General features: G+C 36.8%; 7 protein-coding genes across 10 annotated transcripts in view; 4 read left to right on the top strand and 3 right to left on the bottom strand.

Moving 5' to 3' along the window:
• LOC109230871 (squamosa promoter-binding-like protein 3) overlaps positions 1–2,387 on the top strand; it is a 3,724-nt gene extending 1,337 nt beyond the window's left edge. Inside the window, exon 2 of the mRNA XM_019396331.1 lies at positions 1,806–2,387. Within this exon, the coding sequence (XP_019251876.1) occupies positions 1,806–2,031 (226 nt within the window). The 3' untranslated portion in view covers positions 2,032–2,387. The remainder of the gene's footprint in view (positions 1–1,805) is intronic.
• LOC109230870 (protein TPX2) lies at positions 2,799–8,320 on the bottom strand. The gene is made up of 20 exons (XM_019396329.1): positions 7,982–8,320; positions 6,790–6,877; positions 6,524–6,680; positions 6,409–6,439; positions 6,130–6,307; positions 5,916–6,012; positions 5,716–5,826; positions 5,506–5,619; positions 5,257–5,430; positions 5,094–5,156; positions 4,943–5,020; positions 4,697–4,855; positions 4,478–4,609; positions 4,306–4,389; positions 4,103–4,222; positions 3,836–4,002; positions 3,636–3,744; positions 3,486–3,545; positions 3,311–3,405; positions 2,799–3,225 (listed from the first exon to the last, which is right to left on the bottom strand). Exons 1-20 carry the CDS (start codon positions 8,121–8,123, stop codon positions 3,105–3,107), a joined length of 2,280 nt encoding a protein of 759 aa, XP_019251874.1. The 5' UTR covers positions 8,124–8,320; the 3' UTR covers positions 2,799–3,104.
• LOC109231768 (non-specific lipid-transfer protein 13-like) lies at positions 18,443–19,856 on the top strand. Its single transcript, XM_019397399.1, has 2 exons — positions 18,443–18,862; positions 19,699–19,856. Exons 1-2 carry the CDS (start codon positions 18,486–18,488, stop codon positions 19,703–19,705), a joined length of 384 nt encoding a protein of 127 aa, XP_019252944.1. The 5' UTR covers positions 18,443–18,485; the 3' UTR covers positions 19,706–19,856.
• On the top strand, positions 30,276–35,395 carry LOC109230869 (probable aminotransferase TAT2). The gene is made up of 7 exons (XM_019396328.1): positions 30,276–30,640; positions 32,357–32,696; positions 32,804–33,022; positions 33,690–33,749; positions 33,950–34,105; positions 34,198–34,291; positions 35,043–35,395. The coding sequence occupies exons 1-7, from the start codon at positions 30,372–30,374 to the stop codon at positions 35,156–35,158; spliced, it is 1,254 nt and encodes a 417-aa protein (XP_019251873.1). The 5' UTR covers positions 30,276–30,371; the 3' UTR covers positions 35,159–35,395.
• On the top strand, positions 47,609–50,086 carry LOC109230868 (uncharacterized protein At4g28440-like). The gene is made up of 2 exons (XM_019396327.1): positions 47,609–47,989; positions 49,611–50,086. Exons 1-2 carry the CDS (start codon positions 47,716–47,718, stop codon positions 49,796–49,798), a joined length of 462 nt encoding a protein of 153 aa, XP_019251872.1. The 5' UTR covers positions 47,609–47,715; the 3' UTR covers positions 49,799–50,086.
• LOC109230866 (protein NUCLEAR FUSION DEFECTIVE 6, chloroplastic/mitochondrial) lies at positions 50,451–53,969 on the bottom strand. Of its 4 annotated transcripts, none has more exons than XR_002068718.1 (4): positions 53,651–53,967; positions 52,744–52,865; positions 51,738–51,797; positions 50,451–50,847 (listed from the first exon to the last, which is right to left on the bottom strand). XR_002068718.1 is itself a non-coding variant. In XM_019396325.1 (3 exons), exons 1-3 carry the CDS (start codon positions 53,800–53,802, stop codon positions 50,828–50,830), a joined length of 294 nt encoding a protein of 97 aa, XP_019251870.1. In that variant the 5' UTR covers positions 53,803–53,965; the 3' UTR covers positions 50,451–50,827. The 4 variants fall into 4 exon arrangements, 2 of the variants coding, with proteins under 2 accessions (XP_019251870.1, XP_019251871.1); XR_002068719.1 differs by lacking the exon at positions 50,451–50,847 and adding an exon at positions 51,000–51,309; XM_019396325.1 differs by lacking the exon at positions 51,738–51,797 and having other exon boundaries at positions 53,651–53,965.
• Positions 55,952–68,469, bottom strand: LOC109230865 (26S proteasome non-ATPase regulatory subunit 2 homolog A-like). Its single transcript, XM_019396324.1, has 26 exons — positions 68,363–68,469; positions 68,120–68,263; positions 66,950–67,050; positions 64,817–64,937; positions 64,681–64,740; positions 64,508–64,575; positions 64,157–64,199; positions 63,318–63,383; positions 63,105–63,143; positions 62,945–63,027; positions 61,863–61,977; positions 61,664–61,738; positions 61,077–61,235; positions 60,073–60,180; positions 59,849–59,953; positions 59,628–59,768; positions 59,445–59,549; positions 59,002–59,223; positions 58,719–58,832; positions 58,422–58,637; positions 58,187–58,246; positions 57,999–58,112; positions 57,819–57,904; positions 57,342–57,450; positions 57,009–57,187; positions 55,952–56,531 (listed from the first exon to the last, which is right to left on the bottom strand). The coding sequence occupies exons 2-26, from the start codon at positions 68,249–68,251 to the stop codon at positions 56,456–56,458; spliced, it is 2,697 nt and encodes an 898-aa protein (XP_019251869.1). The 5' UTR covers positions 68,252–68,263; positions 68,363–68,469; the 3' UTR covers positions 55,952–56,455.

Here is a 71,037-nt window from a genome sequence, read left to right as displayed (position 1 = left end):
AAACACATTTTTCGAAAAAAAGGAAATTTTTTATGGACAACCGAGTCCTAATTTAGTTTGCTTGAAATTAAAGTCGTCCAAGAGTTTAGGTAAATTACTTGAATAGTTTTACTCGTTGACTAGTTCGGTTTTTTCCCCTCCTTTTTAGTTACTAACTTTATTTTAGCAACTAAACAGGCGGTTTCTTACTACTCGTACTTGTATGGTTGTTACCTATTGCATCGTATTGTATATTATTATTTTAAATATAATATTTATTTTAATTGTTAATTAAATTTTATTGTGTCGTTTTAATAAATTAGTCATTACATAATAACAATAAGAATCACTTTATATAATTTATAACAACCATTTTTTTTTTACGTAACAACTGATTTGGTGTGGTCGAATCATTACCTTATTTTTTTCTGTCATCTTGCTCTTCCTTGTTGTTAAATAATCTTATTTTATCCTTTACACAATTGCCTTTTTATATATTAATTCTACCTCGTACCCTACCTTTTTTTTTTTTTTGTAATATTCTAAGTTTATTCTTCATATTGCTAGTGCATCACATCATGAAACAATGGCAAATGATACAATCTTCGCATATTGTATTCATAAAAATATGTAATATAATACAATACAATATAACACATTATGTGATTTTATTCTTCTATTTCTAAATTTAAAAGAGCTTAAGCCATATGCATCGAAATTAGTATAATATAACTTGTTACATCATGTTATTTAATTTATTTTCTTGAGTATCAAATCGTGTTTGTGCAACATGTTATTGCAGGTGAATTAATCTTAAAGTTTGAAAAAATTATGTATAGTATCGTCAGTGTTTACAATTGAAACTTTATTTAAAATGATCATGTATATACTATTTCGTAGTATAATTTGGTAAACTAGACAGTAAAGTAAGATAATTTGTTATAGCATGTTTAAATACACTGATAGTCAGGGGAAGAGCTACCCTTGTTCAAGAGTATCTTCATCGAAAAATTTATTATGTAGATAAGCCAAATTTCTTATTTATGTATATATATTATATATGTTGAATCCCCTTGCCTTTTTTCGTGTTTTATTTCTTTATATTTTGACTTCTTTAGTAAAACTCCTTGCTTTACCACTGCTGGTAGCCTAAAGTTAAATTATCGCATTGTATATGAGTTAAATTAATCCATTCATACTAGACAGTAAAGTAAAATAATTTGCTATAGCATGTTAAATTACACTGATAATCATATCGAAGGGAAGTCAATGGACACCCTTTCGCTGGAAAATTACAATGTGTAGCAGTGTAGATAGGTCAAAACCTTGCATTCTTCGTGTCTTTACTTCTTTATATTTTGACTCACCTTCATGAATATTCTGGCTCCACCGCCGCTAATAATATAAATTTAAGTTATAGCAGTATCGTCAGTGTATATAAGTTAAATCAGTTCATACTCTGAAGCTTCTCACATAAACTATGTGTGAGTTTGACGATCTAGTTACATTCACATAAGATGGGTACTGCCAATATTGTCTTAGGCTATGTTGCTCCGACTCTCCGAAAATATCACCGGATACGTGTCGCATACTCCAAAAGTAGTGTATTTTTGAAGGATCCGACACGGGTATGGCAGCATTTTGGAGAGTCCGCGCAACATAGGTCTTAGGGTAGCGTACTGGACTCCATCTACATAAGTAGAAGCATTCAAGAATCACTTTTCAATTTTCCGACTCTTATCTTGTTAACACCTGCAGATTTTTTTTTTCTTTTCTACTTTCCATGTGAGACTTTGTTCGTACACACCTAACAACATGACCTGCAGATTTCACGAGGTGGGAGAGTTTGATGAATCGAAAAGGAGTTGCAGGCGGCGTTTGGCTGGACACAACGAAAGGCGAAGGAAGACTACTACTACTTCTTCATCATCAGATCAGTCTAATGCTGAAGTTTCATCGAGCAGAAAAGCCATAATAGGGACAGACACTCATCAGATAATAAACTTCCAAGAAAATGCTGCAGCAGGTTACAAACAATTTCAGATTGGATGAAAATAATAGAGGCAAAAAAATGGATATAATATGCTTGCTCTCTCTCTTCTGTCATTCTCTAAGTTCAGTTGCTATAATAATTATCAGTTCTACTGTTTGTGACTTTTATAATCATAAAGTTTGAAGCCTTGAAGATATTATTAAATCCAAGATCCTGAATGGTATTTGTACCACTTTATCAAAAATAAATAATGATCAATGGATATCATTGTAATTAAACAGCCTCTCTACCTCCATAAGGTAGGGGCCAAACTTCGTTATGTGGGATCACGTTGAGTATGTTATTGTTGTTGGATATTGATTTGTTGTAATTGCCCCGCTACATATATATGATCTACTTATATGTATTATGTATATATGTTCAATATACCGTGAAGAAGCAAATTTTATTATATATGTTGTCAGTATAAAGATATATAGAAGGTATGAGAAAGTACTGATCTTCATTGATAGAGAGGATGCAACACTGAAGTACCGAGTTCATCTGAATTCAGTACTTTCGACACTGAGCATAACTTTAAAAGTTCACTAGAATTACAACAAATAGTAGATATGATGAACCCATAATTTACACATGTTGAACCCCTAAATTTCGACTAAAATAATGTAACTAACTATGGCACAGTACTTTCGACACTGAGCATAATTAACTATGCACTGCTTGCCCCTCTGCTTTTGACATTTTAAGCAGTATTGTTGTTAAAGTAGGGATCATCATCAAAGTTACTTACTTGTTAGTGTGTGGCTGGTATGGAAATGCAAAAAGATAACTAACCGAATATTTGAATGAATGAATGAATGAATTACACACTAATATAAGCTCCGATTTTGCATAAGTTTAACTAACATACATTACAAATATTTTTCTAAACTTGCTAAAGTGAATTTGTAGAGCTCCGATTTTGCGCAAGTTTTACATACATTACAAGTATTCTTCTGAACTCAAACTGGAGTTAGCCTATATTTCCCCTCTCTGTGTAGAATTCAAGATTTCTTGAACAACTAATTAGCAGCTCCCCAAATTTTTGAATTGATCACACTACCTCATTTGAACTGGGCTGCCATTTTCATCACTACCTCATTTGGCAGGCAGCACTAGAAACTGCCGCATAAGGGCAGGCCATTGCCCTCCTTTCTTTTCTCTTAACAATCTGCAGCTTTGGTGATCTTGCCTTCGTCACTTGTTTTGAAGACCTGTGGACGCAAAGATTTAGAAGAAGAGCGGAAAAGGTAGAGAAGAAAAAAAGCAGAAAACATCCAACATGCTAAATTTACATACTTCTGAGGTTGAAATGGATGATCAAATTTAGGCACAGGTCTTGCATGGGGCACTAAAGTTCTCCTCAGTTGTTTCAGCGCCTTCTCTTCCTCCATCTATCCATAAATGAAATAAGAATTCAATCCGATATCATCACAACATTACATTAAATAACAAAATCAAGATGTGCGCATACCATTTTTGCAGATTCTGCCTCCTCTCTATACCTCTTATACATCATCTCTTTCTCCTTAATCTGCACAGTAACAACTTATGACCTGAGCATTGGATGCCAAGGACGAAGGCAAGTCTAAGTACGCGCTTCTGTAATGGAACAGAGAATTACCTTCTTATCGAACTCAGCTCTATCATGAGCACGGTGATCTACATGCAGTTTAAAGTCTTGAACTTCAGTGAGGGGTTTACGTACTTTCTCAGGAACTGGTATTGGGTCCCTGCATTATTAATGATGAAAAATATAAACCATCTTTTGACATAAACTGAGAAAACAACACTGTGTGGAAAACTTGTTCTTTTAGTTCTTACTCTTTCAATACTGGTTGCGCCTTAAAAATCCTCAGCTTTGCTTCCTCCTCCTCCATTCTTCGCCTTTCTTCCATATGCCTCCGCATCTCCTCCTCGTGCTTAGTGAGACTCTCCAATTGGAAAGGTTCCGGTCTTGTGCACTGCTTTGGTTCTGGTTTTGGTGGAATCTAGAATGACAAAACAAGGTAATAACGAACGTAAAAACAGGTTTGCAGAAAGAATCCATGTTAGAGTAGATACAAGAAAGATTGGTTAGGACATGCATACCACGGGATAATCAGTGGTGTATGGATACGGAGTTGCTTTGTGAATTCTGGACCTCTCCTCCTCGATTTGTTTATGTAGAAGTTCGGTGAACAATCTCCTCTCTTTCTCTGCACCTCGTTCCTAAACTCCAATGAAGGCCAAGATAAGGGACTGCTGTACTTGGCTAAAAAGGAAAAAACCAAGAACATAAAAAAACTACATACCTCAGTGTGGAGATGAAAAGGATTCGGGGTGGTGTTTCTAGGGAGAGTAGTCTTGTCATTTTGAGGTTCAGAATTAAGAGAAAGCTGAAAATAGGGAAAGATACAATGATTAGGAAGCGAGTGTTGAACAGTAAGATAATAGGGAGTAAGAAATATGACATTAATATGGAACCTTGTCAAATATATCAGCTACGTTAGTTGGAGGCGGAATACGTTCATCTGTGGCAAAATGAAATTCCTGAGGCACTGTTACCTGCCTCTTTATGTTGCAGAACATCCCCAAATCTCCCTTACTTTCAAAAATCTACAATTTGAGGAAGTTAGCAACAAGGGAAAACTAGAGAGCAAGAGAGTTTTCCTGTATAATAATCAGAAAGATGGCTGTGGTTACCTTCTTATTCAAAGGCCTTGCCTTAAAAATGGGAGCTTTTTCAAGTTCTTCCTTTTCCATTTCTTCGGAGCTTTTGATCTTTGGAGGCCGTGCTCTTAGTGATGTTTTAAGAAGAGGTGATTTTGGAGCTGTAAGATGCGTCGGCTTCCATTGATGACTCTATGATGAATGAATTTGTTTTTATTCAGTACTTAAAGCAAATAATGTTTTTTTACTGAGTAATTACAGGAAGCACTCCCTATATACCTGAGTAGATTCTACTGATGCAACTGTTGATGTTTCAGCATTTTGATTCGCCCGTGCCATAGTTTGCAAATGAAATTCCTGCAGAAGTAAAGATTAGTATTGGATATCGAATTTACTCTGAATATTTTGATTTTGATAATCTATACAATACCTTAAATTCTGGTAGTTGAGGTGTACTCTTCGGTAATGCTGGTAGAGTTGGAATTTCCAATATCTGTTATCAAATAGCCAAAACAATTTTGAAGGTAATCAAAAGACACTATTTAAAATCAAGAAAGGAGGGAACAAATGTCTAACATAAGGGGGTACAGTACCTTTTTGTTTAATGGTCGAGCCTTAAACTTGGGAATGTTGGCCATCATTTCTTCCTCTAGCTCAGCTGAACTCTTGACTCTTGTTGGACGAACACGTTGAGCTGTTACAAATTCAGGTTCTTTAGGCCTGGTCAATATAAGCTTATGCTTCCTCTGCATAACAGCTGGATCATCCTGTGTAATGAAAATACTTTAGAAGAAATATAAAGGGAAAGCTAGTCAAAATTAAGCAGCACTCGAGTGATTTACATGTAAAGTAGAATTGCTCATGCGAGATAGTGACATCTCCCTGGTGCTAGATTGGAACTTTTTCATCATTTCTGCTGTTGAAACAAATGGGGCAACTGGTTCCCGAACATACATCTTAAGAGTAGTAAATAATGTTGTGTTAGATTCAGAACATCCAAAATTTGTATATATTCCAAAAGCAAAGAAAAGGAAAATGCTGTAATAGCCAACCTTTCTATCCTTTTTATGAGTTTTTGCAGTCGGAGAGAGTAAGGCGGAACTGCTGCTAGCAACTCCAACTCTTGTTTTGTGCGGCAGAGTCTGAGGTTTGATGTTAAGAATCTACATGTTGGGTGGAAACGAGAAGCAAGGTCAAATAAAAAGTGAAATATTCTGCATGTACACATACGATCTGAAAGATAAAAATCAACCTGTCTGGATTTTCCGTCTTCTAGTTTCTGTCTCTTTATAGCTTGGTTTTCATGAGCAAAATTAGGTGCTTTAATGGCACTTTTCACGGTTGGTTGCCTATACAGCAAAAGAAAATGCATTATTTCGACAGAGCACAACATGTTAGGATGGCAAAACATAAAAGGGAGCGAATTGAAAGATCAACGTGCTAAGATACTAAAAGTGTTAACTTACTTCCTCGTACTAGCTGGATTACCGCTCTTCAATTGTGACTGTTGCATGTTAGCTTTTGACTTTAATGCTGATGGATTTCTAAGAATGCTGGCGATCTTTTTAGCAGTCTGTTGCTTCTTGGAATTAGTAGTCCTGTCACTCTTCAGAGATATCATTGGTGGTGCGGGGGTACTAATTTCTGTCACAAGACATGTGGTATTAGATTCATATCAGTCGAAGGGGGTAAAAAAAATTAATGCAAGTGACAAAGCCAAATGATAACACTGCAGTATAACCGACCTTCTACATTTGACTGCTTCTGAATAGGTTCCTGGAAATTAATAAAACAAAATTGAGAAATAGAGCCTGGAAATAGCAAATAGCGCTTCTCTTTATACAGGATGTGGAGACATACCGGATTAGGAGGACTGCTACCAGATTCTTCAGTAATCGCATTTAGCGTTACCACTTCCTTACTTCCAGAAGAAGTGAACGCCGCTGCATGCTCTTCAATCCCACCATTTAACCTTACCTCGTCCTTAGTTCCAGAAGGAGAGGGCTCGGTTGTAGGCCTGTTTCAGGTGAACGATCAGTAAGTTATAAAGAGTAGGAACGTGATGTCAAAATTGGCATCAAAATCATCTAAAGCCGTAAAATTTAATGCAATATAAATCAGTAGACCTTGAATTATTATCCTCGTCTTTGGTAAAATCACATAGGCTCTCAAGTTGAAATGTTCTACCACTCTTTTTGATTCTTTGCGTAAAAGCTGCAAAAGCCAACACAGAAATAATCAATCAACATTTTGTCGCCAATTGCAATTTGCAATGGACAATTACGATCCACATTGGTTGTCTATAGAATGATACAGGCAATTTTAACAGTCTACAGGATCTAGTGCCAATGCCTATGGACTGCATAAATATAACTGGTCATGCCTTGAAATAGAAAGGAAATTATCTTACAGTAGCATCATGCTACTACTGAATTGTGTTGATACTCTCTCCTCGTTCATCTCTGGTTGCATATCTAAGGTTTCAAAGTAGTAATTTTCTGTTTATATTTAGTATTTCCAAGGCAGCCGTGGGAGGGCAGTGGCATCATGCTCACTTCTTCCACCATGTAGGTGAAGATTTCAAACCCCATAAGTGTACCGTTGCTTCTTTTTCTCCCTTTCCCACTCTCTCTATGTAGTAACGAAAAGATTCTAAAACAAAATCAGTAGATTTTAAAAAAAGGCTAAACAAAGGGAAGAAAAGTCTTATTTTTGGCATAAAAGCTTCACAAGCCAACAACAACAAACCCAACGAGTTCCCGCAAGTAGGGTTTGGGTACGCAGATCTATCCCTACCCTGGGAGGGCAGAGAGGTTGTTTCCGATATACCCTCGGCTAAAGACCAAAAAGCTTCATAAGAGAAAACAGAAAAAAACAAAACTCAGCAGATTGATACTACATTTTTAGAAGATTACTCAACAGCCGCTATAGAAACCCCCCACAATTGCAAGGCACATTATTACCAATCCGAAATTGAAACTGCCTAGTGTAAAAGACCATCATGCCGACTTGAAAATAAACAAAACTATCCCACCTATTCCCACAAATAAACTAAAACCAAATGTTTCATATGCAACTATTGTGTTCACACTCTCAAAAAATTTGAGTTAATTTCTATTCATATTTACTATTCTGAAGGCTAATATGGGAAGAAAAGGCAATGCCTTTTACAAAAGCATCTTCAAAATTAAAGGCAAAAACAGCCACCGGTCTAAACTTTACCCTAAAAAAATGTGAAACCCCAAAAATTACAGTGGCGAGAAAAAAATTAAAGAACCCAAATTTTAAATACGTAATTAAATTCAAAAGTAGACATACGAGAAGGGGCATAGCTGATTGAACTCTCGAACCAAAGTTCAGCCTTCCGCATATCCTCCTCCGTTTCTCCATTCATAAAGTCGTAGAATCGTGGCGCCTCGAACTCATAATCCGGGTCAATTATCAAATTCGGATCTTCCATTTTTAATCCAGTTAATTATACACCGTCAATGCAAGAGAAATGGTGTGAATTAATCACTGCGCCCCAGGGGAATAAGGAAGGAGCGGAATTTATTTTTGGATTGATTTCTCCGTCAGTGAAAGAGAAGAATTTCTTGTTGTTTTTTTGCTGTGTGTCAAAGGGAGAAAAGAATGGGGAAAAATTGGGAGTGGAGAGAGGATATACGTTGTGATTTTGGGTTCTAACGGTCGAATTTTTTGAAAAAGGGGAGGAGCTGTGTATAACGGCTATAAACGACTATTATTCAAGTAGAAGGCAAAGTTATGTCCTAACAATATAATTTCTATTACCAGAAAAAATAAAGAAATTAACAAATTTTCTCATTACCTGCTTTGACCAATTATTGCTTTTTAATCTATTTTTCTGTAAAATTCTAGGGTTAATAACACTTTTGGTCCCTCACTTAATGGTAAATTTTGGTTTTAGTCCTTGCGATATTTGACTATGCATATTTAACCTTCAATTAATTGAAATGTGTTCTTTTGATCCCTTTTGTTGTGAATATTTACAAATTTACTATAATTATTAGTTATTGTTCCATCACATAATTACCCATGTGTTATTTAATTTGTATTGTTACGTCTTATTAGAAGGTAATGTATTCCTAAAAATATTCCAAATACAACATATTTATTTCCTACGTAAAAGGGACTAGAAACACACATTTTAATGCAATATTAATCATGCCTTGAAAATTGGTCATAATTTTAAGTTAATAATAAATAGTTCAAAACAATTATAATAGAAAAACCAAAATGAGGGAGGCAAACATAATATTGCAAACCACATGGGAAGTAGGAAGGGAGCCTTGGAGCAATAGTAAAGTTGTCTCCGCATAAATCCCACTAGTGAGATTTTACTGGGTATGTTAATGTTGTTGTTTCTCCGCGTAAATTACAGGTCACGAATTCGAACCGTTAAATTAGTCATTGATACTTGCATCAGGTTAGGCTGTCAATGATCACGCCCAACTATGCCTTATAAAAAGGACTAAGCGGTCGTTGCAAATATAATCCGGTTTACAAGTTTGAAATCGAATCTCATAAAGAAGTAAGGCTTAGCTACAGTTATTCAATATCGCTAAGAAACACAAGTCCAAACAATTTCCTAATTATAAAGATTATAATATTTTTTTTTATCTAATTAACTAACAAATGCTAGAAAGCAGTGTAAAATTATCAATTAACAAGGATAAGGATTGGAGACAAGATTAAGGAGGTCTAGAGTTATGATTTCCCCTATTGTCGTAATCATTTCCGCTACGTTCTCTATAAATTTGCCTAAATTTTCTCTACCGATCATGAGCGCTCTGAGTGTTATAATTCTCTCCCGAGTAACTACCACAATTTACTAGACATATTCTCCTGAATTACGCTAGTTTGCATTAAGTACGGCTCATTCGGATCTCACCAAGGTTTCGTTATCCCTAATCCCACCTTTAAACCCTCCGTATTGATCTCTCATATACGTTAGGAGTGATGTTGTTCAACAACTACCTAAATATGCACTCTCTCCCGAGTAATACACACTAAATAGGCACAGTCAATTGAGAGCTCTTCAACCAACCACAACTAAACGTAGTTGAACAAATAGAGAAAAAGCTACAACAGATCTATATTAATGTAACAGGAAAATCATCCTCCAGTAGGTTCAATCAAAACCCTAGATAACAAATTAGCTATTCATAATAGTATGCATAACTACAATACAAGAATTCATTACCAATAATAAAAATAGGAAGAAGGAAGTGAAAAACTCGTAGAAGAATTCTCCGCCTTGCTCCTAGTGTGTTCTTGCCTCCTTAGGTCGAATCCCCGGTCTAATGTCAGTCTCTTCTGTCCAATCTCCTATCAAAAGTGGTGTTTTTAGGTCTATTTATATGTGTAGGAAAAGACCTAAACGTGTAGGCCAAGTCCTAGTCAAACCAGGAGACGAAATAAGTCTTCAAAACTCGGAATGGATCTCGCCCCAGACCTGGCGTCGCCAGGCATAACGCCTGGTGGACCTCGCCCCAGGCCTGGCATCGCCAGGCATAACGCCTGGTTAAGCTTGGCCTCTGCCTTGCCTCGCCAGGTCTCTTGCCAGCTACAAGCCTGGCGTCGCCAGGTATATCGCCAGCTACAAGCTTGGCTTCACCAGCGTCCCTTATTCAACTGCTCTCGAGCACGCTTTCAACGTTTAAGTATCCCTTTTTGCTCTATTTTCATCTCCAATTCATCTACACATAAAATAGACTCCATTACGCGCAAATAAAGTGTAATTTATCATTAAAGCATATAAAATGCAAGGTAAATAATGTACGGAACTATGAAATTATAGCCACACATCAGCCAACATCACACATCTTGAGGTGCGGTTCTTCCCTCAATCCTGCGTGAATGTGGGACGCTTCGTGCATCGGATTGTCCTTGTTTACGTGGGAAGTCAGATGTTATGAAGCTAAATGTGAAGGGAGTTCTCTGAAATTATGAGTTTATCACTATTTACTTCAACTTATTTTCTCTATTTCCATAATTAAGGTTATGATTTCATGCTCACTTTTAATTAATTTTAAATTATCTGATTGTACAGTTTTTTTTTCTTGCTCCATCAATCCATCAAGATATACTATATTGGTCGATTACTTTTATCATTTTTTCAACTAGAGTAGTAATTTAAGTTGTTAGTAAATTACATAATCGAGAAATAATTGTCACCTTATATCTCTCTCTTTGCAATTGTTAACACAATTCTCTTTTCCCTTTCGCTAGTGATCCACCTTCAACAAATTTATTATTATTGGTGCTGTGGACAATAAATTTGAGTCGAGAAAATAAAATCAAGACCGAAAAATATTGCAACAATCGTAGTATTTGATTTCGAATATTTGAGTGTTACAATCTCTATGAATCCTCTGATTCTTCTTTTCAACAGTAAATAAATTCAAGGGCCTTTGAGCTTGATCTTGAATCTATATTTGCTTCCACGAACGATGATCTTGTTCTTGAGCTTGAGCTTGAGCTTGATTGCTTGAACTTGATCTTGATTCGTTCTTCGTTCTTGAGCTTGAATCTTATTTCTTGAACTTGATTGCTTGAAGCTTGAAACTTGTAGAGAAATGTGCGGTATTTGATCCACGAGCTCTCTCTTGCTTCTTGTTATAACTTCTGGTGTCCTTTCTGAGTTATGAAGACCCCTATTTATAGTTGTAGAAGGGAGGAGTCATGATAAGAACAAACTCTTTCCGACCAATCAAATTGAAGTGTGACATGCCGCATTTGATTGGCCAGAACATGTCACTTGCACACGTGGCGCAATTTCATTGGCCTTTCAGTGTGACTGGGCATGCCTTGTCATTTTGACATGTGGCATGATCCTATTGGCTCTTCCGTTTGACTTGGTGCGCCACGTCATTTGACACGTGACACCAAACTGGGCCTCTAGGAAGATGACATCTTGGGCCTAATGAATTGGGCTCATCACTTTAGCTTAACTAAATGGGCTAGCCCAATGGATTATGACTTATTTATTTAATCCATATATATTGGACTTATATAATTAATTCAATTATATTAGCACATATATTTATTTGGACCAGTATATTTAAAATATGATCCAAATTATTTATTAGATTTAAATCCAATAAATTTTACATGCTTACAAATGCCCCCTACTTCAAGACTTGTCTTACGAACTTCAAAGACTAGACTTGAAGTAAAAAAAATCACGTGCGCATGTTCCTCAAAGACGCCCCATGCAACGTCCATTTGCAATTTGCAACCCAGCACTTATATCCTATAATTATCCAAGCAAACTTTGAGTATTCATAATGATTTTCATCCAAACTTTGGTCAATTCCAACGAATTGGAAATTAACGTCATTTGCCTTAAGGATATGCCAGACTTGGATTTATGGCGAAGAAAACTAATTCCCGATTTGCACGTAGACTTCACTGCCCATCACTTTTCTTTACTCTAATTGAATTAGGAAAACAAGTCCTTATTGGACTCTAATAACCACTGTTCCCACATCGCCCAACAAATTTTAACGCCACATCTCGATAGCTATATAAACCCGTATGCATTCCCTCTACGAGCATCAATTGCAGCGTTTGTTAGCTACTTCAGAGTCTACTTTTGACGACTTGGAAGCATTAACATGAAGGTAATTTCTTCTTCTTTTCTTGTGCTTTTCTTGTTTTGTTGTCTTTTTTTTTTTGTAGTTCAAGCGAGAAAGATATGCTCTTGTTCAACAAGATGATCCACGGATGAAGAAGACAATCTTGGGTGTGAAGGGATGAGTACTCATTAACCGTCAACCGTCTAAGCCAAAGATTTATTTTATCTTAGGCAAAGAACATCACACCGTTTTTGACAAAGATTTATTATCTGAAGCGAAGACCATTACACCGTCTGAGCTAATGACTTCATCTTGTTTAACTTCATTTTATCTGAGGCATAGACCTTTAGACCGTTCGGGCTAGATTTATTTTGTCTGAAGCGAAGACCATTACACCGTCTAAGCTAATGACTTCATCTTGTTTGAAGATTTAACTTCATTTTATCTAAGGCATAGACCATTACACCGTCTGGGCCAAAGATTCATTTCGTCTGAAGCGAAGACCATTACACCGTCTAAGCTAATGACTTCATCTTGTTTGAAGATTTAACTTCATTTTATCTAAGGCATAGACCATTACACCGTCTAAGTCAAAGATTTCTTTTGTCTGAAGCGAAGACCATTACACCCTCTAAGCTAATGACTTCATCTTGTTAGAAGATTAACTTCACTTTATCTGAGGCATAGACCGTTACACTATCTAAGCCAAAGACTTCACTTTATTTGAAAACTTGACTTTCTTTATCAATGGCAAAGATCATTACAATGCCTAAGCCAAAGATTTTACTTTTATATGAGGCAAAGACTATTACACCATCTGAGCCAATGATTTATTTTGCCAGGGCGAAGACAACCATCCAAGCTGAAGACTTTACTTTGTCTGAGGATAAGACCATTATACTGTCTAAGCTGAAGACTATACTTTGTCCAAGGCGAAGACAACCCTCTAGGCTGAAGACTTTACTTTGTCCGAGGATAATATCATTACATCATCTAAGCTGAAGACAATATTTTGCCCAAGACGAAGACCAGCAAAGTCCATTATACAGTCTAACTTGAAGATTTTACTTCACCACCAAAAGATTTGACCTTTTGGCGCAAAGGAATGAAAACTCGTCCTCATTTCGAGATACATGAATCAAAGATTGTATGAAGCATGATTTTTTTTTTCACAAAGCTGACCACCAAGAATATCTCTTCAACTTCAATCGTCACAGGTAATTTTATGATCTCCTTTATATAGATATGTTTCTCCTTTTTTTTTCTGCAGGTAGAAGAAGAAATCAATTCCAAAGATACTACTTTAGTAAAGATAACCTCACAATCGAAGAATCTTTTTTTATATTTCAACTTGAAGACATGGCAGACTTGAAGGCATCTACTTGAAGACTTGACAGATTGAAGATTTCGACTTGAAGACTTAGTGGATTTGATGACTTTAACTTGGTGATTCAACTTGAAAAGAATTGAAGACTTCAACTTTTGACGATTTTGAAGAAGAATTGAATACTTCAACTTTTGACGATTTCGAAGGCCTTAACTTGACTTGGTGAATTCGGAGATTTTAACTTGATGACGCAGCGGGCTTGAATATTTCAAATTGATGATCTAGCGGACTTAACGAAATCAACTTGGCTTACAATTGGAGACTTCATCCTGAAGATTTAGCCTTTTATTAAAAGACTACAATCATTCCATCAGAGACCTCAATTTGACGTTGAGGGCTTGCCCCCTTTGGGCCATCAAGATAAGACAGAGATTTCAACAAAAGAATACATGTACACCTAACTTTCAAGTGTCAATTAAGTGAATATATTCCATCATACTTCCTTTGAATAAGGCCTTGGGTAATATGTATTTTTTAACTCATATGACTGAACTTAGAATAAAACTCCAAGCTGCCTACGTACCTCGGTGAAGAGGATCAAGTCATTCTGTAGTTCGAAATGGGTGAGATATTTTTTTTTGCGTCCTAACTTTTGCCTAAGCCGCCTCTTTCGAGGTTTTCAACCTAGCAGACTTTTTTTTGTGGGCCGTGCACAGTTTATACTCTTGCGAGTCAGGAGTAACATGCAGTTTATGCTCGTGCGTCGAGGAGCGTCATGACTTGCAGTTTAGGCTCGTACGTCGAGGAGCATTATAACTTGCAGTTTAGGATCATGCGTTAAGGAGCATTATAACTTGCAGTTTAGGCTCGTGCGTTGAGGAGCATTATAACTTGCAGTTTAGGCTCATGCGTCAAGGAGCATAGCGACTTGCAACTTAAGCTCGTATTTTAAGGAGCTTTGCAACTTGAAGATTTTGCTCAAATTTGAAGAGCTTCATGACATGCAGTTTAGGCTCATGCGTCCAGGAGTGTTGCAACTTGAAGGTTTAGCTTACAATTTGAAGCTCCGCTCGAATTTGAAGATCTTCATAACTTGAAGATTTAGCTTTGAAGAGCTTTGCAACTTGAACACTTTGCTCGAATTTGAAGAACTTTACAACTTGAAGACTTTGCCAAATTTGAAGAGGTTTACGTCTTGAATATTGACTCGAAATTTGGAAACTTTGCGATTTGAAGTCCTTGCTCGACTTTGAAGAGCTTTCGACTTGAGTCTTTGCTCGTATTTGAAAAGCTTTGCGACTTAAACACTTTGCCCAAATTGAAGAGCTTTACAACTTGAAGACTTTGCTCGAATTTGAAGAGCTTTACGCCTTAAAGGTTTAGTTCAAAGTTGGGGAGCTTCGTGACATACAATATATACTCATGTACCACGAAGCATTATAACTTGCAGTTTATGCTCGTGCGTTGAGGAGCATTATAACTTGCAGTTTAGGCTCGTGCGTTGAGGAGCATTACGACTTGCAGTTTAGGCTCATGCGTATGCGTCAAGGAGCATAGCAACATGCATGGACTCTTCAGTTTCATCTTCGGATGAATATTTGCCCCCATTTTGAGCATCGTCTGCTTCTATTTCATCATGAGGCTCAAAGTCAGGAAACCTTTGATCTCCACTTGTAGCCATACTCAATTCCATATCATGTGCACGAGTTGCTACTTCTTCAAATGTTTTGGGTTTTATGCCTTGTAAGATATAGCAAAGACTCCAATGCATGCCTTGAATGCACATTTCAATGCCAGAAGTTTCGCTAAGGCGATCTTTACAGTTGAGGCTTGCATTCCTCCAACGATTGATAAAGTCGATAACTGGTTCACTCTTTCGTTGACGAGTATTTGTAAGTTCTACCATACTCACAGTACGTCTCGTACTATAAAAGCGATTGAGGAACTCTTGCTCTAGTTGATCCCAGCTATCGATAGATCCAGCCTCGAGGTCCGTGTACCAGTCAAAAGCATTTCCTTTTAGCGAGCGGACAAACTGCTTGATGAGGTAATCTCCATAAGTCCCAGCATTGTTGCACGTCTCCACGAAGTGAGCCACATGTTGCTTTGGGTTACCTTTACCATCAAACTGTTGAAACTTTGGAGGTTGATAGCCAGAAGGCATCTTCAACATATCGACCCTTGAAGTGTACGGCTTTGCATACGTAAGGGAGGATTTGGCAGCTACTTCATATTTGTTCTTAATGGTTCCTTCAATGAACTCCTTCAGTTGATCGATTGGAATCATTCCTTCAGATGAAACAGGGATAGCCTTAGTGGATGTTGCCTGTCTTGGAGGAGAGTCACTCTCTAGAACTTCTGGGAGCTTGCCGGGTGCATGGGTGGATTCTTCTTCCATCAAGATTCCCACCCTGTCTGTTAGCTTATCGATTCTAGCCTCTTGATTTTGCATGCATTTGGTCAAGCCAGCGATTGCTTCCATCAAGTTTCCAACTGCTCCTCCACAGATGAAGTATTTGTCACCATAGCTTGCATGATTGTCGTGGACGACGGAGAGTAGCATGGATTTTCACACAGATTGATCCTTGATCGGCTCACGCTATGTGGTGTAAGTGGGGAGGATCCATCACTTGAAACATCATCATTTTCCTTCATAGCAGAGTGCTTGGATCCGGAGAGGTCAAGCAGAGCAAGAGTTTTCTTGATCTTTTCAGCAACATCGCTTCCTCCTTCAGATGCGTTTGTGGAAGATCTTGCTCCTTTTGAGGATGAAGATCCGAAAACAGGGGTTGACGCGGACGGCACTTGGGGTGCTTGTTGTCCTAAAGAGCTTGCTTTGCTCCTCGTAACTGGTCCGAAGCTTCCAAAGGTAACACCGAGGATGTTTTCCACATCAGCATAGAACCTGGAGTTAGTAGCCTTGGTGGAAGTTGAACCGGAGTTGATTTTCTTTGAAGCCATTTCAATGTTCTTGGACTTTGGTGATTGAAAAGTTGAGATGAGAGGTAGAGATTGTCCCACTGGGCGTGTCAGAATTTGTGGACAATAAATTTGAGTCGAGAAAATAAAATCAAGACCGAAAAATATTGCAACAATCGTAGTATTTGATTTCGAATATTTGAGTGTTACAATCTCTATGAATCCTCTGATTCTTCTTTTCAACAGTAAATAAATTCAAGGGCCTTTGAGCTTGATCTTGAATCTATATTTGCTTCCACGAACGATGATCTTGTTCTTGAGCTTGAGCTTGAGCTTGATTGCTTGAACTTGATCTTGATTCGTTCTTCGTTCTTGAGCTTGAATCTTATTTCTTGAACTTGAACTTGATTGCTTGAAGCTTGAAACTTATAGAGAAATTTGCGGTGTTTGATCCACGAGCTCTCTCTTGCTTCTTGTTATAACTTCTGGTGTCCTTTCTGAGTTATGAAGACCCCTATTTATAGTTGTGGAAGGGAGGAGTCATGATAAGAACAAACTCTTTCCGACCAATCAAATTGAAGTGTGACATGGCCGCATTTGATTGGCCCGAACATGTCACTTGCACACGTGGCGCGATTTCATTGGCCTTTCAGTGTGACTGGGAGCATGCCTTGTCATTTTGACATGTGGCATGATCCTATCGGCTCTTCCGTTTGACTTGGCGCGCCACGTCATTTGACACGTGACACCAAACTAGGCCTCTAGGAAGATGACATCTTGGGCCTAATGAATTGGGCTCATCACTTTAGCCCAATTAAATGTGCTAGCCCAATGGATTATGACTTATTTATTTAATCCATATATATTGGACTTATATAATTAATTCAATTATATTAGCCCATATATTTATTTGGACCAGTATATTTAAAATATAATCCAAATTATTTATTGGATTTAAATCCAATAAATTTTACATGCTTACAGGTGCAACATCTCATCTTAGGCAATATCTTAAAATAACACTCCATCAACTAAAGAAGTAAAGCATTAAGTATTTATTCATTTATGTCATATTAAATTCTCACCTACTAGTTCATGATCATAATCTGAAAATTTTGAAGCAATTAGTTGTCGTTAACAAAAATAAGAAAATAATCTGCTATACACACTTACAATTCGAATATACAAAAAAGAAGAATTAACCCTAATAGCCGTCCACTTAATATCTTAAACTAAATCAATGTATGACTGTGTAATAATTAATGTATATTTATGTATATCTGCTATAAAAAGTAAATATTGAATCTGACCGGCTTTTTACGTAACGATCCCTATTCTCTACAAAGATATCTTATACTCTCTCTGTCTCATATTATGTGTCGTGTTTCTCTTTTACACGCCCCTTAAGAAATATTAATTAGGAAAGGAATTGGACTATTCTACTTATTTATGTCTTAAGATATAGTATCTCTTCATTGAATATTTATTCTATTTATGTGTCATCTCCATCTTCAAGAACAATTATTACTGAGGGTAACAAAGGAAAAACAATCAATTTTATCTTGAACTTCTAAAATGACAAATAATTTGAGACAACTATTTTTAGTAACCACTACTGTTAATATGAGACAGAGGGGGTACTATATACTATATTTTTTTAGCACATCTTCTATAAAAAGGGTCATCTAACTAAAATAACCATTTATTTTAAGCAAGCTGATGTCGTTATTAATGGCATGCAACTTCTTTTTGTGATTCATCCTCCTGCAACAAATTCCCCAAAATTCAGGCCAATTTCCAGGACAAAACTAATTAGCTTTGTCAGGCATTAACTATATACTCATCCAAATTAAATGAATAGAATTAATTAATAGCTGCAAATGACATACAATTATTCTCCTCCAAAATCATATAAATCTCTAATATCTAGGAAAATGTACTAAGTTCCATCACTGACTATAAGAACAACAAGAAGCAAATGGCAGCCAAGAATTTAACAGTCACATTTCTTATACTTGTCCTAGTCGCGGCTCCATTTCCAGGCATAGCAGTCTATGTTACTCCTGGAAATGTAACGTGCCACGACGTTATTAATTACTTCGCGTATTGCCAAGAATATGTAGATGGAGATTATGAAGATCCAACTCCAGCGTGTTGCGATAACTTACATATTATGAACGAGAATGTGAAAAAGGATAATACAGAAGCTCGTAGGTATTGTTATTGTATTGAAGTTTTCTGTGCTACAGTTGGTCGTCCTCATCCTCCTTATCTTCAGTCTCGGATTACAGATCTTAATACAAAATGTAACTTTCATCGTAGTTTTCCCATCTCTGAGCACATGGACTGCACAAAGTACGTATACTCTATCAATTAATCTCCTTAATTTCTTTCCTCCCTTAAACTTTTGTATACGCAGAGGCGGAGCCAGAATTTGAAACTTATGGGTTCAGAATTCTAAATTTTTTAAGTTACTGGGTTCTAAATTGATAATTTATACACGTTCAATAAATTTTTTAAAACAAATACATAGTTTGAACCAAAGCTACTGGGTTCGGCCGAACTCGTAAGTTATACTCTCCCTCCGCCCCTGTGTATACGTACTCCCTATGTTCCAAGTTATGCGACAAATAGGTTGATTTGATACTAGTTTAAGGTAGAAATGTAAATTTTTAAAAATTATAGTCTTAAACATGTCATAACGTATGTGTGACTATTAGGTGGGCTATGGGACGGGTCAAAATGCATGGGTAATAAAAAATGGATAAATTATCCAACCCGATCAATATTTAATACAAATAGAAAACGGGTTAACCGGCGGATATCATGGGTAACCATATTATCTATGAACTTCTTGAATATGATCACTTTTGGGAGAATTCCTAGTCTCCCAAACTTTTGTATCTGTACTCACTATGCATATGTTAAGTTATGTGACATATAGGTTGATTTGATACTATTTTAAGAAAGAAATGTAAACTTTTGAAGATTGCCATCTTAGTATGATTATAAAAACTTTAATTTCATTAAGGGTTAAGTATTTTCGAATATAAAAAATATGTTATTTTTTAAGCAGACTAATAAGAAAATAGTGTCATACAAATTGAAACAGATGGATGAATTATTTCTTTTGGTTATATCGTAGTAACTAATACTTCTTCTTACTTTTCTCGTGTTTTCTTTGGGTGCAGTGTTTAGTAAGAGAATATTCAGCTCTGCAGAAGGATAGCAGTTCTCCACAATTATATGTTAGAAAAAGAAAATATATTGTATATATATGAATTGGACGAATGATGAATTGATCATACTTATCTCAACATGTAGTACAACACCTCAATCCCAGCCTGGGATCGGCTATATGGATACTTATTGATCATATTTTTCCATTCAGATCATCCCAGATTAATACTATACAAAAATAATAATAATTACGCCTCAGTCTTAAGTAAGTTATTGTGAACTGACATATATCCCTTCGAAAACTAACACAATAAGATTTTATTAAAATAGACGGTTTACAAAAATGGTCGTATAGCAATTTATAAAGAATCAAGAAATATTAAAGTTTATAGTCTAACTCCTTTCTTGATAAATATAGAGAAAAAAGCAGCATAGATTCCTAACTTCTTTTTTCCGATTTTGTAAGACCAACTATCTTCATAACCAATACTTTCAATTTACATGACAATTTTTTTCATTTAGAATATTCCAAACTTCATTCTACTAGATGTAATTATATATGGTCTCACTAAGGTTCTGAAATTCAAATATATTTAACTAATCAAAATTTAATTAGTTTTGACGTTATATTCTTTTCTTTCAAACTAAGATTTTTACTGTCATAATATTTTCTTCACCTTCAATTATAAAAAAGTAAGTCAAATTAATCTCTTAGACTCTCTCATGATCAAATAATAGCGTCACATAAATAAGACTGGAAAAGTCATAGAATTTGCGAGTAAATATTATGTTTCATCCCACAATTGGGGGATAAAAAACTTGGCATTAGATGATAGTCAAGTAACATTCATGTATATAACCATCAAGAAGAGATGTGAAGAGATGAAAGAAATTCATTATTCTTAACTAGAAGTCTCGACCTCAAGTTGTAAAAATGGATTTTTTTTTTATAAGAAGTGTTTTTCCCTTAAATGAATTCTATGCAACGTAAATATGAATTAACTGTGAATTTCAAATACAAAATAGTTATACCTAAAATAAATGCATTTATGGGTATAGCCTGGTACTACAGTACCACTAAGTTAGATTAGAAGATCGAGTTATACCTAATTAGAAGTTTCGAGCTCGACTTATAAAAATGAAGAAATGTATTGTCTGTTACTACTTCCTTGAGTGATCTAATGTAGGAAATTATGGGTATTCTGTTTCATTGGACTTTATCTTTAGCTACTAGGTAGCCTATATATGTCTTATGACACTGATTAAACTTGAATCGAAATTAATGACAACACTAAACCTTTTATTCATTTGTTTAACTCGCATGTAAAAAGATTTGTTTAACTCGATTTGATCCCAAAATGATGAATAAACTAAATAAAAGCAAGACTTAGCGTTGAAATCGAGATAAAATAACAGAAAGCTTGGTTCCGGGAGCAAGACTTCCGAAGGCAGCAATAAGAATATCGTTAGACAGAAAATAAAGTATTATTTAGCTTGGAATAATGTATAGCATCAGTTTGCCAGAATTTTTCGTGTCCTACAACAGTTGTTGAAGTCACTATTTATAGCTATACATAGGGAACAAGATCCTAGGATCAAGCCCCTCTTAAATAATAATATTGGGGGCCATTGATGAATATGTAACGGCAGATAAAGACTGCCAAAATTCTCTGTAACGAACGTGCATGTATTCAATACTTAGGAATATTCTTCATTGAATGTCATCTGGTGGCAAATATTCGTTTGCCCTCGTTAACAATGTTCCCTTCGGGGTCTACCCGATGACATCTACAGCTATTGTCCTCGGTCTTGGTTTTCACTCGCTTTGTCTTCTGTCTGTTTCAGATGGTATCAGAGCCACTTCTGTGTCAGCCTTGCCGATGATGGGTCAGGGTTCAACTAAGTTTAGGCAAATTCCAGTTAGGTGGGGAAAACCTCGGTGCTGAGCCTAGGCGAATCCCATGCAGTGGAGCAAACCTCAGCGAGGACGCTGAGTCCATAAGAGGGGGTTGTATGAAACACCCCAGACTTTAGACGGAGTCCCACATCGGCAAAACACAAGAGGGATGCTGGGTATATAAGTTAACAAGCCTTAGACCCTAGTGACGCGTTTTAAACCCGTGAAGGCCTTGGTCCAAAGCGGACAATATCACTAGCGGGTTGGGCTGTTACATCTTTCACATTTGTTAGCTGGTTTGGAATCTATTCGATGACTTTAGTCTTGTCGGGATTGACTTCGACCCCCCTTTGTGACAACATGAACCCTAGAAATTTGCCGAAGCTAACTCTTAACGCACACTTTTCAGGGTTGAGCTTCATATTATGCTTTCTTAGGATATCGAAGGTTTCCTGGAGGTGTTACTAATGGTTACCTGCATTCAAAGCCTTAACCAACATATCATCTATGTAAACTTCAATTTTTTTCCCTTTTTGTTTTTCGAACATTTGGTTTACGAGCCTATGATAAGTGGCTCCGGGATTTTTGAGCCCGAAGGGCATCAAATTGTAGCAATATGTGCTAAAGTTCGTTATGAACGAAGTTTTTTTCCTGATCCTCTGGGATCATCTTGATTTGGTTGTACCCGGAATAGGCATCGAGGAAACTCATCAACTCGTGTCTGGCCGTTGCATCAATCATTTGATCAATGTTTGGCAATGGGAACGAGTCTTTTGGGCACGCCTTGTTCAAATCCTTATAATCTACGCATTTATAGAATTTATTATTCTTTTTTGGAACTACTACTACGTTAGCCAGCCAGTCGGGATACTTTACCTCCCGGATTGAACCGATATCGAGCAATCGAGTTACCTCTTATTTGACAAACTTGTTTCTGACCTTGGTAATTGGGCGCTTCTTTTGTCTTACCGGCGGGATGTTGGGGTCTAGGCTTAGCTTGTGCACGGCCACCTCTAGTGGGATACCTGTCATATCCGCATGCGACCATGCAAAACAATCAACGTTAGTTTTAAGAAATTCTATAAATCCTGATATGAGCTCGGTGTTAAGTCATGTCCCCAACTGAAACTTCCTCTTTAGGAACTTTTCGAACAATGCCACTTGTCGAGTTCTTCCGCAGTAGATTTGGTCGTGTCCGTTTCTTCCGGTACTTGGAAATACCTTGGTACCTGGTGGGATTCCGACGACTCCTCCTCTTTGTCGTCTTCGTTTGATTGGGAAGCAGGTGCCGATTTCTGTAACTGCTATGTCGTGTGTTCCTTCCCTTTACTGCTGAAAATCGAGACCGCGTTCATTTTCCTTGCCATCGGTTGATATCCTCTTATTTGTTTGATTCCCTTTAGAGTTGGGAATTTGAGGAGTTGGTGATATACTGATGACACAGCCTTCATCTCATGTAACCATGGTCTAATAAAGAATTATGTTGTAGCCCATGTCGCCATCTACTACTTCAAACAGGGTAGTCTTCATGACCGACGTTCGTGGGCAGCAAGATCTCCCCTCGAATTGTCACACTTGCTAAGTTGAACCCAACGAAGAGCTTTGTTGCCGGAATGATGCTTCTGGTTAGCTTGACTTGCTCTAGAACTCTCCACTGAATAATATTGGCTGAACTTCCTGGGTCCACCAAAACATGCTTAATTTCAAAATCTAGAACGTTAAGAGAGATTACCAGGGCATCATTGTGCGGTAAGTCCATCGGCATCCTCCTTTGTGAAGGTGATGTCGTCCTCAATGACTTCCCGGAGTCTCTTGCTATGAGTTACTGATACCTTTGTCTTTTTTGCCGCTGAAAAGGTTACACCGTTAATCTCGTTCCCACCGAAAATCATGTTGATAGTTAGTCGAAGATGGTCTTCTCCTATCTTCGAGGGCTTTGCGTTGTCTCGGCTGCGTCCATAATTTTTCTTGGTCCAGTCGCTTAAGAACACTCTGAGATGGCCATTTTTAACAACGTTGCCACCTCCTCGGGCAGATGTCGGCAACCCCCAGTCCGGTGGCTGTTAGTCCATGATACTCACACCATAGATTAGGATCCCTCTGGCTGGGATCGGATCACATCAGCCTCGGGAATCGTGCTTCCTTGATGTTCCTCATTGCCGATATTAGCTCCACTATGCTGACATTGAAATTGTACTCGGACAGCCTGGGATAGGTGGAATCCCGGGAACCCGTTACCTTTTTATCTTGTAATGACCTGCTATTCTGGCCGCAGTCAGTTCTTCTATCTAGAGAGAACCTATTCGTCGACCGGAACCCTTTGTCGCGTCCTTCATCTCTTTCGTAGGGCAAAACTGGCCCTTAGAAGATCGCCAATCTGCATCAAATCATCCTTTAACTTATCCTATATCTTTTCTCGATCCCAACCCTTTTTTGATGCCGGAAACGCGAGCTGATCATCTTATATTCTTATCTTTGAATCGTAACGGTTATGGACATGTCCCCATGTAGTTGCCTGGAACTCGAGCAAGATTTCTGTCAATTTCCGGGAGACGTCAGAGCTTCTCGGGTTCAGCCCCTTAGTAAACGCCTCAGCTGCCCATTCATTTTGGAACGGCCAGTAGCAACATCTTTTCTTTCTAAAACCTGTTCACGAACTCACCCAGCAATTCGGACTCTCCTTGCGCAATTCTGAATATGTCCGCCTTTCGGGCTCGTACCTTCTTAGCCCCGGCACGGGCCTTGATGAAGGAGTCTCCGAGCATCTCGAAGGAATCTATTAAGTGTTCGTGTAAGAGTGAGTACTATGTCAAGGCCCCCTTCATGAGGGTTTCTCCGAACTTCTTCAGCAGGACCGACTCAATCTCGTGCGGAGCCAAGTTGTTTCCTTTCACCGCCATTGTATAGGCGGTGATGTGCTCCTGACGGTCCGAAGTCCCATCATATTTTGGTATATCCGGCATTCTTAACCGTTTCGGAATTAGCTCAGATGTCACGCTCGGTTTGAACGGCAACTGGGTGTATTTCTTTGAGTACGGTCCCTTCAATACAAGCGGTGCATCTGGAATTTGGTCCATTCAGGTGTTTATTTCCCTTGTAAACCGCATGAGCTCGGTTTGGAACGGATCATTACTGTTGTTGTTACACAGATCAGTTGCCGATCCCTCGGCCCCGTCGAAGCTGCCCTCACCCCTATGGTTGTTGTTATCAACCTTTTGGGTTGTTTGATTCGTGGGAGCACCATGAGGAACTGGACCTCTTTCATTCGCGTTGTTGGAAGCACCCGTCAACATTTTCCTTAATTCTGTCATGGCCTGGTCTTGCCGTGAGAGATGGCCCATGATGGCATTTTGTTGTTCTCTCAAGATCCTTACCATTTTCACTACGTGCTAGTATTTGGCATCAGCAGGAGTCGCCTCACGTTCGTGTCGTAGATATCATCCACCATGAACCGGCGTGGCTACGTCCTCCTCATTGCGGGTGTCGCTGATCGAATCCTCGTATTGAGGCGGATTTTCTTGGGCCTCAACGTTGTGTGCGATGTTGTCATCGTTAGCTGCCATCTTTTACGATTTTTGCTAAGAAGCAAATAATCAAACAGATTAGTAATAGATGCAAGGATCAACTCAATTACGCAACTGTCTAAGCCCCACGGTGGGTGCCAAACTTTTTACCCGTAAAACGATATAGTTGAATTTATAGCATGATATATAGACAAGCGAATCGATTTGATCCAAAAATAATACATAAAATAAATAAAATGCTAGACTTAGCATTGAAATCGAGATAAAATAGCAGACAACTTGGTTCCGACAGCAAGGCTTCCGAAGGCAGCAATAAGAATGTCGTTAGACAGAAAATAAAGTACTATTTAGCTTGGAATAATGTATAGCATCAGTTTGCCAGGATTTTTCGTGTCCTATAATGGCTGTTGAAGTCACTATTTATAGCTATACCTAGAGAACAAGGTCCTAGGATCAAGCCCCTCCTAAATGACAATAATAGGGGCCATTGATGAATATGTAACGGTAGATAATGAATGCCAAAATTCTCTGTAACGAACCTGTACTTAATACTGAGGAATATTCTTCATTGAATGTCTTCTGGTGGCAAATATTTGTTTGCCCTCGTTAAAAATGTTCCCTTCGGGGTCTACCCAATAACAACCGCAGCTGTTGTCCTCGGTCTTGGTTTGCACTCTTTTCGTCCTCCGTCTGTCCCCCGTTCCACGTGTCACTCTATCATTCAAGTATTTAACGTGAACCGATTTTACCCTATACACTAATATCATCGTTTGATCGAATCAAAACTTTTAGGGGTCGTTTGGTACAATAATGAGATATCCCATGGGGTGAGATATCCATGGGATTATTTATCCCACTTTTTATATCATATATGGGATAACTAATACTACCATTTCAGTGTAAAAGTTATCCCGAAATTAGTTAATACCTCAAACCAAATATGGGATAAAGTTAATTCCAAACTTTATTCCGAAATTATTATTCTTATCCCATATACCAAACGATTCCTTTGGCTACATCCGCCACTGCCTGCAAACAGTATTTTGTCCCACTAACCAACACAAGATTATTTTCATACGAGATTACTGCTATAATGCAATATTTAAAAAGGTACTAACCCTGGCGAACAATTTCTTGGGTTTCATGAATTATCTTTTTCGTTCTTTGAACAAAAGAACCATACTTTTGTTGTTCTCGGAGTTGGGTCCATTGTATTGGTCTTGGTATATGCTAATCAGTAATCTCGGGTCTAATGCCTATTCAATTGTCATTACTCATTAATTCTTCTGTTAGACTAAAATTAATTACTTCATCCGTTCATTTTTATTTGTCCATGTCACGATCCAGAATTTCCATCATCGGAATCGTAATAACGCCTAACATCACACTTGCTAGGCAAGTCAACGTAGGAGTATTATTAACCAATTTCCTTTACGTTCCAATGATTAAGAGTAAACAAACAAAAACAAGTAGAAGTAATTGCGAAGTAAGTAAACAACCTCATTGTATATATACTATTATCATATTGTTGCTATTACTACCCAGAATCTGGTGTCACTACTCACGAACATACTAAGATTCTCTACAAACATCAGTCTGAAAGAAATTACAATTGTTTTGAAAAGAAGGAAAACAGTAATGTAGAAATGTAGAAGGGGACGCCAGGGCATGCGGACGCCAGCAGGACTACCTTGGATCTCCAAATGAACCTGCAGCCAACCTCTCAATCAGCCACTACCTACTTCGAAATCTGCATAGAAAGTGCAGAGTGCAGTATCAGTACAACCGACTCCATGTACTGGTAAGTGCCGAGCCTAACCTCGACGAAGTAGTGACGAGGCTACGGCGGGGCAATTACAATATAACATGTGTACAATATGTAATAAAGCGGAAAGAAATACGGAACAAAATGAAACAGTAACTTGCAAGGAATGAATACAGAACTCAAGTATCTTATTAGTACCCAGCTATAACCAATCCTTAAGTGAGATACAAAACTACAGAATAACCTACACAATAGAAGAAGGGTACACAAACACATAAACTGATGCGGCGTGCATCCTGATCCCACCATATAATCAGTAACGATATGAACATTCACCCTTATTACTCCATACCAATCCACCCTTATTCCTCCTGTTGCGGCATGCAACCCGATCCAACCGTACAATAGCAATTCACCCTTATTACTCCTCAATATATCACCCTTATTCCTCCTGTTGCGGCGCGCAACCCGATCCCACCATATAATAACATTTCACCCTTATTCCTCCTTAATATATCACCCTTATTCCACCTGTTGCGGCGTGCAAACCGATCCCACCATATCAGTACCAATCACACAATAAGAACAGAAATTTCACAATTTAGCTCAAACCTCTCCACAATGTTTAAACCTTAAACCAAAGCAGACGGAAAACCTGTACATCATGAAACTTTACACAAGTAATACTACTCAACGAAATCAATCCAAAGTATACTAATAAACACTGATAATCAGCTTAACCAATAATATGGAACAATAAAACTACGTGATATCCAATACTTTTAACAACGAAAACAATTCCGACAAGTAGCAACTAAACATGGAAATATCAATAAAGCATGTAACAGTTAAGGCAGGAAATTTTTTTAGTAAGAACGGGAAGAAACAGACAAAACAGATAAATTGGCGGCGCATAGGTACCCGTCACCTCACCTATACGCAACTCACGTGGATTTCACATAGCAATTAAGTCAAGGGTCCCTAATCCCTCGAGTCAAAGTTAGAAACAACACTTACCTCGATCCCACGGACAAACTCAAAGCCCAATCACAACTTTTCCCTTCACACAAGCCTCCAGACTAATAGAATCTAGCAAATTACCAACCAAACGATAAGCCTTAGGAACTACCCACAATAGCAAGGAATTCAATTTAGGCCATTTTGGAAAAAGTCAACAAAAGTCAATACCCGGTCTCGCTTGGTCCAAACCCGAAATTCGGACCTAAACTCGATTACCCATTCACCCCCGAGCCCGGATATACAATTGGTTTTGGGATCCAACCTCAATTTGAGATCTAAATTCCCAAATTTCGAAATCCCTAGTTTCTACCCAAAAATTCCCAATTCCACCATGCAATCTTATATTCTAGGTTCAAATCTTGTTAAATGAAGTGAAAGATTGAAAGAAATGAGTTAAGAATCACTTACCTATGATTTGGGGAAGAAATGGTCATTGAAAAATCGCCACTTGTGGTTTCGATTTTTGAAAATTTAGAAAATGAATCAAAAATCCCGTCTAAGTCCCTTTTACACAGCTGCAGATGTCGCATCTGCGACCTGAGCTTCGCAAATGCGAAGGTACCATCGCAAATTCGAGGTCCTTCAAACCTCCGCTGCTTTCGCAATTGCGAAGGTATGTTCGCAATTGCGAGCTTAGTTCTCCGCAAATGCGATAAAAAGATCGTATTTGCGATCACTGCCTTCCCAACCTCACTTCGCAAATGCGAAGAATTCCTCGCAATTGCGAGGTCTGCTTGGCCCAGCTTCTCTTTGCATTTGTGATGAGAGCCTCGCAAAATGCGGAACCTGCAGGGTTCGCAATTGCGATATCTGATCTCGCAAATGCGAGATCAGAGGCCTGCAACAAATTCAGTTATACCAGCAAAATTTCCTAAGTTCAAAACACCCCGTAACCTATCCGAAACTCACCCGAGCCCTCGGAGCTCCAAACCAAACATGCACTCAAGTCTTAAAATATCATACGAACTTGCTCGTGCGATCAAATTGCCAAAACAACACCTAAAATAACGAATTTAACACCAAATCACATGAAATTCTTAAGAACACTTTGAAATTCCTCTTTTCTCAACCGGATGCCCGAATCACGTCAAATCAACTCCGATTTTCACCAAATTCACAAACATGACTTAAATATTATATTAAACCTGTACCGGGCTCCGGAACCAAAATACGGGCCCGATACCAACGAGATCAAACATTAATCAAATTCTTTAAACTATTAGATTTTCAGACTTACAATTTTTAACAAAAAATCATTACTCGAGCTAGGGACCTCTGAATCCAATGTCGGGCATACGCCCAGGTCCTATATTTCAATACGGATCCATCGGGACTGTCAAAATACGAGTTCGAGTCCGTTTTTACTCAAAACGTTGACCGAAGTCAACTAAATCGACTTTTAAAGGCAAAAATTATTATTTTCTCAACTTTCCACATAAAAACTTTTCGGAAACATGTTCGGACTGCGCATGCAAATCGAGGAGGGATAAAATGAGGTTTTGAAGGCCTCAGAACACGGAATCGAGTTCTAAAACATAAGATGACTTTTTGGGTCATCATAGTCCATAATGAATTTTGTACGCCCCTTAAAAAATAATAAATGAGGTGTATATTTTACCATAGCACCCTGCCATAATAATGATTGTTTTGAGAAGTCTTGAAAAATAATTTATAAAATGAAGAACCAATGATAGGAGGTAAAACAGAAAAAATTATGGTCTTCTCTTGATTTGTTAAATTTGACAAGTAAAAATATAAATATATTTTTAGTATAGTGGACAGGGAAAAGTGAACAGAAGGAGTAAGACGTGTATATATATATATATATATATATATATACACACTCAATCAATGAATTTTAACCCGCGATAACAAAATTATTTTTTCTTTTTAGCATATTATCAATTGATATTTATCTAAAAATTCACTTTTAGTTACTTATTAAATGATCTGATTATGTAAGTATTATGTACTTTTATAGCGCTAGTGTATAAAACTTAAACTCAAAAGGATTTGACTTATGTATTTAACTCATTTGCCCCAACAAAGTAAACTTTGTTTTTTACAATATTAAGTCACCCAAAGATATTAAGTTGCTATACAAGTAAAAATGACTTAATAGTGAAAGCTTTTATCACCACACAAGTACTCCGGCCCCTTTTTGACTTGTGTAGGACCATAAATTTCAAAAGTCTTTTATTTTTTTTTAAACTCCGTGCCCAGTCAAATAAATTGGAACAGAAGAAGTATTATTTTTACCAGATTATTACGTAATTAATACTGAGTAACTATTACTACAAGATTCCACTTGTAATTACTAATTAATAAATGAGCTAATTTTGTAAAAATTTGTTCTTTTCACTAATCTATTTCTTTCTGTAAATGTACAGTGCCTATATAGGAGGAAAACAGCCGACTGCATTTGGTGTTAACTCCAACCATTTCTAAGAAAAATAATTGAAGTACGAACTCAGGGAAATGGAGAACAAGTTGGCCAAATGGGGTTTCAACAATGGAGATTTAAAGGAAAAATCATTGCTTTCAATTCGATCAGTTCTTGAAACAATAATGGAAAATCTTAAAGAAGAGAATGAGAGGAAGTCAGTTATTCATTTGGGGCGTGGCGACCCTTCTGCAACTCCTTGCTTTCGAACTTCACCAGTAGCAGAAGACGCTCTTTTTAGTGCTGTTCGATCTGCTAAGTTCAATGGTTATGCTCCTGCTGTTGGTCTTTATTCGGCTCGGAGGTAAGCTTTAGCTTATGTTTAATTGGTACATTCTTTCTTGGAAAATTGTGAAATTCGATAGTCAATGTGATAGAGGCCGATTCAGGATTTTATGGGTTCAACTTTCAAGATTTTTTAACATTGAATCCATTATATTTTTAAAGTTATGGGTTCATACCTATTATTTTTATAATTTTAAATAAATTTTTACATATAAATTTTTACTCCGCATTGAAAGTGGGCTCAGTTGAACTCGTTGGTTCAACACTACATTCGCCCCTGGTCAATGGCGCAAGGTTCGAAACTCGATCGATGATGGGTCTGCCCTTTATTCTTTTCCACTTCACTTAAATACTAGCTAGGCTTTTCTCTATGCTATGTTGCTCGTGGTTCGAACTCTCTAACGATGTTGCTGGGTGCGTGTCAGATCCGATACGGGTGCAGCAGCATTTCGGAGAGTCCACACAACATAGCCTCTATAGCAAGATTCCACGTTGTGACATGTATCTAACTCACACATGACGCGCACCAGACTATTGTGGCTAATGTATTATTGATATATTAATGGATGGTGCAGGATTTTTCTCTTGCATGGATGTAAAAACTTTTAAATTGTTTATTCTCTGATTTATCACTGCAAATTAAAATTGGTCTCTGTTCAGATAGGAGGTAAGTGTATAGGATAATGTTTTGCTGATATTTTAATGGGTGGTGCAGAAATTTTCTCTTGCATGGATGGTAAAAGCTTATCCCTTTTTTTAGGTGATTTATCTCATTGTAATTTAGAAATTGGTTAATTCTTTAGTTTTCTTTTCAAATTTATCTCTGCTTTTAGTAGACTTGAACACTTGAAAATAGAAACTAAGCCTCTAACTTAAATACTACTCTCTCCATTTCAATTTAGATGAGGTAGTTTGACTCGATGGCACTGAGTTTAAGAAAAAAAAAAGAGTATTGAAACTTGTGGTCTTAAAAGCTTTGTGGGGCCATGACATCTGTGTGGTTATAAAAGCTTCTCGTTAAGGGTAAAATGCGTAAAATGAAGAGTTTAAATGAATTATTTTCAATTGTAAAATTGTGTCATTCTTTTTTGAACAGACTAATAAGAAAAGTGTGTCATTTAAATTGAAACAGAGGGAGTAGTTAGAATTTTAACCAGGGGATTCAAGAAAATGTAAAAATGTCAAATCTAGTATTTTTTTAACCATTTTTAACATTACACTAAAAACTTTAGTTTTTATCTTTTATTTTAAGGGGATTCTAAAATTTATATGTATATAAAAAAAATAGTTTTACCTTGTTGAATAGTGCGATACTGCTTGTTGCTACTCGCTCTATTTTCACCTTTTACTTGTGCTGAGTGTCTATTGGAAACAACATCTTTACATTCACTGTATGAGTAAAGTCTGTGTACAATCTACCTTCCCCCGATCCCACTTGTGGGATTATACTGAGTTTGTTATTGTTGTTGAATAGTGTAATTCCGGATAAAGGGGACACAACTGAACCCCCTTCCTCGCATGTGACTCCAACAATGGCTGATATAGAGAAAGAACTAAGAGGAAAATTTGCTTGTCGCATGTTGTGGGGCTCATGTGATTTATTTTGGTGGCTAATAATCATGAATGAGGATGATTATCTTTCATCAAGTTTTCTTCTACTGTTAAGAAACAAGCCGATTTGCTGATGAAAAGACATACTCTAATCTGTACATATTTTTTTTCATCTGTTTAATAGGTCGATAGCGGAATACCTCTCTCATGATATTCCTCACCAACTATCACCTGATGATGTTTTCCTTACACCTGGTGCTACTATAGCAATTGAAGTTGTAATGGCGGTCCTCGCTCGCCCTGGTGCCAACATATTGCTTCCTAAACCAGGGTATCCGTTTTATGAAGCTCGTGCTGCAGTTAGTAATGTTGAGGTTCGCCATTTCGACCTTCTCCCAGAAAAGGGTTGGGAGGTCGATCTTGAAAGCCTGGAATCCCTTGCTGATGATAACACTATTGCCATAGTTATCATTAATCCTGGAAATCCTTGTGGTAATGTTTTTACGTCTGAACACTTGCAAGAGGTATGATTGATCTCTATATTGATTGCTTATCACTCTGTTAAATCTCACAGTTTATATTGAATTAACTCATTTTCCAAGTTCGTCGCTTCTTTGTTTTCGTCATGGAGATTGCGGAGGCAGCGAAAAAGCTAGGTATCCTAGTGATTGCAGATGAAGTCTATAGCCATCTATGCTTTGGTAGCAATCCTTTTGTGCCAATGGGAGTATTTGGATCAATAACTCCAATTTTAACTCTCGGGTCATTATCGAAAAGATGGATTATTCCTGGTTGGCGACTTGGTTGGATAGCGATGGTTGATCCTAGTGGCATTCTGAAGAAGTCCGGGGTTCGTATCATTTTCTTCCTTGTCTTTACTTTCTTTTGTTTATCTTAGTACTCTTATTTCAACTTTCTAAACCGGACAATAAATGGACCACGAAAAAGGTCCATTTCCATGACTTGTGGCAAAATATCCGAAGGATACGCTTTATTGAAGAATTATGAGGAAGAAAATGTCTATCGGGAAAATATCCGAAGTATGCTTTTTATGATGTTTGCCCTATGTTGCGCGGACTCTCCAAAATATTGACCAAAAATACACTGCTTCTGGAGAATCCGACACGCACCCCACTACATTTTCGGAGAGTCTAAGCAACATAGTGTTAGCCAAATTGGGAAATATATCATGTACCGTCATGGAGCCTTGGAGCAACGGTAAAGTTGTCTTCATGTGACCTATAGGTCATGGGTTCGAGCCGTTTAATCAACCACTCATGCTGCATTAAGGTAGGCTGCCGACACTACACCCCGTGGCATGCGGCCCTTACCCGGACCCTGCGTGAACACGAGATGCTTCGTGCACTGGGCTGCCATTTTAGTCATGCATACTAACCCACTGATGACATTTAGTATCTCTCATATGGATCTCTGCAAAAGTAGAAGCTGATAAACTTGCATTTCAATGCTTTTTAAGGCTGTTCTAAAATGTGACTGAGTTTTCTGTTGCTTTTCAGCTTGCTGAATCCTTTCAAAGTTATCTTGATTATGGTGCTAATCCTGCAACTATTATTCAGGTATGGCTTATATGTGGTTTCCTATGATCAAATCGATCATACACGTAATCAAGCTCATAACAGGCGATGACAAGAAGCTATATGAGTTTGCTTAAGTTTGTTCATCGACATCCATTAACGAGAATTATCTCATCCCATTATGTGTTTCTTTTTCCATATATCAGGTTGAGTTCTGATTGTGTGTGATTTAAAATGTTCAGGGAGCGGTGCCTCACATCCTCGAGAAGACGACCAAGGATTTCTTTTCAAACATCAATAATATATTAAGGGAAGCTGTCGATGTATTTATTACCAAAATTCAGGAGATACCTTGCTTTACCTGCCCATACAAACCAGATGGAGCAATGTCGGTGATGGTGAGGACTTATCATAACACTTCGATTTAGGTCCTCTAAAATTCTAAATCTAGGAACTGCAGATATTTAATTTTGACGTTCTTGCGTTGCAGTTTAAGTTGAACCTGTCATTTTTGGAAGGCATAAATGATGATATGGATTTCTGCACTAAACTAGTCCATGAAGAATCAGTAATCATCCTGCCAGGTAAAATAGCTCGCTCGCTGCTAATATGGTTGCTCAATAAGGAATTTAGTACGCACTGTTGAGTTTAGGCGTTTGGACAATATTTGGTCGAAGTTGAAAAAATAAAGTATTAGAAGTTGAAGTTGTGTGTTTGAATATGAATTTCACTTGGAAGAAAATAGTAAAAGATTTGTGAGTTGGAAACCATTTTTGCACTCGGAAATACTCACGAGACAAGTTTTTCGATATTTCACTAATACTTCAAATACGAAAGTTCAGTATTTGCAAATACTTATGACCACACCAGTATTGTAGCAAGTACAACAACAACAAAAAAACCAGCGTAATCTCACGAGTTGAGTCTAGGGAAGGTAGTGAGTACGCAGCCTATGTATACACCAGTATTGTAGCAAGTACAACAACAACAACAACAAAAATCCAGTGTAATATCACAAGTGTGGTCTAGGAAAGGTAGTGAGTATGCAGCCTTACGCGTACTTTTTGCAGGTAGAGAGATTGTTTACGGTAGATCCTCGGCTCCAAACATACATAGTCACAACAGAATTATAACAACAACAACAACAACAACGACCCAGTGAAATCCCACTAGTGGGGTTTGGGGAGGGTAGTGTGTACGCAGACCTTAGCCCTACCCCGAGGGATTAAAGAGGCCGTTTCCGAAAGACGCTCGGCTCAAAAAGCAGAATTATAGCAAGTAGTAGTGAACTATTATTTATGGCCGATTAAGTGATGAAAAATTTATAAATTGCAGGTATGGTGGTGGGACTGAAGAATTGGCTGAGGTTAACATTTGCCATTGAGCCATCAATTCTTGAAGAAGGACTTGAGAGGATAAAAGCTTTCTGCTTGAGGCATTCAAGCAGCTAAAAGAAAATTTAGTTTCAATTTGCTAATCTATTGTGAATCAAGTCTTTTATTAGTAGTGTTGAAATAGACTAATGTAGAATTTCTCCTTAATTAACAATTACTTTTAGTTGTTAGAAGCTACAATCTTTGGATGTTGCATGACAATTTGACTTGTCTTACCTAAGGCGGAGCCAGGATTTGAAGTAGGGTTCGAAATTGTAGCCCGTTTAAATTACTGAGTTCTAACTTAATACTTTATACATATCCACTGAATTTCTCAAGACAAATACAGAGTTTGGACTAAAGTTATTGAGTTCAACCGAACCCGTATTTCGCATTCTAGCTCTGTCCTGTCTGACCCATTAGTAGAGTAAGCAAAAGATTTAAAAATACACTTGACAAAAACATGTCTGCAGGCAAAGAGATAATGGTAAGTGAAAAAACGAATTGATTTACTATTAAGTGCAAAATCACAAAAGTCTCTCACATTCTAATTTAGAAATTGTTCCATTGACATATCAAAGGAAGTGGATTAATTTTATCAATTAGGAGCAGTGGCAGAGACACCCTTTAGTAAAAGTTATTACTTATTTGACTATATTTCGCAATATTTTTGTAATAATTATAGTCACAATTTGTAATTCTTTGTCACATTACTAATGAGGTCAATCTTTTCCATTTTCACTATTTTTATTTTGTACAAATATATTTTAAAAACATCTTTTCTAAGTTAAGAATAGAATGGATGTACTAGAGTGAGTCTCTTTATTTATTAATTATAAAAAGGAAAACTAACACAGATGCTTATACGTCCAAGAAGTACCACAAAAACGACCCAGTGAAATTCCACTAATGGAGTTTGGGGAGGGTAGTATGTACGCAGACCTTACCCCTATTATGAGGGAGTAGAGAAGTTATTTTCGATAGACCCTCGGCTCAAGACAACAAAAAGAGGCAAAAAGAGGAAAAGAGGCAACGTATCAGTACAATCGACAGAACCATAGGAAAAAAAAATAACAACATCACAAGCACCAGTAAATAAATGAAAAGCAAAACAATAAGGTCCGACACTATGAAAAACAAGAGAGTAGTATGAACACAACACTAACCACTAGCCGTCTAAGACAAGAACCTATCAGACTAGCCTCACTCCGGTGCGAAGTAGAAATATGTTCAACTACTTCCTATACGTCCAAAAAGTATCACGCAAAATACTTATTTTGAAAATGTTATACTATGTATATGTACATGTTATATAGCTTAATAGTACAAAAGTATGATTTGTTATAAAATAAAGACTGTAAAGTAAAGACAAGTATAGAGAGAAACTGATATATTGTTCGAATTTAAACTGATGTACATAATGAAATGAAATCTTTTCTATTTATAGAAGAAAGGAAGCTGCTGTGTAAGCTGCTACTGCAAGCTGCTGTGGAAGCTGCTACTATACCAGATATGGATAATCTTCTACTGAGAATAATGTTTATCCATAACGGAGTACTGAAAGGATAAGCTCATTGTACCAGGTATAAATAATCTTCTATTGGGGGTAATGTTTATCCATAACGGAGTAATGAAAGAATAAGCTCATTGTACCCGGTATGGATAATCTTCTACCGGAAGTAATGTTTATCCATAACGGAGTACTGAAAGGATAAGCTTATTATACCCGGTATGGATAATCTTCTACTAGGGGTAATGTTTATCCATAACGGAGTATCGAAAGGATAAGCTTATTATACCCGATATGGATAATCTTCTACCAGGGGTAATATTTATCCATAACCAGGTACCGAAGTGATAAGCTTCTTCAGGAGGCTTATTTCCAATAGAGTACTAAATAGATAAACATATTTACGGCGGAGTCCCATATGGATAAGCTTCTTCAGGAAGCTTATTTACTACGGAGTACTAAATGAACATCCATAATATAATATATTTATAACACTCCCCCTTGGATGTTCATTAAAAGATAGTGTGCCTCATTAAAACCTTACTAGGAAAAAACCCGTGGAAAAAAATTCTAGTGAAGGAAAAAGAGTACACATATTTAGTAATACGCATTGTTAGGTGCCTCATTAAAAACCTTATAAGGATAACCCTGTGGGAAAAAACCTTAGTAAGGAAAAAAGAGTGCATCGCGTATTTTACTCCCCCTGATGAAAACCTTGTTTCAAATATTTGATTCTCTGCATTCTAATCTTGTATCTGCATAACCAATACGATCTGTACCACCTTTGTTAGCATTAGCAAGATACATAAGTGCATAGCAATTGCACTAAGATAGAGTATTTCAGGACCAAGGAGTTCCTCTTCCTCTTCTGGAGGTCGAAACGGATCATTATTCACTTCAAGTGATCGAACACCCATTGGTGTACTTAATGGGTGCGCTTTGTCCATGTAAACGCGTTTAAAGACCCTTTCCGTATAGGCAAATTGATGGATAAAGATCTCGTCTGCTAAATATTCAATTTGCAGGCCAAGATAAATTTTTATTTTTCCAAGATCTTTCGTCTCAAATTCTTTCTTAAGATATTCGATTGCTTTTGGAGCTCTTCTGGAGTTCCAACAAGATTTATGTCATCAACGTAAACAGCGAGTGTAACAAATTCTGATGACATTTTCTTTATAAAAATACATGGACAAATAACATCATTTATGTAACTTTCTTTCAGCAAATATTAACTGAGGCGATTATATCACATGCGCCCAGATTGATTTATACCGTACAAAGATATTTATAATCTGATCGAGTACATTTCTCGAGACTTTGAACTACATGCTTCAGGCATTTTAAATCCTTCAGGGATCTTTATAGAGATTTAATCAAATGAGTCATATAGGATATGACTCGCATTTAAATGGCATGACATCTTCAGGTGTCTGGACTACTGGTCCGATCCTCACAATATTTCACAGTATTGTGCACTATATTGTATCAAATATATCGTCGACGATCATTTTGTATCGGTTCCTAAGCGGCATAACTTGTTGAGATCTCATCACTTTCTTTCAGGTACCTCAACTTCTTCTGGAGTTTCATGAAATGTTATGTCGTGGGCTCTTCTAGAGCTCATTTCCTCCTCATTATGATCATTTTGATGATTAGCTCCTTATCATTTTTCAAGGATTGTTACATTNTTAAAGCACGAGTGGTTCTGTTCGTTAAATCAAGTAATTTGCAGATGAATAAGAGAGAATGACTCTCGAGAATGGTTTTAATGTGTTCAAGAATCTACATGTAGCACTCGGGTGTTTTAAGGTGGTGTATGTGACTAAAGACAGTGTTTTCAATAAAAAATGTCAAGGCTTGTAGTATTTTTATGTTGATCATGGGATCCTAGGTGTCGATACCTGGAAAGTAAAGGAAGCGAATTTGGATTCGCAGAAAGTTCTCAGAGTGAAGTATTCTGGAATGTGGTATTTCTGGGAAACAATTGAGAGAGTATTCAGTGGCCTATGGGTCTTAGACAGTGTGGTCTTATGTTCGAGTTTCGTGTGGTAAGCATGGATTGAGGCATTGTGATGCTACAGCGAGGGAGAAATATCAAGTGGATGATGAATCAAAAATGGAAATTAGATAGATGGAATAGCTTGATAGTAGACCGAATCGGTATGGTAAGGATGTGATTAATTCTTCGTATGTGTTCGAGGTAATGAGCTTTTATAGGTATTGTGCAGCAAGGCTCTTGAGTTGTGACAGCTTGCTTATCTTGGTTCGGGTAGAAGGATTCAGTCCTGGCAGTTTAGCTTGTGCAATGGAATTGGGGGAGAGTTCTTGATAAGTTTTACCGTGGTTTAGAGACGTATAAATTGCCTATGGTCATGCGAAGCATGGAATGTGTAATGATTTCTCTTCTTGATGGGATTGATGGAGAGTTCTTGACTAGTGGAGTACGTAGATGTTTGTGGTTAGGAAGGGAGATGGAGTTCTCATGTTATACTAGTGTGGTATGGTATATGCGATATGTGGTGGAGGATTGGGATTTGTGTGTGTAAGGTTACGGTTCTGTTCATAATGGAAAGTCATTAAATTCTTAAGCAGCACGGGCAGCTGCAGGTGATTAAAGAATCGATCTTCAAATGATTAAGGAAAATGGTATTGCCAACCATAGTGATTCGACGGGGGTATATGTTCCAGTAAAAGGGCAATGTGATGTAAACTGATAATACTTCGGTAGTGTTGCGGCATTTAGGATCGACTGTTGATATCTGAGTTTGTTTGATGGCACAGGGAAACTTTAGAATACCTTTCGTGGGATGATTGGGTACTTGAGGTGTGATATGTATTCGTACGACGCAATTTGGGATCAGGTATAGTGATTTGTGTGCTATATGGAGTTGGAGACTAGGAGTTCTCGTGTTCAGGCTAGGCAGTTGTATCGGCACCGTCTAGCGGTTATTGGGAATTAGAGGTCCGAGTGGATCTTTCTTTGCTTGGTATGCCAAATTTTGGATATGATATTGGATTGTAGGCTGGTTGTCTCAGTGTTGGGTTATTCTAGACTATTGTGCTACGGGCTAGGCCGGAAATGCCACGGGTTGAGCGGCAAGGTGCATTGGATTATGTTCTTGCAGAGTGGTATATATTTCAAAAGATGCAGCGGACGGCTGAGAAGGATTGCTTTTCTTAATGGGGCGTTCGAGATGGATGTCAGTGCAGAGGTTTCTACCATTGATTCAGTTCCGGTATTGAGTGACTTTTCGGATGCGTTTTTGTGGCCGGACATGTCGCCGGGTGAGATGGCGGACTTAGGTATTTATTTGGTGCTGGGCACCGTATCGTACGGCTCTGGCAGGAGTTATAGTAGTGGAAGGAGCAGCTTCAGGCTTCTTGGTATTGAGTTCGTTGGCAGGCCAATGTGGCTACGTATTTAGCTTGAGTTAGCTTGGTTAGTCTTGAGTTGTATTGTGTAGGGACAGGTGGATTCGATCGTTATTGAACTTGTTAGTGATCTGGGGAGATCTATGAGTTGCTTTTCTGTGCTGTGAGGCATTATGATTGGTTGGATATGGGCACATGTGGTGCGGTTCTGTTGAGGATTCATAGAGAAAGTCGAGCGGGAAGAGTAATTGAGTGTTGCTCGGTAAATGGAGTATTGGTTATGATCTATCAGGTTGCGTGTCGTATGTTATTTGTTTCACCGTGGGTGTAATGAATTGCTTTGGTTTCAGACATCAAATTGTGCGTGGCGGTTGATTTTGAGCATAGCGACTTGAGGTGCTTCAGGTGTAACAGTGTTTGGATAGTATCGCGCATTGTAGCGAGGCTACGTGAAGTTATGACCTTTCGAGGTAGATTCAGGTGTTCTATTTCTATGATGTGAGACGGGGTCTCAGCCTTGTGTAGTGATGATACTGATGAGCTTGAGGTACAGCTCTTTCGTTTGAGTCATTTGTCATGATTTGAGTATGTTCGGACCGTTTCTTATTGGTGCGCGTATTGTGCAAGTTGTGGCTTAGGCCTGTGTTGAGGTGTCTTATCACCAGAGTAGTGTGTTGGATTCGAGGTGATCGTGGAAGTCACTAATGAATACGAACAGGTTTGATTTCAGCTTGTTAGAAGGACAATATCGAGGTTCGGCCCGGAAATCTGTTGTGGTAATAGACAAAGGGAAGTGGCTTCATGAATGGTTGATCTAAGGAATGGTTACGGCTTATCGCGTGTTTCATTTGTTGTCGGCAGTATATGAAAGTGTTGGAATAAGACTTTAGCTAATAAAAGGTGTTCTATCGGTATTTGGTTATTGTGGGCTACTGCTGTGAATAGAGGCTACCGTTCGAGTGTTTGGATTGAGTGGTATATCGTATGATTTCACCTGAGGTTGCAGGTATGGGTTGTTACAGCTGGTTCGGGCTTATTCTCAGTATCAATGTCAGGTTCTGATCTTGTGTATGATCTCGGAAAGTGCAATGTGGTTCTACGGTTTATGGTTTTGATGGACTGTGAAATTTCAGCTACATTGTGTTATCAGACCTATGCGAGATAGGGTGACGTGGGATCACCCCGGGTATATGCTTGGTAAAGTTATTCAGCTGTTGGTTAGCTTCAACGACAACTCTGGGTACGCTCGAGGACGAGCGTTGGTTTAAGTTGGGGAGGATGTGACGACCCGACCCGTCGTCTCATGTATTACAGCCCCATTTCCCCCATTTACTGCTTCTTCATGTTTTATTATCAGCAACGAGTGAGTTATAGTTGAATTGAATTGGTTTGGATAGGAAATGAGACACTTAGTCTCTTTAAGGAAGGCTTAAGTTGGAAAGGTCAACCGGACGTTGACTTATGAGTTAGAAGGCTCGGATGTGATTTCCGGTGATTCGCTTAGCTTCGGGGGATGATTTGTGACTTGGGAGTGCGATCGGAATTGATTTTGGAGGCCCGGTGTAGAATTAGGCTTGAATTGGCGAGGTTAGTATTTTGGCGAATTCCGGTGGATGGGTGAGAATTGGATCCGGGGGTCGGAATGGAATTCCGAGAGTTGCTGTAGCTTCGATGTGTGGTTTGTGATATGTGTACAAAATTTCCGGTCATTCGGACATCGTTTGGTCGGGTTTTTTATCGAAAGCGTATTTCGGAAGTTTTGAGAAACTTAGGCTTGAATTTGATGAGTTTTGAGTAATTTGATGTTGTTTGAGGTGTTTTGATGATTGGAGAAAGTTTGGATGATGTTTTAAGATATGTTGGTGTTTTTGGTTGAGGTCCCGGGGGCCTCGGGGTGATTTCTGATGGCTATCGGAAGGAAATTGAAGTTGGAAATTGCAGGTTCTTGGCTGCAGCAGGTATTTTCGCATCTGCGGAAAGGCAATCGCAGATGCGGTTGCGCGGAAGCGGAGAAGGCTTCGCAGGTGCGAAAGAGGGTGAGGTTGAGCAGTTCCGCAGAAGCGGAAGTCATTTCGCTTAAGCGAGTCCGCAGAAGCGGACATGAGGTTGCAGAAGCGGTTTGACCTGGGGGGTGAAGTTTCGCAGAAGCGAGAAATTGTGTCGCAGAAGCGACCCTTGTGATTTAATGAAATTCTGCTTAAGNAAGGAGTTCCTCTTCCTCTTCTGGAGGTCGAAACGGATCATTATTCACTTCAAGTGATCGAACACCCATTGGTGTACTTAATGGGTGCGCTTTGTCCATGTAAACGCGTTTAAAGACCCTTTCCGTATAGGCAAATTGATGGATAAAGATCTCGTCTGCTAAATATTCAATTTGCAGGCCAAGATAAATTTTTATTTTTCCAAGATCTTTCGTCTCAAATTCTTTCTTAAGATATTCGATTGCTTTTGGAGCTCTTCTGGAGTTCCAACAAGATTTATGTCATCAACGTAAACAGCGAGTGTAACAAATTCTGATGACATTTTCTTTATAAAAATACATGGACAAATAACATCATTTATGTAACTTTCTTTCAGCAAATATTAACTGAGGCGATTATATCACATGCGCCCAGATTGATTTATACCGTACAAAGATATTTATAATCTGATCGAGTACATTTCTCGAGACTTTGAACTACATGCTTCAGGCATTTTAAATCCTTCAGGGATCTTTATAGAGATTTAATCAAATGAGTCATATAGGATATGACTCGCATTTAAATGGCATGACATCTTCAGGTGTCTGGACTACTGGTCCGATCCTCACAATATTTCACAGTATTGTGCACTATATTGTATCAAATATATCGTCGACGATCATTTTGTATCGGTTCCTAAGCGGCATAACTTGTTGAGATCTCATCACTTTCTTTCAGGTACCTCAACTTCTTCTGGAGTTTCATGAAATGTTATGTCGTGGGCTCTTCTAGAGCTCATTTCCTCCTCATTATGATCATTTTGATGATTAGCTCCTTATCATTTTTCAAGGATTGTTACATTTGGAATCGATTGGTCTACCACACTTCATGCGTACAGTAAACTCTATCCTTTAGGGACTTTAAATTTTAATAGGAGCATCTGCAGCTAAAATATGATATTTGATTTTGGATCAGCAAATGCTTCTGGCATTTTGTTTTCTTCTAGTTCTTTAGTATATGCTTATCTAAATTCTCAAATAGCTCATTTAAAAATGGCAAATGAAAACTTCAAGTTTATCATGGCATGTGCTATCTCTTAGTAAACTTCTGGTTTACTATGACATAAACTTTTGCATTAACAAACTTCTGATTTACTGTGGCTACTTTTGTATTAGTAAACTTCTGATTTACCATGATACATGATGTAGTACAAATCAAAGAATAAGGCGGGTAACTTCTCATATACATATTATTTTACCCCCTATGATTGTGGAAACATGAAGATTTTCAATCTTCAAATCATTTATAGTCTCAATATGATAGCCATTTATTTTAGTAAACTTCGGGTTTACTACAACATATGTTTTGACCATAATCATATAATATGAATGACATATTTATAAATAAGCTCTTCGAGAGCCTTCATTTATTATCCACAATCTAATATTTATCGGACACTACTGGTGTCATGTGTCTTCTAGGCAAACACTTAGCTCTTCAGGAGTTGTTGATACATTTTGTACTATCAAATATTGCTCAGACACTTCTGGTATCATAAGAGAAAATCACAATAAAATAAACAATTGTTTAAGCACAAGAAAACTCCTCTTCATAATATTTTCCTACTTCAGGAGGCAATTTCAATTGTATTACTTCTTCAGGAGCAAATTTAAAATACGAAGTATTGAGTATATATTCTCTCAATTATATTACCTCTTCTGGAGGTGAATTGTAATATATTTACATCAAGAGCGCGTTCATATTTACCAGATTTATTAATATTGTCACATTCACTTCAGGAAATGGATTATTATTATCAAAAGTTCTCATCCTTCAGGAAAATCGAACATAATTATCTGAATGCGCATTAATCACATCAAATTGTGATGCCTCAACCTCTTTTAAAATATTTACTACTTTAGGAGCAAATCGAGGCGTGCATTTAATATAGAGAATATTTATGTAGCTTATCTTCAATTGTAACCATAGAAAGCCTAAATTATTACTTCTGATGATCATAGGCATATACCACTTCTGGTGGTTAACAAAATATAATTACAATGAGATATACGAAATATAACCACTTCTGGTGGTTGTATATTTCTTGCAAACTCTGCTAGAGTTTAAGTTGATCTAATAATGTTATCCATATTCTTCAAAATGACATAAATAAGATATATTATAGTAAACATCATTATCAAATCATAATTTTTCTTTATGTACAACAATTACATAACCATACTATCTAAACAACAAAAATTAAAATATTTACATTTCTACAGATTCACCACCGATCACATGACTTGTTTCTCCATCTAGGAGTGCAAGGTAATCAGCTACATCTAAATGCATGAAGTCTAAATTATCTTCAGAAATAAAATTTGCTTCAGCATTTTTCTCAGTCTTCTTTAGGGAGGCTTGATAAAGCTCAACCAGGTGCTTTGGCGTACGACAAGTACGTGACCAGTGCCCTTTTCCTCCACATCTATAGCATGCATTTTCTGCATTTGGTGCTTGCACCGCTTCATGCTTTTGTTCCTTCATTTTCCACTGCTGGTGGCGAGGAGGGTTCTTTGGTGCATTATTATTACCATGATTAAAGTTTCTTCCCCGACCACGGTTATGACCACGACTGGGGCCACGACCTCTTCCGCGTTTAGCTTGGTGGAAGTTCGTCTCATTCACTTCAGGGAATTGACAAGAACCAGTAGGTCAGCTTTCATGGTTTTTCATTAATAGCTCATTATGTTGTTCGGCTACAAGAAGATGTGAGATAAGTTCAGAATACTTTTTGAATCCCATCTCTCGATATTGCTGCTGCAGGAGCATATTCGAGGCATGAAAAGTGGTGAAAGTTTTCTCCAACATATCATGATCAGTAATATTATCACCACATAATTGCAATTGAGAAATAATTCTGAACATAGCAGAATTATACTCACTGATAGATTTAAAATCTTGTAGCCTTAGATGAGTCCAATCATAACGTGCCTGTGGAAGAACGACCATCTTCAGGTGGTCATATCTATCTTTCAAATTATTCCACAGTATGATTGGATCTTTAACAGTAAGATATTTCATTTTCAGGCCCTCATCAAGGTGATGGCGTAGGAATATCATTGCTTTGGCACGGTCTTGGTTTGATGCCTGATTTGTATCCTTGATGGTGTCTGCCAAACCCATCGCATCAAGATGAATTTCAGCATCAAGCACCCAAGACATGTAGCTTTTTTCCGAATATCCAGGGCTACAAATTCAGGTTTAGAAAGATTTGACATTATTTAGAAAAAGAAAGTTCGTACCTCTGATACTTTCAAAGTATTTGCTCGAGATAGCAGAGTCTCGTGCTGATAACGTGTTATAAAATAAAGACTGTAAAGAAAAAACACGTATAGAGAGAAACTGATATATTATTCGAATTTAAACTGATGTACATAATGAACTGAAATCTCTTCTATTTATAGAAGAAAGGAAGCTGCTGTGTAAGCTGCTACTATACCAGATATGGATAATCTTCTACTGAGAGTAATGTTTATCCATAACGGAGTATTGAAAGGATAAGCTCATTGTACCAGGTATAGATAATCTTCTACTGGGGATAATGTTTATCCATAACGGAGTACTGAAAGAATAAGCTCATTGTACCCGTATGGATAATCTTCTACCGGAAGTAATGTTTATCCATAACGGAGTACTGAAAGGATAAGCTTATTATACCCGATATGGATAATCTTCTACTGGGGGTAATGTTTATCCATAACGGAGTATCGAAATGATAAGCTTATTACACCCGGTATGGATAATCTTCTACCAGGGGTAATGTTTATCCATAACCGGGTATCGAAGTGATAAGCTTCTTCATGAGGCTTATTTCCAATAGAGTACTAAATAGATAAACATATTTACGGCGGAGTCCCATATGAATAAGCTTCTTACAACGGAGTACTAAATGAACATCCATAATATAATATATTTATAACGTGATTCAACTATTCCTAGGACATATACAAATTATGCTAATAATTTTTGCAATTATGTTGTGCCTTCATATATTTCGTGCTCAAAACATTAAACACGTACAAAACTATACTATATAATTTTTAAGGAGCGAATTTTATAAATAAATAAATAAATTTTCACTCCGCTCGAGTAATAATGATATTAAAGGCATCCTTTTTAGAAAGCACACTTTACTAAAGTCAAAAGTTTTACTAAAGTGGAATATCTAAGTGCGTACCAAACATTTCTCAGACTTTCTTTTATTATTATTATTATTATTATTATTATTATTATTATTATTATTATTATTACAATTACATTTGCCATTTCTATCAATTTCTATTTATTAAAATTATGGGAAAATTTCACATTAGAACAACTGGGCTCCATATTTTTCAATTTTATAGTCCATATTTCAATTTACAACCAACTAGCCCATAAATAATAGGCTAAGATTCAACATCCAATTCCAATAGGTTCTCAAAATTACTATTTAATTTTTAAAAAAGATTCCTCAAGCTTTTAAATTACTTTTCGAATCAGTAATTGTGACTCAAATATTAATTCAACCAAACCAACTTCATTTAGGTGGTGAAAATTAAATTTTTAACAAGCTTAAATATGTGGGTTTAAATTTCGAATTTGATTTTATGAAAAATTTGGAGTGGGTGTTATTTAGACTTGTTAGAAATAGTATAAGGAGGTTGTATATAAAATTTGAAGTCATTTAATGGAGATTTGGACTGGTTTTGAATAAGAATTGCAACTGAAAATCGTGGAAGAAGTTCGTCTACAGACGCTTGTATAAACGTGTATAAAAGTGTATAACAGTGTATAAGGTGTGTTTCTACACTCATATACAATATTATACAAGATTATACATAATTATACAAAAAACTGACTTCGTCTTATTTCTTGCGTCTTTTCTAAAATTTAATTCAAATCTTGCTCAAATCTACTCCAAATCACTTCAAATTTAAATTTTGTACTCCTTTTGATATTTTCAATCAATTGGAACAATACCCAATCCAAACAACTAACAAATTCAAAACAACCCATTTTCAAAAGCAAAGCTTTGAATGATCTTCAATGGTGGACTTCTACTCTTCAATTTTCTTTCACTGCAAGCAGGTGACACAAGAGGAGAAGCAGAAAATACACGGTCCTTTGAAGCATATGTAAAAGATGTGAGAAGAAGAGAGAGTGAAAGCAATAGTTGTGAGAACAAAGAATTAACTCCATAACTTTTAGAAGCAATTGTTGTAAAAACATATATTTTGAATCTGCAAGTGCTTTCAAAATATGTACAATGTGGGCTAGGTGGGGTAAAACTTAAAAACATGGGCCATTTTTTGTTATGGTGTGAAGTGATGTGTATTTTCTTGTAATTCTTTCTAAAATTATTCTAAATTTCTGTTGTTTTTCTTTAATTTTTAATTCATTTTCTGTTATGTAGAAATAGAGGACCCCTTCAAAACCCTAATTTGTTTGTTTTATTCATCACTCTCCCCCCTCACTCTTCTCTTCTCATTTCCAATTTTTTTCTGAAAGGGTTAGGGTTTAAGATATTTGCGATGGCTACGACGGCGGCAGTGGCAACCAGCACGGCGGCGGCAACCGAGAAGAAGAAGCCGGTGTTTGTGAAAGTGGACAGTCTAAAACCTGGGACACATGGTCATAACTTGACGGTTAAGGTTGTTGATGCGAAAACGGTGAAAGCTACCGGAGGCGGCAGCCGTGGCGGCAGAGCATCGGGGTCTCTAAACCCTAGGGCTCCACCGCGGATCTCTGAGTGCCTCGTTGGTGATGATACTGGATCCATCCTCTTCACCGCACGTAATGAGCAGGGTATATATATCTGCATTTCTGAATTTTGTTTAGCTTTATAATTCTCTTATCTATTTAGAGATATTAATTTGGGTTTTATTGAGAAAATGAAAGGGGAAATGAAGGAAAATGATTGATTTTTTAGTTTTCCTTTTTGTGTTGTTTTAATTCTAATATTTTTCCCTTTGATAATCCAGTTTAGAGATAGATTATTGAGTATTGGATTGAGACGAGCCAAAATTGAGTGATAGATTTAGAGGATTCGTAGAGACAGTTCTAATGAGTTTGGAATGGAGGCATAATTGATATTATCATTGTAGTGATATCAGTGGTGGACCAAGGAATTCTAAGTGATGGGTGCTCAGCTGCCTTTAAGCCAATTTTTTAACCAGCGTACCCATTGCCGTATCCCTACGACCTATAGTTACGGAGTTCGAACCGTGGAAGCAACCGCTAATGCTTGCATTAAGGTAGGCTGTCTACATCACACCCCTTGGGGTGCGCTCCTTCCTTGGAACCTGTGTGAATGCAGGATGCCTTTTGCAGCCGGATGCCTTGTGCAGCGGGCTGCCTTTTTTACCCATTGTCGTATCCTGTCTCTCTATTTTTTTTTACTAAGTTTGCAATGTAAATATATTTGTTTGGGTCAACAATATGGGTGCTTGAGCACCCAGTAGCTTAGATGTAGGTCCATCGTTGGTTGTGCAGGAAGTAGTAGGCACTCAAAGGAATAGTTGAGGTGTGCACAAGCTGGCTCAGAAACTATCGCTATAAAAAGAATAACATTACCTTATAGAGTTCGTAATGAGAGAGATGGAGTTGCATTTGTTAAAATAACCTGGAAATCTATTTTAGCCAAAAAAAAAAAGGAAACCTGGAAATTGGAACTTTGTGTTAATGTAGGTTGAAGAATTGAAGAATTTAGAGATATATGAATTTGCAGTTTCTAGTTTCATGTTTGATAGTGGTGTTATGAGACATGCTTGAGTGTTACGTTTCTCTTTTAGCAAGTTCCACTTAACATTTTTATTTTCTGCTGAAGAAATATTATATTGTTTTGCTATTACTTTTTATGTGAATTCTAACATTTTGCATCATAATGTGAATTCCGGGTTTTATTGTTCTGTGTTTAAGTATTAGTATCTCATGCTACCCTTCTCAAAGGTTTAATCACTTTGCACTTCACCTTATCTTGTTAGGAAATTATAAGGTTGAAAACTTATCAAATAAAAGGTTATACCAAGTACCAATTATGATCTGGATGATGATTTTACGTTAATTATTTTGATACCTCTTTGCCCTCATATTCCATTCCACCAATACTTTCACTTTGTGGAGAAATGGTGATTTGGTGGCTCTATGTATTCAGGTTGCTGGCAAATGTGGTTTGTTTTTGGCCGGCAAATTCTTTAGAACAGTTGTATTGTGATTTCTTGCAGAAAAGTCAATAAAATGATTCTTAATATGCAATCAGAGAAAAAGGGATGCTATCGGTGTTGTGATTGGATAAATCTGTTCTTTTATACAGTTCTATTGTGATTTTGTGCCCAATGACAAAATGACTCTTGATTAGCAATCAGAGAAAGGGGATGCTGTTGAATGTCCTCTGTTGTGTTATTTACACCTTTACTCTTTTATGCAGTTGATTTATTGAAGGCGGGCGCTACTGTGATTCTGCGGAATGCAAAGATTGACATGTTCAAGGGTTCCATGCGACTTGCAGTAGACAAATGGGGTCGTGTTGAGGTTACTGAACCAGCTGATTTTGCTGTTAACGAGCAAAACAACCTTTCTTTGGTTGAGTATGAATTGGTGAATGTGGAAGAGTAGAGGAACTAATTAGAAGCGGTAGTTTTAAGTCGTCTCAGAGTCCAATTCTTGTTTTAATTGTTAATTATTGAATTCCTTTAATTCTATGGAATTTTATGTGCAAGAATGCCAGCATTTCGGCTCTTATAGTTTGTTTCCACCAATCCATACCATGGTAAATCGGTTTCTTTGTTTGGATTGTTTGACTTTCATAGATGTGGATTCTTATTCTTATTTTAATCAGTTGGTGCTGGTGTACGACGTAATCTTGACATAAAATCTATTTCAGTGCCACATCTGACTTTCTTCTGTTATATGTATACATTTTAACCTTTTTTGGTTGTATATACATATAAATACATATTAGTTCAAAATATAACAGTTGGTTCAATTTTGTTCTTTTTAGTACTAGAGTGTGAAGCAAAGTGATTAATTTCCCAAGCGTTATCGCATGTTTCTCGCTTTATGGCGCTCTACTGTTGTCAGCTTAAGATGTTCAATTAGTTCCATGTGGATCATGAGATGTAGGCATCCAAGTAACTGCTAATTTCTTGAATTTCAACGTATTAAAGCCTATTTAAATCCATCCTCATTTTCAACGTCTGGTGACAAGTTTGGACTTGCATTCACGAGCTGAATACTATACAGTGTTCTAATAATTGTAATGGAAAAAGTGTTAAGTGTGTTTTTATTGACAAGTAGTTATAATTCAACAAAATCTGTACCACTGATGCAAACTGATTGAGAAACAGGTATTTATTGGGAGGAAAAGCTCAAGTATCCTAGTGTAGCAAAAACATGATATAGAAAGTTTAAAATGATTCCAAAATCTACAAAATATATCGTCGCTATATCAAGTGAGCTCCAAGAAGATTGATATTTTTCTCCAAGTGTTCCAAAAGGTTAAGATCCAGTTCGTCAATGTTTGGAAATGCAGAATACCACGGCAGTTGGCTATTCTCTCATATAACTTCTTTACATGGCAGTTGGCACCACGTCGTTAGGAAGAACAAACTGGTAATATTTGCTCCAGCTCCCCCAAAAGAATCATCACACATCGTCATTTTGAGCTGATTGAATAAAAGATAAATTTGTAAGCAGCAGTTTTAGCAAGTTTAAGTCCCACAAAGACATTTTAAGTTAACAAAACTAAGGCAGCCAACAAAATAAACATGCTACTGCTACTCTTATTTTAACAACTACTACTATTTCTACGCCTCAATTCCAAGCAAGTACTTACTCTTTTCTAATTAATATAATGAAAAAAACTATGAGGTTACATTCGCATAAAGGAGCCGGATCTCCTACAAGCATATTGTAAAAACTAGGAGTAATTCAATATTCATTAGCAAAATCTACAAACGGTCCAATCATTATATACTCCCAGAACAATCAAACTTTATTACAAAGCTTGAAAAAGTAATCAAAAGGGATTTTATGTATTAAAGTTGTGCTCTAAATTTGTAAGCTTCCGAACATAAGGAAAATCCCTTGCAGTCCTCTATGCTTGACCTTCATCTAGTTGTCAATGCCTACAGTATGAAGAACGAAGCATGCAGCACTTAATTGAAGTGAGGAAATAGGAACAGCTAAATAGGTGATGGCTGCTCTTGAAATATATGAGAGAAACAGCAATGACATTAATACTACTTGATTTTGCCTTCTTGTTATTTTCTTAAACTATTAGCACTTGATTTTATTGAACTGTTTCTGGGAAATTCAATTTCTATATGGGAACTTTTCCACTTTATCAGGGTAAAAGAGGTTTTGAGCATGCTGACTAGCCAAACTCAATTCCAATTTTATGATCAAGTAAGACTTTAGCCAAACTCAATTTCATAACCACGAAATCTTTGTTTGAAGCCTAAGGATGCAATTAAAGCACAGCTATTATGCCGAAGATCTCCATTACACCACAGGTATGTTCAAGAAATTCAAGAGGAAAACTTGATTGACTTACCAAAATCTTAAAACAAGGAAAAGGACATCAAAGGAGGGCCCTATAGGTGTTGCTAGATACCTAAATCAAGAATGAAACCCATTGGTTAGACATCCTATAATTGCTATATGTATGGAAGGAAATCGAAGACAAGAGAGAAAGAGAGAAAGAAAACTACATTAACAATGATATGGCGAAAACTTGCTCTAGAGAAATTTATGAGATATGTAGTACAATGCTCCACGAAATAATATATAGTAGCAGGTATTTAAATTTCCAAATCTACTTGAACATGAATGGAGGCTTGGGTTGAAGAACAAGACCAGCAATTGGACCAGATAAGAGCTTCAAATTAGCTACCTAATGCGAATGATTCTGCCATCGAATAGCCCTCTCCTGCAATTACAGTTCAAAACTACTAATCCTAACCTTGAACATCATCAACTAAAGATCATTACTAGAGAGACACATCAGATAATGTTATATGATGCTTCCCTGTTCAACATTCTTCCGTACCCAGCAATCACCAACTTAAAATCAAAATAATAGAAAGGAAAAACCAAAAATTCTTATAATTTTCATCATTTCAAAACCACTTTACATAGACAGTTGACCATTGTTACCTAAAAGTGTCCTTCCCCACTCCCCACCCCAAAAAGTAGGACAACCCACCAATTTTTTTTTTTGTGTGTGTGTTTGCGCGCGCGAGTGCGGGGCAGGGGGGTGGGGGTGGAGGATTAGTTCCTACACATAACAGTGAATATTTTTATGTCCATCATGTAGCTGTACTCCACCAAAACATGGATTAGCCGTCAAACATTTCCACCAGAATTAAAATTAAATTACAACTTACGCAGCACAAATTGCAACACTTTAAACAAGAACAAATCATGAATTGGATAGTCTGCTTTATTTAGGCCAATTAAATCAATAAGGTTAAGGTCGCAATAGTCACATAATTGTTGATAACAGAATCCAGCACACCGTAAACAAATGTATTAGGAAATAGTCAATAGAGTGAAGATACCTTCTGATAGCCAACCGTAACTGTGCATTGAGACAGTCAGCATGGAAGTCATCAAGGCCGAAGCAGTGGCTGTGTGGTATGGTTGCAGTGACTCCACACAAGCGCTCATCTCAGCCGGACACCTTCATATACATAATATTTCTAAGTCACACTGACAAATCTATGTGCATATAACACTAGCTATCCAGAGGCGGATCCAACATATAAGCAGTAGATACATGTGCCGCCACTATCTCGAACTCAAGCTATGGTTTAACTTATACACATTGACAATGTAAATAATTCTCAAGTTTAACAGCTCATGTTTTAGGCATAGATTTGTTTTTTTTAATTCTCTGATGATTGTAAATTGAGTTTTAGTTTGCATAGCAAGCTGAGATAGCTTAGCTATGGCTTTGTAATTACTTCATTGGTTATCAATACAAGACTGTTAGTTACAAACGAAAAATGTAAATAATTACACCATCGGTAATTTAGCAAGTTGTCAATCCATATTATATGCAGTTACCACAACCTGATTGTGTAAATAACTTTTACAAAATTACTATATACTTCCTTTGTTACAATTTATATGACACTCTTTCTATTTTGAGATGTAAAAATTATAATACACAGATCAAAATAAATATTTTAAATTCTACACAATTTATATGACACTCTTTCTATTTTGAGATGCAAAAATTATAATACACAGATCAAAATAAATATTTTAAATTCTACGTCTAGCCAATCATCATCATACAAATTGAAACAAAAGGAATAAAAGTTAAAACTCAATAGAAAATTCAAAGAGAGCTTTTAGAACTATACATATAAAAATTAAGTGGTGTGCTCACTGCGTTTAAATCCTGGATTCACCTACGTGGCTATCAATATATATTTTTTTCTATAGATGGGCAGATGTTACCTGAAGATACGATTGGAGAGAGCACTTCTAGAAGCTGCGCGAAAAGATGAAGGAGCAGTTTTCGATTCGGATGCTATTTTGGAAGCGGAATTGCGGACAGATGGTGACCGGAAAACGGACCTGGCGGCGGCCGATGCGGCGGCGGTGGCCATCCGATACGTAGAACTGCTTGGAAATGTATGGAGGAAATGGAGAAGTTGTGATGAAATCAGAGGGTTTTAGGCATGGAAAATCCCTTGACTCTCTACTAGTTCAAATTGAGCAATTATGAATTTTGTTAAATATTTTTGTCTAATTTTATCCCGCGTTAGAAAAAAGTTTTATGGCTGCCCTTATCTTTTTAGGGAGCTTTAATAAATAATTTTAAATTATAGTAAAAAATTGAAGAAATCCTTGATCTTTTATTTTCGAAAATTTAAACAAATGTAGTGTATCTATTTTATGCAAGAGTTCCGTTCATGATAAAGGGCGACAAAATTGAAACAATTTGAGAAAATAATTGTTTCCGATTTCATTATCGGGTATTACCACTTTTAGCTCGCGTCAGAAACTATTTACATTTGGTAACCGAAAAGTGTATAAATTTGTATATATATATGTATATATAGACTCCAATCTTAAGCCAAAAAGTAAAGACTTTCTTTATAAAATTACCTCCTATGACCAATTACAATGTACAATTTGAATGGGAAAAAATGACATTAACTTTCATGTTTCATTAATACCGATATCCCGTAAAACGGACACATAATTAAAATGATATTTGTAATACAACATAAACGTAAAAATTGCACGGGGCGCTCTATTTGGTCGCTCTCATTTAACCTATACCCATTTTTTTTAAAAGTTTTAACTTGTACCCACTTTTTAAACAACTTCAGCCCCCTTTCTCCTCCTCATTCTCCTCCTCAAAGTTATATCCGCCCTCAATCCGATAGGCCACTCCTTTCTGAAGTTGCTGATTGTGAAAATGTTCCAGTAATTGACATGGGCTGTGGAGATATTCTTGACGAAGTTTATTCTTCAGCTATCTCTTTTAAATAAATATTTCTTACTATTACTCAGAATTCCTTTTAATAGTAAGTACTAAAAACTCAAACGCGACAAGTAATTTGGCAAGAATACTAGCTGTTTGATTTCACAAGGACTTAGATTGCTATGCGATGTGAATTCACACTTTGAAAATCGTCGTGGATTGCCATACGATGTGATTCTCGCTTTGAAGATTATTGTGGATTCATAGTAATAAATAGCAAAAACTTCAGCTCTAGAGCTGAAGTTCAACAGTTACAAAACAAAAATTTCAGCTCTAGAGCTGATGTTCGCCAGTTACAAAAACAAAAACTTCGCCAGTTACAATTACAAAAACAAAAAGTTTAGCTCTAGAGCTGAGCTCGCCAGTTACAAAAACAAAAACTTCAGCTCTTCGCCAGTTACAAAACAAAAACTTCAGCTCTAGAGCTGAACTTCGCCAGTTACAAAAACAAAAAACTTCGCCAGTTACAAAACAAGAAAGCTTCAGTTTTTCAGTTCAGAATCCGGTTTGCCAGTTACAAAAACAAAAACTTCAGCAATTACAAACAAAAACTTCAGCAAATAGCGAACAAAACTTCAGCTACTATGCTTAAGTTCAGCAACTACAAACAAAAACTTCAGCACACTTACTACTTCAGTCCCGTCTTACTAGAATGCTGAAGTTTTGCGTGATTGCCTTTCCTACTTCAGCCCCGTATAAGTTACGCGAAAAAGTGGATACGGTTGCAATTTATTTTGCAAAGCGGGCACAAGTTAAAACATGACCCAAAAACCGGGTATAGATGCAAATACCCCACATAAACCCAATGTTCTAAATAACCCCACCCCCACCCCCATCCCCCTTTTCCAGTTGCTCCAAACAAAAACAAAAAACAAAAAAAACAAAAAAAGGACAGCCCAATACACTAAGCTCCCACTATGTGTGGGGTCCCATGGAAGAGCCGGACCACAGGGGTCTATTGTACGTAGCCCTGCATTTCTGCAAGAAGCTGTTTCCACAGCTCGAACCTGTGACCTCTTGGTCACATGACAACATTTACGTCAAAGTTCCCCTTCCAGTTGCTCCAAACAATTCAGTATAATATAAATTTCGCAATCAACAATGCCAGAGTAATAATTAACCCCATAACTTCCAAAAACTGATAAGAAAGTCCAACTAAAAAAGATAAGAGTAACTCTTTGGTTTAAGAAAGGAAACTTCAACTCCATAAATAACAAATTGTAAGAATACTATCCAAAACGAAAGGCAGCATGCAAGGCTAAGTTTCCAATGAAATAAGAGGTATGTGCCAAAGAAAATCATATCTAAAGCAAAGTATAGGATCTGCACTTCAATTTCAGTGAAGACCAGTGGCTGTTAACAAGGGGACAAGAGGGCAGGATATAACAGGTACAAATATGCTAGTAAAAAATATTTTCTTGGGCTAGCTAAGCCCCTTCATATAGTAAGATTTGGCCAATGTTATACCTCTAAAAACTCATGACTATCCGATAGGAGTCATTTTGCTTTCCTTTTAGACTATAAAGGGAGAACAAATTAGAATCTTGCAACAATCCAGTACTCAATTCTCTTCTTTCGTACATTTCTATGTAAAGGTAGATCCGGTAGCCTCATTGCCACGACGATCTCAGCACATGGACTAACCTTGAAGCAAGCAACCTGAGCTAAATAAATGCGTCTTCGTCTTCATCATCGTCCCCAGACATTCATCTCATGAACAAGTATCCTGGCCCAATTAGATCTTCTAGTGAACTCATTTCATACCATGACTAGTGGTCATCCCTATACTCGGGATTCTCTTTCAAGATGACAAAGCCTTCAAGAATGGGCGAGATTGGAATGTACCTGCATTAACAAGAAAATGTGAGTAGATGGGACTAGTTATACTGACGGGAAAAGTGTGTTTGTGTTCCCTCAGTTACTGAGGTTCCAATTTTGGGACTCATGACATTCGATAGAGCATAATAGCATATGTCTATGCTAAGTGGAGCTTGTATTAGTACTTTTAAAGTAAGCAATACAGGTTTAGAAATTGCCACCGAATATATAAGGAAAAATACTATACTAAGCCACTAAAAATAGCATATCACAGCTGCATGTTCATCTGATAAAAATTGATCAGATTGGCATGACTCTAGTGGTAAGACTAGTAGTATCTAGTTTGGTAAGATCAAATGTTCATAGCCAAAAATTATGGTAAAAAAAAAAGATTGTCAAATAATTAAGAGACAAAGGTGCACTTTTCCCTTAAAGAAAAATAGTGAAAAAATGGATCAACAACCATGCAATACAATTAGCAAGTTCAAGGGGGGAGGACAATACTTTTCTGTAGCAAGCTCAGCTCGATCCCCAGCAGCAAGGAGAACTGGGGTTGAGTGTGTTTGAAACCCCGTAATCGTCTTCGGTCGACCCGCCTGACCGATAACATCAACAGCTTGGCCAACTCGGACAGGCACTGACAAGGGTTTTAAATTCTCATCCACAGTCATCAGCATCCTTGGCTGCAAAGAAGAAGCAAACGTATGAATGATTAAAGAAAACAAAAGGGCGGCCGCAGGAGGGGGGCTCTAAAACACAGAGAAGAGAAACCAACCAACAGCCACCAAAAAGGACCAAAGTAGAGGGAGGGAAAGGCTAGTTCAACAGATAGCAAACCTGCATCGCCAGTGTCAGAAAATAAAGCACATAGTGGTATTTCCCCAAGATAATGGCCTTCATATCAAGACATACGTGCAGCAGAGTTACGAGTCCAGCCAGTGCAGTCCTGGAACAGTTCAAAATTTAAGAGGCAACAACAGATTGAGTGTTTGAAGGATCAAAACGGCTAGCTCATGAAGCACCGGTTCAATTATACATGTCAATTTTGATAGGAGGTTTAAGATAACAAATCTGCCAAACACTTCAAAAGAAACAAGGATATAACAGATCCTTTAACGGCAGTTCTCTGTTTATCTGCAAATATTCACTTGATCCTCTTTCAGAAAACCCTTATTAACTAGGTAAAAGACATAGATTTCAACTCAAAAATATCAGTTAGTAAAATGAGCCTCTAAGGGATTTACATAAGTAAATGCTTCTTCTGAGACAAAATATTTTGGAGAAGAATGCTTTATAATAGAAGAGAAAACTTACGGAGATAACAAAAATCGTTCAGAATGATATGGTGAAAGAGTTATCAAGCCCTTTCCCAAATGGACAAGACCTTGGGCGATTCGCACCTAAGTAGCAGATGCCAATGATTAGAGTAAGGGGGTTAGTAAACACAACTATGGACTAGTCACCAGAGAAAAATGATAATTTTTTATTTCTTACACAGAAAAGAAGGTTGGCTTCTTTGTAATAGTAACTGGACAGGTTACGCAGCATGCCAGCTATTCGAGCATTGTTTGTTCCGGCACCTATCAATCCCAACGAAATGATAGCAGCCTGTAGAATTTAGAGAAGTTTTCAGATTCAACAATCTAATAGCCACACAAATAACTATAGTCATCCAAAATTACCATTGCTACTTCACTGTCTGAATCATGACTAAGCCTGCTCAGTGTGTCCATGACATTGACCTATCCAAGTCAGCACAATATGTTACCAAGAGATACAAGCAGAAGAAAAGGAAAAACAGGCCTGCCACGACTAGTCAATAAAAGAGGTAAAACCAGAAAATTAACACAACCAAAGGAAGTAAAAGAAAAGTATGGAAATAGAAGTCAATGGTATGGATACTTCTGAAAATCATACCTTTGGATTTGATATGCAGAGGAGCGCAAGAGCCAATGGAACTGCTCTTCTAATATTTTGCTCTCCATACTGCAAAAGATGTTCTAGGGAGCGTATTGTCATTTCAAGCCCCAATTCTTCAGACATTGCTACCATTGCAATACCAAGGACAGCTGGTCCCTGATAGGTTTCACCCTTTTCAAGATGTTGAGCGCATTGACCAAGAAAGTGTTGGACCTAGAATAAAATAACAGTCAGCAATTGCACTTATCCTAACCAGAATCAGTTGGAAGTGAAAGGAGAAGAAACTTGTATTACCTTGAGTACGTTGCCTGTCCCAGCATAGGCACAAGAAAGCAGGGTCATATCACAATGCTTTCTGATCTTCTCGTGGAAAGTTTTCGAAACTTCAGCTGTAGCTTCGACACTTTCCTATAGGACATGATAGAGGGATACCAAATCAAAAAAGAATACAATCCAACAGAGTTGAATGAATATTGATGAATCTGAAAATCTAGACTATAGTGATACAAAATGCTAGTCTGCACAGATTTTCTTCAGTCTCTACAAAAACCAAGGCCTGTAACTTTTTTTCAGGTACCTGCTTCCCAAGGTATAAAAGACCAAGACCCAGAGGCAAGAGACGGGCAAGGGGCTCCCCCAATTCTGACTCGCTTCGCTCCATCAATGCAAATATGATTGCCTGGGCAATCTCTTCATTACATGAACCCACGTACACCAAGCCCAATGATATTGCAGCGAATGCAATGACATCAAGGGACGCCTTATTATCTCCAAGTATGGGAGTCAATATACTTCTGATCTGAAAAACAGCGAGCACTCAATTGTAATATTCCTCTATATCCAAACTGATCTTCTAGAGTTCCAAAAACAAGGTAGAATTTTGTAAGCAAATGGAAAGACTAAAGGACAGCGCTGAAAGTTTATTCTTTTTTTTTTTTTGAGAATGGTAACAAATACGCTGAAAGTTTATTCTTGAATCTTGTCTAGCCAAATCCAAAAAGAAAAACATAGGAACTTTACCTGCTCATTCTGAGCACCTGCATAAGCAAGACCCAGGCCCATTATAGCACCTATTCTAATTGAAGGATCATCTTTGTCTACATATTCAGCAAGAAGTGCCAATGCCTGCACAAAGAATAGAGTGAAATCTCAGGATATGAAAATTTGCAGCAAGAATTAGTACAAACATCAGAGGAAGCTTACTGGATCACAATCATTCTTGATGCCACAGTTTACAATTCCAACTCCTAATAGTGCACCAGCAATGACATGGGTATCAGTACTATGAAAATATTTATCAAGTTGTGCAAGCCCAGAATCAACATCCCAAAGCAGGATCATCCCCTAAATATGGGAAAGAACAATTAATAGCTGCTGATAGGTAATCAACAAGGAGAGTCGAATGAATTAGTAAAACTATATACCAGACTAGCTGCAGCACTAGCCTTGCCATGTTCTTTATTTTTGAAAAGCCAGCTTGTGGAGGAACCACCACTTGTGGCCTCTGATGGTACCGTCATCAACTTATCCTGCAGCAAAAACAAAATTAGAGTTATTTACAGTAGCCAGATACATAACAAGCTACAAAAATACAATCATATATCTATGATTATATCGTATTTGAAAAATACAACATAACTCATTTTACCTGACCAAAACCAGCATTGACAAATGCATTGACAAATGTAGCAGCCAAATTTTGTCTAGCCGAGTCGACACTTGCTCCCGCACTAGCTCGGCCATCAAGCAAATGTGGCTAACAAATCGAAACAAGAAGTGATTAGTGATATTTTACACAAAAGCTTTTTCTTTGTGATAATAACTAATAAACATAAAGATAAATCTCTCCGGATGAAGTGTCTTCATAAATGACCGAATTGGTTAAGTGGTTGTTTTTTATCTCTCTTTGGAAGGGCAAAAGAAAACTGAGGCAAACTACTCCCAAAATTACTTAGAATATGAGAAAGGATGGGAAAAAGAGATGAAATAAAGGGAAAAAAAGATAAATTTAAAAGAAATGAGCATATTGACCGATAATTAATACTCCCTCCATTTCAATTTAGATGAGGTAGTTTGACTCGGCATGGAGTTTAAGAAAGAAAAAGAAAGACTTTTGAAACTTGTGGTCCTAAAAGCTTAAGGGCTAAAAGCTTTGCAGGGCCATGATATTTATGTGGCTATAAAAGCTTCTCATTAAGAGTAAAATGGATAAAATGAAAAGTTTAAAGTTAAATTGTTTCCAAATATAAAAATGTGTCATTCTTTTCGGAACGGACTAATAAGGAAAGCACCTAATCTAAATTGAAACGGAGGAAGTAACTAAACTGAAACTGGATGCTGGAAAAACAATGCAAGAATGACATGAGATACTATTCTTGCAGGACAAAAAAGCAGGAGACAGGGCCAGTAACATATACCTCTAGCACAATGTCAGGTCAATCACTTCAAATACGGGATATCGACTATGTTGCGCGGACTCTCCAAAATGTAGCCGCACCCGTGTCGGATCCTTCAAAAATGCACTACTTTTGGAGGATCCGACACGTATCTGGCCACATTTTCGGAGAGTCCGAGCAACATAGGATATCGAACAAATGCAACAGTATATGCAAATCAAGCATGGTAAGAAGGAGGTTTAATTAGAAAGTTAACCTTGTATATGTCATCAGGGGTTTTGGGTTCCATGACCTCAATATCACGAGCAAGTGCAAGATAGCCTTCACTTAATTTCGTATTGTTAATAATTTCCTGCAATCCTTCTCTCTCTTCATCACCCGCACACATCTCTTCATCAAGGTCAAACGTTTGACCCTGCGATTCAAAATCGTCAAATTAGTATTTTGGATCTATTACTAACATAAAACTAAGTTGACAAGCCATAAAGCCGCCTGTAAATAACTCAACATTTTTTTGTTTTATCTGCTCTACAGACCTGAGAAGCCATATACCTGGCAAGGAATACAAGGCACAAGAGCGATTACAGGGAAATAAAAGAAATAATGGAGTGATAGTTCACTTAATCATTCTCTGATAAGTAGTGCATTGATCATTTCACCAACAATATCTCATAGAACAGTAGCGCAGGAAAAGCACTGCTATAAGACCTCAAAGATCAAAATCTGAATTAGAGGTATTCTTCACCCCCTAACCAAAAAGAAGAAACAGGAAGAAAAATTGAATTTTTCTACATGCTGGTATTTTCTGATAAATCAAAATAGCACACACAATGGAGAACTTACATGGCGAGCAAGGATGTAACAGAACTGCTTCTTCAGTAGAAGATCATCGCATGACGTAAAAACTTGCTTTATAGACTGCAAGGAAAGACGCAAACCAAAACAATTACAAGAACTCAGATTTAAAATTTTACAATCAAATGATCAACTAGTGTCTGACAGAAATACTTCAAATTAGCTAGTAATAGCAAGCAGTGCAGACCTGCATGTTGTCTAGGGCTAAAGCAGTCACAATTGCTAGCGGATACTCCTGAAATTTCATGTATATAGTGTATGCAATATCAAGAACCAACATGTCATCAGGTCCAGGAAGGTATCTGTAAGACAGCAAAAGACATGAGTGCTGAAGCAGAGGTCATAGACAGAGAAAATCAGATGGAAGAAAGATTGAGACAGACAGACGATGACAAAAGAAAGAATCATTCCAGTATTTTACAAGGCACAAGCACTTTAGCTTGCCTTCTACTACATGGTACACAATAATAAATTGAGCTTAGAGGGGGAAAAGGAGTTTGAAACTCTCAGTAGCTCAAGCAAGACTTGGAAACAGCATACACTATTAATCAGACAGCACAAAGTATTAATTCAAATTTCACATCCACAGCACTATCTATTATTAGAAGATTGGCTTTTAAGGGGTACGAGGAAAGGTATCTCATGTCTATTCAGAGGATATGCCTTTAAAAGAAAATTCAAACACAGCCAACCAACTATAATTAATAGATATCATGCACTAATTCCTGAATGAACTCACTTCCAATTGCAATGTTTTTGGAAACTCTGTAGACGCTTTGACATTGGATCGGCATAGAAAAGAGCTAGTCTCCTATGGTACACGAGCAAGAAAACAACCTTACATAGAAAATCAAGAAAGCTCTTGCCTGGGAACAGGGAATTTCCTAATTTTTCAAGTTTACATCTACGAATCTGCTACCTCAAAAATGCAACAACAAATAAGATCACATATATGCATGTTCAAGATGCTCACAAGGAGTATATAAACCTCTCTGGGTTTACATTAGCTTAGTGATAAATGAATAATACTTGAGAAGCACGATATCAGAATTTGTTATTTAACCTGTTAGTCATAACTCATGAGCTGAAGTTAAGATCAAAGATTCTGGTTTCAAAAGAAACCACAGATAAGGCAGAGGAATAAAAGAAGAGAGAAGCATATAGACTGGCGTACAAAATTTCCTCCGGAACAAATTCCAAACAAGAAAAATCCAAGGGATTCAGATATTCAAAAGGGAATAACCACAACCATGCCCAGATACGACTTACTTTGCAAAACTGGTAAGGTAGGCACATGTCCTTTTACAATTGCTGCTATCCACATGCTCCACCAAGAGATCAAGGTCTTCAACCTAAAATTATGCAAAGATATTTCTCACTGATGTGCATACTCTAAAATGATGCATAGTATACCGGAAAGAAACAGTACCTCGATTAATAGATCGACAGCGTCAGGTTCGGCATTATGCTGCATTGCAAAATAAAATATCAATGGAAACATTCAGAGAGAAGAAAAAGAGAAGATAAATACAGAGAGATCTATGCATCTGCATAGGAGCACGGTGTATAGTAGCAACCTCCTACATTCTATCCTTCAACTTGTCACAATAGACAACATATAGTCATAGATGAATAATGATACCTTCATGTTGAAAGAAACAATTTGTTGCACAAGCTCCATAAGATCGTCAATTGGGGCCTCTTCACTCTGAAATAATACATAGAGAGGGCTTGAATATAAGGAAGCCAATGACAACTGATTCACGTCAGAATTATAGCATGATTTAAAAGTAAAAATGCATGTCTCAAGGCATGAACTCTTTTTTCTTAACCCAAATTCCCAAAAAAAAAAAAAAAATAAGGGGGGGATTAGGCCAAGGCACAATGTTAAAAAAATACCTACCTCCAAGGAAATCTATATATAAACATGTGCAGATAATGAAAACAAAGTAAAAGCATTAGATACAAAAGTAAATACTCTTTGTATACAGGCTCGTTATTTGCCCTTTCTTTTAATGAAATTTCTTACTTTATCCAAAAAATAGTAAATATAATACTCCCTCTGTTTCATTCTATATAATGGTATTTGATTGGCACGGACTTAAGATTCAATTTGACTCATACTTCATCCAAAATAAGATGTTAATTCGGCTCATATAATTAGTGATGATGGAGAGAATATAAAAATGGTGATCACAGAGAGAGCAAACTCAAATCAAAGTTAAAGTGTGAATAGTTTAATGAATTTAAATTCTTAAAAGTTGTGAATTAAAATGGTGTCAAACATTTTGAAACATCCCAAAATGGAAAGAGTGTCAAATAAATTGGATGAGATAGAGTGGCAAGTAGCGGTGATCCAGAAAATAAAAAATATTAGACTAGAGACAAGAAATTCCTCAATAAACAGCACTACCTCATGAACAGTGAACAGCTACATTCTACTCACACTTTACGAGAACCTCGAAATGAAGAAATACCAACCTGCCGTTTTGCATACTCTTGTCCAATTTCTCCTGCCAAGTTCCTGTCACAAACAGTCAGCATTAACCAGCAATATCCAAATACAAATACAGGAGGAAATTGACTTTTTTTTTGGGCCAGATTTTAGGTGAAAATGAATAATGCAGAAATTGGATATGATAGCATGTAGTCTCATACACATCAAGTAATATCTAAAACAACTAATATTTTATCACTGCAATTAAATGCCATCAAAAATCCATTTTCATGCACATCAGATACTAATTACAACTGCATTACAGTCTGCAGCAGCATTGGTACAATTTACTACATATTTTAGCATAGCTGAAGTACAAGGAAACATATGCTAACCTAACATATTCATGTCCCCAGGAACCAATGTCACCTTCAGATCCCAACAGTCTATACTTCAAGCTCTCCTGTAAGAACCAAAGAAAATTAACAATACCCCATTATAGCTCATGAAGATGCTTAAGCTCGTAAGAACAGAATAAATAGCATATCAAAGAATAAATAGAACATACCCTTTCTCCTTCAGCAGACATTGTCAAAGCCAGAACAGACAGTATATCTGCCAGAAGTTTCTGCATGCAGTGAAGTTAAAACATGTGAATTGGTATATTCAAATTTCATCAGAGAAGTGCGTGGAGAAGTCAATACCTTCAAATCAGAATCCGGCATATTCTCATAAAATCCCTTTAGTGTTCCATAATGGGGACGCAAGAACTTTAGTGGTTTTGGGACCGACGTCATGGAGCTTGTAGCAGTACGAATTTCCTGCCTGCAACAAAGAAAAGATGAGTAAGCAAAAAGATAACATCCTAGTTTACTTTTCTCCACTTACTGTAAACATCATCAACAACTTCTGGATATTGAAAATCTTAAATTGTCATGACATTCCTCTTATAGCATTTTACACAACTTAACTAATGGACCTTCTATTATTGAAATACCATGATGACTAAGCATTATGATTTTCAAAAATTACATAATGATACAGTATACTGACTACGCATTAATTTTTTTGTTTAATAGATAGATTGACTATACATTATTTTGTGAATATATTGACTATATATCATAAAAGTCTATCTTCCTAGTCTCCATCTCAATTTCAACTGTGTGATAGAAGGAAAGAAAACAGTATTTTCCAAAATACGACACCCAAATATGCACAAGTGAACTATGTCTCATAGGCTGAATTTAAGAACGGCAATCGTTCAGATACCCAGTGGACCATTGACGGTAAGTTCACATCCAGTAATGTTTTTAATGCTAGCATTTTGGATTAATATTCAAGTATCCACTCGATCCACCCAATTAAAAATGGGTTGGATAATTGATTTAAACCAGGTCAAATACGGATCATCTGAAAAAAAAGGATATTTGATGGGTAAAAAATGGGTTTCAGAATCCCCCAACCAGTCAAACTCGTCAAAGACTAGAAAGTTCTTCACTGCCTCTGCTGCCGTTTTATGGCCCAAGAAAGGCTTTGTTACGTTGTTGCCAATCAAATGTCGAAGTTTCTGACATCCTTCACAACACTTCAGTAACTTTTTTTTCTTTTTTCTTTTTTAAGGAGGTAGTTTATTACTTTCTGAGCAAAAACCACGAGCACCTTAAGGCATGAGAAGATGACAATTGCCCCTGAAAAAATAATTTAACCCAATGCGTCTGCAACATTAGTGCTTTTGAAGGATTTTGAGTTTCATTTAAAAATCTTTTTTCAGTCATAAAATATGCATAATTTTCTTATAAAAGTACAGATATCAAAATAAGGTTTTTTTGCTGCTTAGGTGATTGAGCTCCTTGAAGAAATTTGATGGTACTTCCTTCTAACTTATCTTTAAAGAATTGAAGATTAAATTTAGTCAGTCTGAACTTCTTTCCATCAGTATTGCCCTTAGTGTGTACTGTTTCTCTTGAAAGGATTAGCAGTTTTTTCTATATGTTGGAACTGGACTATGTTTGCTGAAACTGGTGCTGGATAATACGGATACCTGTGTAACCTATTATCCATCACTCAACTTATTTTTATCCGTGTGAAATATGGGGGGATCGGATAATTTACCCGTTTTTGTCTAACCCATTTTCAACCTGCCGATATCTGATATGACCCGTCCATTTGCTAGCTAGAAATGTTTTATACAGACTGTCAAAGAAAAGTTGCAGCTCTTGTATTTATGATCATGTACTAATGACACACTTGTTCTAATTGTAGGTGTACTTGGTGCATATCCTAGAGATTCATAAGAAAAAGGGACAAGGGACCATCTTCCACCTGCTACTACGCACTACCGCTCTAGCAAAAAAAGTTCTCATGATTATGATTGTGTACTGATGACATGCATGTTCTAATTGTAGGTGTACTTGGCACATTTCATTGGGGATTCCTAAACAACAACACTGTGGGACCCTCTTCACCGGCTATTACCACTCTTGCAAAGAAAGCACATTAAAGAACTAAATGGAAGTCTTAACAGTCAGTTCCCTCATTCATGCAAGATGACTGCTGTCCCAAGAGTTCCTTCAAATACAATTAAGATCTGTAGAACTTCTAACATAACTGAAATCCACAATAATCCTGAGATTCTATGCTACAAAATAGCTTCATAAACACACCTCTTATGCCAATAAACTCTTGACTATATTACATCAGTCCATTAGAAGTGAACAAAAAATGCAGGCCGATATCTTGCTACCATTATCAAAAAAAACAAATGCAGGTCGCTATCAACTATGCATTCAAGTGTATTAAATGAAATTTTAATAAGATACAAAGGGAAGAAAAACCTCATGCTCTCCAGGGCAACCTTCTGAAGTCCAGGATCTGCATCCTGGACTCTCTCCACATATAGTTCCAATTGCTGCTTCAAAGCCAAATCCTCCTCCGACTAAACCCAATAACATAAAACAATAAATAAGAAGCAAAGATACATAAGCTAAAAGTGACAACAAAGAGCCAGCTATGTAAGATATTGGAGTTTGTTTAAACCAATTTTGCTTATCCCTCATTCTATTGAATTAACATGACTATCTTAAAGTAAGAAAATATCACTCCATCCGTCCGAAAAGCATCTGGATTTAGAGTTTATTTGTCTAAAACATTGCTCCTTATAGGTGATACCAACTAGAAGACTAAGCTCATTTGAAGATTCATTAGTATATTAGAGATATAACCACTAAAATATATTATACAACCCCTAGAAATATATACTCTTTTAAGTACGGAGTATTGAATTATTATAGACCCAAACAAAACAATTATGATATTGAAAATTCATACAGCCAATCCCAAGCTAGTTGGGATTGAGGCGTTGTTGTTGTCAGTGGTGAGTGTAGCTTTTGAGCTACGGCTTCAATGGAACCCAGTATTTTTTACAAAAGAATGTATATATATGTATGTGTGTGTGTGTGTGTGTGAAACCCCACAAAACTTTCAACAAATATTAGATTCTCAACCAATAATTCAAAGGTATTGTGAGTTAAATCCTAAGAACTTTTTTTAAACCTCGACTATTCCATCAGGTACCTACTACATTCCACCAGCACAGATACCGAGTAACTCTGTCACCAAAGATCAGGCAGAAGGAAGTTTGAAGGTAGAAGCCATGAAGTTCACATGCTGAATCTGCCTCAGGTTTTTGTTGTATTGTTCCTCAAATTTTTTGAAAATTTTATATTACTAAAACTACGTACAGGATTCTAACATCGCCATTTATATAATTAAACTGCTTAGACAATGGTTGGAAAATAATATCAAACTGCTAGACTCATCAAATAGTATGCAAAATAAGACATGAAAAATAACGCATTAATTAAAAGCAACTTAAAATTTTCTTATCCTTTTTTCCTATTTCCTTTTTCTCTTCTTAAAATAACTGAATGAGTAATGACTTTTCAAACTTGTATAGAAATATTAATGTAATAATTTTAATCGGACTAATCTTAATTGATACTCACTAGATCTTCGTCTTTCTTGTCATCCTTCTTCTTTGGATCCTTTGAGGGAACCTTCACCGTCGCCTCTTCTCCGGTATGTTTTCCGGCGCCGGCGCTAGTACCGGTACTGTTCGGATCCGGAGTTTTCGACATTTTGCTAAAACCCTAGTAAGTAAATTGATCGAGAAGAACACTGGATTACACAAAGATATGAGTAGCTAGCTGTTCAAGTACTAAAATGAGAACAAACAGGAAAAATCTTACGCTTAAGCCCTAAATATGGAAAAACCAAAGCTTCTTTTTTTCTTTTAAGTGCTAAAGCTTTTCCTTTTCACCAAGCAAAGGTTTTTCTATTTAATCTCTGGGTTTTAATAAATGAATTTTAATAAAAATTCCGAGAAAAAAATAAACTAAAATAAGTTAGCTTTTCTTGGTCGATAATACATAATAACCCTCAACTTATCCCGAATTATCAAATTGCACACTAAACTTTGCAAGGACTATACTAGTGTTTTACTCTCCTAGGAGCTTGAGATGAAAAGGAGAAGATTAAGCTAGTGTTTGCACATAGATATGGTTGAAATTTGTAAAAAGAGCTTTTAAAATTATGTTAAAAAATAATTTTTGAAAGTTATAAGTTGTATTTGGACATATATTTTATTTGAAAAAACTTGAAGTTTTGTGAGTGAAAGAAAAAATTTCAACCAAAAACTATCCTAAACCAATTTTTGGGAACTTAAAAAGAAAATTAAAAAACTGATCATGTTCATGAACAAAGAGTGTTAAAAAAATTTAAAAATATACCCAAAATCTATGGCCAATCGTCTTATCTCCATTTTGGCAAAAAGTTGCTTAATGTGCCATTGTTTTTCAATGGCTATCTCGTTGGAGATTTCAAGAAGTTGTATGTGGTTAAAAAAAATAAAAAATTGGTGATAAAAAGTAAATAGTGGAATATATGTGTCAAATGAGTGTCTTACACCACTCTATATAAAACTTGGTTATCTAGTAGCTAAGGGGTATTTATTCAATTTTTAAATAATTCAAAGAGTAAATCGACTCCCACCAAAGTTTAACACGCAGATGAGAATTTAAGAGTAGAGGCAAAGCAAGAATTGAAGTTTATGAGTTGTGAATTTGTCACGAAACTTATAATTCGTCTTAGTATGAGTTCACAACTAAATATTTATGTTGTTATGAAATATTATAATTATATTAGTGGGTGTCTATAACTCCTAAAGAAGTTACTCCCACTACTCTTCTCCATTATGTAGATAACTCCCACTACTTCTCACCATTATAGTTGTAACTCCCACACCTCTATAACCACCCCATGATCTTCCTCCATGATCTCAAATGTTTAATGTCATGTTTATGACATTCTTTTGTATACCTCTATATATTCCTATAAATAGAGGATTTTGGCACCACATTGTACATACTTGACACTTGAAAAAAATAAGAAGTTTCCATCTCTTGATCTTTACATTCTTGTCTATTTTCTTGTTTCATATTATTATTTTGAGTCTAGTTTCTTAACACGTTATCAGCACGAATTGCTATATTCTTCAAATACTTCCTAAAAGAAGTGAAAACCTTCCATGGAAGCTACAATTGCTTTTGCCAAGTGATAAGTTGACATTTCATCTCGTTGATAAGTTACCCCATGTTTTAAATTCATCTCAATACGAGAACCAAGAAAAAAAAAGGTATATAATCAGTTATGCTTCTGCTAGGATTTATTTATGATCTGGAAATAAGTTTCTACCGAATTTTCAAACTAAATTATTTTGATTCGCACAAGATCAATTCATACTTACTGTTTTTAGTTTCTAAAGTAGTGTAATCTAACCACTACATGATACGCAAGTTGTTTTCACGTAAGTCAAAATTTGAGAATCAAAAGATTATTCCTTCTTACTAGCCTTTGTACATCCAAAATAATTTTATTTTATAAAACAAGGAGTTATTCCCTCTTAATGGAATTTTTAAGTTTACCAAGGTACTCTGTGCAAAAGTGACCGTTGTTGCATATAATTCTTTTGGGTGTTGATACCCAATTCTTCCCTATGTATTTTTACATGCAAATACTTTCAAAATAACATATATAAGTATGCCCAAGTGTTTTAGTATTTTTCCTAATTTTTAAAGAATTTTTAAATTAATTTATTGCCCATTTTAGCAGTACAAAAACCAATAATTATTTCCAAAATTATTATTTTTTGGTGAATAACTTATTTTATTCTCATATTTATACCAAAATATAGCTAGGGTAATTTCTATACATTTTTACAAATTTATTTGGTATTTTAAAAGCCAATTTGCATATAATTGCAATTTTAGCCTATTTTCAGAATTAATAGCACTTTGTAATTATGAAATTGGTTTCAATATTTTTAAATTAATATTTTGTATATTATTAACTAATCCAGTACTTTTAATTTGTTTTCGAAATTATTTTTTACTATTTTTATAAATTAAAAGGGAAAAACTGGCTATTTAAAATATGGCCCCATTTCGTTTCAATTATGGCCAAAATTGATCCCCTTAATTGACCCAGTTTCAAACCCTTAACAGACCAACCATATTTCAATCCAACCCGCCTCCGACCCAACCAATTTAACCCGCCCGGCCCTCTCTTCCAATCCAGGCCGTTGATCATTTTGATCAACGGCCACGATCATTTCTTAACTTTTTAATCCCCAAAGACTACCCTAATCCCCCTCATTCTCTTCTATCAGCCGCCTCTGAAATCCCTCTCCTTTCAAACTCTCTCGAAACCCTAGTCTCTCTCATCATCTTCAACCTTAATCTCACCGGAATCCATGGACTCTCAGGCCATGGATAGCTTAAACTCATCTCCCTCTGCTCTTAGACACTTGGTATTCGAAGGTTCGAGGTCTGACCTCGAAGGTTTTTGTTCAGATCTTCGCCGATTC

Source organism: Nicotiana attenuata, chromosome 8 (genome assembly GCF_001879085.1).
Source record: "Nicotiana attenuata strain UT chromosome 8, NIATTr2, whole genome shotgun sequence".
NCBI lineage: Eukaryota > Viridiplantae > Streptophyta > Magnoliopsida > Solanales > Solanaceae > Nicotiana > Nicotiana attenuata.
This window is presented reverse-complemented; position numbering and strand designations above follow the sequence as displayed.

Coding starts and splice junctions, on each gene's coding strand:
- LOC109230868 (XM_019396327.1), top strand. CDS start 47,716: ATGGCTACGACGGCGGCAGTGGCAACCAGCACGGCGGCGGCAACCGAG. Junction 47,990..49,610: donor CACCGCACGTAATGAGCAGG/GTATATATATCT, acceptor TCTTTTATGCAG/TTGATTTATTGAAGGCGGGC.
- LOC109230870 (XM_019396329.1), bottom strand. CDS start 8,123: ATGGAAGATCCGAATTTGATAATTGACCCGGATTATGAGTTCGAGGCG. Junction 5,157..5,256: donor CTCGACCATTAAACAAAAAG/GTACTGTACCCC, acceptor ATTTGATAACAG/ATATTGGAAATTCCAACTCT. Junction 3,226..3,310: donor CATCCATTTCAACCTCAGAA/GTATGTAAATTT, acceptor TTGCGTCCACAG/GTCTTCAAAACAAGTGACGA.
- LOC109230869 (XM_019396328.1), top strand. CDS start 30,372: ATGGAGAACAAGTTGGCCAAATGGGGTTTCAACAATGGAGATTTAAAG. Junction 30,641..32,356: donor GGTCTTTATTCGGCTCGGAG/GTAAGCTTTAGC, acceptor TCTGTTTAATAG/GTCGATAGCGGAATACCTCT. Junction 34,292..35,042: donor ATCAGTAATCATCCTGCCAG/GTAAAATAGCTC, acceptor TATAAATTGCAG/GTATGGTGGTGGGACTGAAG.
- LOC109231768 (XM_019397399.1), top strand. CDS start 18,486: ATGGCAGCCAAGAATTTAACAGTCACATTTCTTATACTTGTCCTAGTC.
- LOC109230865 (XM_019396324.1), bottom strand. CDS start 68,251: ATGTCGAAAACTCCGGATCCGAACAGTACCGGTACTAGCGCCGGCGCC. Junction 61,978..62,944: donor TACCTTACCAGTTTTGCAAA/GTAAGTCGTATC, acceptor GCTGTCTTACAG/ATACCTTCCTGGACCTGATG. Junction 58,113..58,186: donor CAGACAGTGAAGTAGCAATG/GTAATTTTGGAT, acceptor TAAATTCTACAG/GCTGCTATCATTTCGTTGGG.
- LOC109230866 (XM_019396325.1), bottom strand. CDS start 53,802: ATGGCCACCGCCGCCGCATCGGCCGCCGCCAGGTCCGTTTTCCGGTCA. Junction 52,866..53,650: donor CTCTCCAATCGTATCTTCAG/GTAACATCTGCC, acceptor ATGTATATGAAG/GTGTCCGGCTGAGATGAGCG. Junction 50,848..52,743: donor TTACGGTTGGCTATCAGAAG/GTATCTTCACTC, acceptor TTATTCAATCAG/CTCAAAATGACGATGTGTGA.